Source organism: Erythrolamprus reginae, chromosome 2 (genome assembly GCF_031021105.1).
Source record: "Erythrolamprus reginae isolate rEryReg1 chromosome 2, rEryReg1.hap1, whole genome shotgun sequence".
NCBI classification, from domain to species: domain Eukaryota; kingdom Metazoa; phylum Chordata; class Lepidosauria; order Squamata; family Dipsadidae; genus Erythrolamprus; species Erythrolamprus reginae.
In genome coordinates this window covers 175,637,648-175,709,736 of record NC_091951.1, presented here as the reverse complement: position 1 = coordinate 175,709,736, position 72,089 = coordinate 175,637,648, and positions in this window count along the sequence as shown.

Sequence of the window (72,089 nt, the reverse complement as noted above, 5' to 3'; positions counted from 1 at the left end):
TAAGCAATTTAATACAGTAGTAAATGATATTTATTCCTGTAAAAGGTGGTAAATACAAGTGCTTTCCCACAAAATATTCTAAAGAAATAGATTTTTTTCATTGATTTACATTTTCTGAAAAACACAGATTGCTACAACATCTGTATAATACCCCCTTCTCTTTTTACATTCACTTTTGGATTTTGGATTTAAAAATGCTTCAAGGTTAAACATATGAAAAATGACATTTAGGTTAAAAAGGCAACTTTTATGTAGATATTTATGTATTACAGTGATCCCTCGAGTTTTGCGATCTCGATCTTCGCGAAACGCTATATCGCGATTTTTCCCACCCGATGACGGCAGCGAGCAGACGAAGATCGGGGTTTCCCCGCCGCCCACGCAAAGGGGAAAGCCCGATTCAGCTCCTCGCTGCTGCCGCCGAGCAGATCAGCTGCTGGGCGGCGGAAGGAACCTTCCCTGGGTCTTCCCAGGTGCGGAAGTAAAAACACCATCTGCGCATGCGCGGCCATGGAAAAAGGGCGCGCATGCGCAGATGGTGTTTTTACTTCCGCACCACTATATTGCGAAAAATCGAGTATCGCGAGGGGTCTTGGAACGTAACCCTCGCGATACTTGAGGGATCACTGTACTTGTTATTGGACTCTTAACCAATCAATCATTTCATCAATATATCTTGACATAGTCTTGGAAAGAGAGAATAAAGATTTGTACAAGAGAGAATTAACATAGTTTTAGGGAACAGAAAAGAAGAATATTACAAATGAATGATTGGTTATGCAAATGAGGTAATGGGAGGAACTTAATATCATGATTATGATCTGAATTATTCAGGAGATGGATTGCAAGATATGATTCATCTCACAGAGACAGATGAAAACATGTTTGGTCAAAGAACAGTGAGCTTGATCAATAAAGCATCAGACACAATCTTATGGGGGTTTGAGTAAAAATCCTTACAATAAGTCTTGCCCACAATATAAGAGGAAAACAGAGAGTTGCTCTAATGGGGCCTATAAAGCTACTCAATAAAAAATAAGAAAAGGGAAAAAACATTGACTCATAAAGTTCATGACCACTGATCAGGATAGGGGAAATAAAACAAGCTTGAATTTCAAGTAAAAGAAGGCAGAATTTCATAGTTAGATTGGAGATACAGTGTATGGACAATTCTTGTGACTGGAATACAAGAGATAAGGGATGCAGTATGAAAGGAATAGCAGACATAATAAAGAATGAAGAATATTATGATAATAAAAATAACAACAGAGTTGGAAGGGACCTTGAAGGTCTTCTGGTCCAACCCCCTGCTTAGGCAGGAAACTCTACACTACTTCAGACAGATGGTTATCCAACATCTTCTTAAAAACTTCCAGTGTTGAACCATTCACAACTTCTGGAGGCAAACTGTTCCATGTTTTAATTGTTCTTAACTGTCAGGAAATTTCTCCTTAGTTGTAAGTTGCTTCTCTCCTTATTTAGCTTCCCATTGCTTCTTGTTCTACCTTCAGATGCTTTGGAGAATAGGTTGACTCTTTCTTCTTTATGGCAACCCCTGAGATACTGGAACACTGCTGTCATGTCTCTCCTGGTCCTTCTTTTCATTAAACTAGCCATGTCCAGTCCCTGCAACCGTTCTTCATATGTTTTAGCCTCCAATCCCCTAATCATCTTTGTTGCTCTTCTCTGCACTTTTTCTAGAGTCTCAATATTCTTTTTTGCATGTGGAAACCAAAACTGAATGCAGTATTCAAATTGTGGCCTTACCAAGGCGTTATAAAGTGATATTAACACTTCACGTGACCTTGATTCTATTCCTTTGTTAATGCAGCTTAGAACTGTGTTGGCTTTTTTGGCAGCTGCTGCACTCCTGGGTCATATTTAAAGGGTTGTCCACTAGGACTCCAAGATCCTTCTCACAGTTACTACTGTTGAGCAATATACCACATATACGGTACCTGTGCATTTTGCTTTTCTTGCCTAAATGTAGAACTTTACTTTTTTCACCATTGAAATTCATTTTGTCAACAAGTCTGAAACGTCTTGCAAGAGAAAGACGAATTCTGGATATCATACAAGTTTCTCTTCCGTGTTCTCCTTTTTATTCATGTTATACACAATTCATTTCAGATATTCCTCTTTTTATGAAGTCCTTGCTGTTTTTCTTTCCAGTTTTGTTAACATGTCAGTCCTTTTGAGCAGGGGTGTGTAACCTCCAGTCCATGGACCTTCACTGGGCCATAGCATGCAAAAAACTAGACTGTGAAAACCAGAGGTGGGATTTATATAAATTCCCTACTGGTTCGCCCAGCACCGAAAATGCATTTTGCTCACGCATGCAGCTTGCACACATGGGCACAGCTTGAAAACATGGCTAAATAGGATGGCATAGCACCGGGATGGGGTGGGTGGGTGGTCAGAGGTGGGTGAGCAACTCATAGGTTGCTACTACCAGTTTGCCCAATCTGGTCCAAACCAGTTGCATACTACTGCTAACAAATGAAACCCCATCAGCACACAAAGCCATATTCCCTCTGGTCCAGGGGTGAAATGCTCCCAGTTTGCTTATGCCTATTGGAGAGCCATTCGCAAAGGGAGTGTAAAGTTCCACCCACTTGCCCAGACACTTACAAAGCCTTCTGTGCATGTGTGGAAGGAAAAGAACCCAAAGACGGCATCTGGGCAGGTGGGCAGAGCCTCATGTCTCTTTGCGACCAGCTCTCTTATGACCAACAGGCATGAATGAACCAGGAACATTTCACCCCTGCTCTGGACTACAGAAAAAACCTCTATCCACAAACCCAGTCCTTGATGGCCAAAATGTTGGGGGTCATTGCTTTTGAGGACAGATTAGCAGACTGTCCAAGAAACTGCAGACCACTGTAGTTCTCTGATCCTTTTTCTTCAGATAAGCATGTCAGGAATAATGAGCAATAAACTTCCTTACTTAGATTAAAATTATATTAAAAGCCTAACCGCACGATCAATATATTTTTGTCCCTGACATTTTAAGGTTGTCTCGATAGCAAATGTTCTGCCCATAATAAACTGAGTTATCCTTTTGCAAGATTTTATGGAGCTGAAGTTTGGAAAGAGATAAGCAATATTAATGTTGCGGGCCATTTACACAAATCAATGTGGCAGTTGACTCCAGAAACCATCAGAAGAAACAGCTGATCCTTGCCTGCCGTTTGCACAATATGTTTTTATTTCTGTCAAATCAGTAATGTTCTCTTCCTGGCACTAGGTCCTTGCCAAAATTCAGAGAAAATTGGCAAGATGAATTCAAATCTGTCAATGCACAAAGGCAAACTCATCTTTTTGTTTTTCTGTAGCCCAAAGTTAACACCGAAGACACATTGAATCCTTCAAAGTCCACCTCTCCCTGTCTCTCCATTTTTTTTTCTCAGCAAATATATTGTGGGAAACAAAAGGTTGGCATTTGTCCTCTTGTATCTATGTGGTCAAAGAGGGAAACTACTTCTTTTCTGAAAGAGGAGCACAATTTACATTTCAAATCTGGGATGTTCTTCTCCGAGTTCAGCTGCTATGTATTCTTTCCAATTCTGTATGGAATCCAGCATTCCAAACCACAGTCAAAACCTACTCATAAAATAATTATAAACATAAAGCAGATGGTAAGATGAAAAAAAAAGGTTAGGTTTTGATGATACTTCAAAATGCCCCTGTAATGCATATCTCCCAACCAGTCTTTGATTAGAGCATAGACAAAGATCTTAGGGGTACTTGATCTTGGTTGTTTTCTTGCACACTTTTCATTACCCAACTTGGGTAACATAATCAGTGTTAGTAAGGAATGGTGTTTGCTCTCAGTTTATATTATATTCTAGTGTCTTCTCTTGTCAGTGTTGGTGGGAGTAATCTTGGAGATTCTTTGGTTGGGCGGGTTACTCTTGGCTTGTTTTGCAGTTCCTTGATGGGGTATTGTTGATTGTTGGTCTGATGTTAATCTTGGAGTTAATCTATGCTCATATGGGCGCTGATTGCTGGTAGGGAGGGAGTTTGGCTCAAAAATGCTTTTTTCAAAGATTTTAAAAAGACAATTATGATCAGAATGGCTGAGAATCTCCACAGACACTGTTCTCTTTTTGGCTTATTGATTATCTGGTGGTTTTTTTGCATGGTATGTAGATATTTCTATGTCTAGTATCTGTTGATGGCAAATCTCTCAGAGTGCCAGGCTTCTAGAAATTCCCTAGCATTTTTGGATGTAGCGTGGTCTAGGATGGTCACAGTTTCTCAGTTGAAACTACAGTTAATGGATCTCATTTCAGCAGTCTTACATTTAAGAGAAACTACCTGCTGGATCTGAATTGCCCCAGAAGCAGAGTAAAGACGCTGAGACATGTTGTGGATTAAATAAGGGTCATTTTATTAAATTAACATAAATTTAAATAATGTAACTTTAAATACGTAAATTTAAATATTTAAATTCAAACATAACTAAGGACCTGCAGAGGCCAAAACTAACGGGGCGGAAATTCCTACCAGAAACCTCTTTGGCAACATTGGGCAAAAACTCCTTGCTGAACCAGGTGAAGGTAGCCACCTTCACCTGGATCCAAGCCACGCCCCTTCATCGTGTGGGAGGAGTTCACCCTCCAATCCCCATGGGAAATTGGATCCGGTGATTCCCATGGACATCCTCTCTCCAATCCCCGACGTTGTTCCAACGTCTAGTTCCTGGAGAGAGGCAGTCCATCACCCTTTAAAGGAGCATGTGCAGTCGCTTCTAATTGCCCATTTCCGCCCCTAACCTGCCAAACCCCAGTGACCAAAAGGAGGCCTATACTGACACCTAAGTGCGCCGCACCCCCTAACCAATCCAGTCCACACCGTCAGTGTGGAATAGGCAAAAAACGGCCGCCTCGTGCATTTTTACCCAGATTTCAAGCATTAATGGATTTCACCTGAATAAAGTGATAGGCAGGATGATGAGGAAGATATTAAGGATTTCTGCCTTTATCCCTCATTATTACTTTCCCATCTTTCTTGTGGAACAGACCAACAATCTTCTTGCTCCCCCCCCCCTTTTTAAATGACTTCCTATCTCCAGTCTTTATTATATTTTCTTATTATGTTTTGTATTTCTCCCCAGCCTTATCTTTCAAATTTTGATTTGCCAGTTTCACCTCTACAGGCTCACATAATCAGTTTCTATTCAGTAAAGACTCCCTACTTCTAATTCGTATAAAACTCCTTTTTTGCTTCCCCGCTTCTCAGAGAGCTTGAGGCTTGCCCGTGAAGGCTTCTTTCAGCATTTCCTCTTTTATTGTGGATTGCATGTGCCTGTGTTTTCAAGATCTCATTTTGAGGATCTCCCATTCTTCTTGGTTTCTTTATCCTTTAGGTGTGCAGGGGGCTCCATGGGGAAAGGGAGGGAAAATGAAACAGGTGTCGTAATATCACAAACTTCCTTCCCCCCCCCTTCATGCATCATGATGTTGCATCATGACATTGCATGCATGTATGTAAAGCATGGTGTTTGCATCACATTGTCATGATTCATGTTTCATCGTTTTAAGGAAACATCAGTATTTAGCAGATGCTTCTGAGGGGATGTGAGCCTTTGTGTGTGTATGTGTGTGTGAATGTTTGAGTTCATTAAGTTTGACTTTCCTGAAATTGTGTCAGGTGACCTCTTACCTTTTTCTTTACCTTGAATTTCAACAAGCCTTGGTTTCCTTCCATCCAACATGCATAACAACTTCACTCCATCAACTACTTTTTCTCCCTTAGTCGGAATTAGGTTGAGAACATCCAACCTAGTTTCTTCCATTTTCTTTTGAAAAATTAGTGTATCAGTGAGGTTGATTTTAAAAAATCTTTTGAGCTTTCCACTTTCAGCTGAGTTGACAATGTTATTCAAAACAAGAGGTAGGGAATGATGGCCCATTTATGACTTGTGGACTTCAACTTTGTTGTCCATATTAGCACACAAAAACTAGAGGCTGAGAAAGAGAACATCACCGTGCTTTGAATTTTCTACCACTACATTTTGAGGACTTCCAGCTATGGTTTATTTAGTTTTCACATTTTTGAATCACTCATCTCCCTTTCCTGCCTCCTACCTTCTTAATTATAAGAATGAACCTAATGCTAATGCCTAATGATACCATTATAATTATAATTATTGTAACTTATTATAATATATATCTAGTATAATATAAATATAGTGCTAATTAGTCTATGGCCAAATAAGCATTATTAATGCTCAGTATTTTTCTTTCTGAGTATGTTTCTCTGACTTTCTTCTACTTCCAATTTAGTGGGAGGGGTGGGTTCTGACTTACCTTGCTGGCAGTTTGATTTCTCATGTGTGTGCATGCTCAGTGCTAAAAACCAAGCTTCTACACATGTGCAGAAGTGAAAAACAAGATGGTGGCACCGATGGCGGTGCTGAGAGCCAGTTCGGGGGGGGGGGGTGTTTGGCCAGCCATCTCTGCCGGTTTGGCGAGTGGCGGAAATTTTCTGCTACCAGTTCTATAGTCTGAACCAGCAGGAACCCACCTTTGGTTTACAATGTCCCTGATAAGGTTAACAAGCTTAGTTTTTGTGGAGTGTAGTCTATCACAGTCTGGGAGTTCCCCATATTAATGGAGTAGGAGTGGAGTGGAATGAGAATGGAACGGAATGGAACGGAACAGAACAGAACAGAATTAATAGGAAGGGACCTTGGAGGTCTTCTAGTTCAACTTCCTGCTTACACAGGAAACCTTATATCATTTCAGACAAATGGTTATCCAACATTTTCTTATATACTTCCAGTGTTGGAGCATTTACAACTTCTGGAATTCTGAAAACTTCTGGAACACATATGCAATGGGTGGCTGCTTTTCCAGTTTCTAAGTGCACAAGAAAACCAGCGTGCCAGTGTGCCAGAACTTGGAAGAGCAGTGGGCAATGGCTTCGCATGCCCAGAAAGATGGCTCTGTGTGCCACTTCCGGCACGCATGCCATAGGTTCACCACCATGATTCTAGTTTGCTTCTCTCCTTGATTGGTTTTCATCCGTAGCTTTTTGTCCTACCTTCAGTTGCTTTGTAGAGTAGCTTTTACTTCCTTTTCTTTGTGGTAACCCATCTTTTTTATTTTTATTTTTTGCTTTTAGTGCCCTGTTTGCAGTTGAAGGCTGGAGCCAGCTTGCACCTTTCATGATAGTTAAATTTTCTGGAATTTGACGAAATGGTTAACAACAGAAATAACCCTCAATGCCTAGCTTTCTATTGTTCTATTCTGCTAACAGAGTGGTGGGTTGGTGCTGACGGAGCTGGGAGAGCCAATTCTGTTTCTTTCTAATCTTTCATTTTTGACTATTGACTATCAATAGAAAGGATGGATAAAAATTCAACGGGCATTAGTGCTCCTGGGTCTGGACTGCAAAAACTATGAACGACCAAACAGCAACCTAATTTTGCCCAGCTTCTTCTCCAGTAATATCACACTACTAACCAGAGCATACAAAACTTTCACCAGACCAATCCTTGAATACAGCTCATCTGCCTGGAATCTAGACTGCATTTTGGGCATAAATACATTAGAAAGTGTCCAAAAATACTTTACAAGAAGAGCCCTCCACTTCTCTATTCACAACAGAATACCTTATGCAACCAGACTTCAAATCCTAGGCTTAGAAAGCTTAGAATTATGTCACCTTCAACACAACTTAAGCATAGCTCATAAAATCATCTGCTACATCATCCTTCCTGTCAACGACTACCTCAGCTTCAACCACAACAATACACGAGCACACAACAGATACAAACTCAAAGTAAACTGCTTCAGACTTGACTGTAGAAAATACGACTTTAGCAACTGAGTAATTAATGCCTGAAACTCACTACCTGACTCTGTAGTTTCATCACCAAACCCTCAAAACTTTACCCTTAGACTATCCACTGTTGACCTCACCTGATTCCTAAGAGGTCAATAAGGGGTGTGCATAAGTGTGCCTACCGTCTCTGTCCTAATGTTTCCCTCTTATTAGTACCCATCTGATGTATATGAACAGTGTTTTATCTATGTATACTACCAACATGCACCTGACAAAATAAAATAAATAAAATGAATAAATAAATAAAATAACAAAAAGCAAAAGTTGCTGTATCTGTTTGCTGCCATCTAGTGACCATTTGATTTTTCTCATTTTGGATCTATTAGTCCTAACTTGCATCCCAGGTCCTTTGCTTTTTTTTCCTTTGAATATAATTTATCCCCTTTTGGTAATATAATTTGTCTCTAAGAGTATATGTAGGAATGGATAGGGATCAATCTGTCTGGTGAATTTGTCATTTTTCACACACATCCTGAATATCATATGTAGGTCCATCTGTGGATAATCCAATATTTCAAGCAAAACACCATGATCCATGGATAAGCTGACCTTCAAAAATTTCTGTATGTTTTAATTTTTCCAATTGGAAATCCAAGGAAATCGAATTATATGTGAGTGGTGCATTTTTGTGGTGTTTTTCTTAAGAAACCGAGGGTCCATGGATGTGCTGGAAGAAGAGGCATTCTGCCAATACCATCAGTCAAGGAATTCCAGCTGGTGGGATCCAGAGAAGGACCTTCTTTGCTATGGCTCCTGCCCTTTGGAAAACCCAGTTCCTGAGGTGAGATCCACATCCTCTCTCCTGGCCTTCGGAAAGAACCTGAAGACCTGGTTTTGCAAATGATTTTATTATGTACTTAATATAAGCTGTCTAATGGACCACAGATTGTTGAAGGACCCCCATTTTTTTACATGACAAGGTACTAGAGAGTTCTTGTAAAGCAGAACTTACATTATTATGGCATTTGCCAAAATTGGAGTTCTAACAACTGTAGGTGTATGTGAAAAATGATAGATAGGTGATTGATGGACAAAAAGATGCGGGCAGGCGGGCAGACAGACAGACAGACAGACAGACAGACAGATAGACAGATAGATTATATAGAAGATAGATGATAGATAGAGGTAGGTAGGTGGATGGATGGGTGGGTGGATGGATGGGTGGATGTTTGGAATCTAAGAACATCAAGAAGGAGAAATTATGTAGCAGCACTATGAAAAAGCTATCCTTTCTAGGATTCATTTCCATTTATTTATGCAAGCTAATTCCCTCTCTTCCCCTCTCTCTCCCCACTTCCCTCCTTCCCTTCCTCCCTCCCTTTCAGGATGCAATTGCCTACCAAAATTTTTACTACCATTGTGGGCGTATCTTATTCAGGACACCCTGCATTTTCTTTCAACATCTTTCAGTGCAAACTGAGTGCTCTGGGGTGGAGCTCCATTTTCACTACCCCACTGCTTTCCCATCGTCCATGCAGTAGCCCATCCCTGTTTTTAATACTGCATTTTTGGAGGTTTTCTCATCCCCCTTTCCATAATATTCCAAAGACAGATGCCTTCTTATCTCCAGTATCTCTGGTCATGCCTTTCTTGCTCCAAGATGGCTATTCTGTGTTTCTCAAAAAGGAAGAAGGATCCATGCCGGCTTCCTTACTTAAGGAATCCCACAGATGAAATGGGTTTTTATACTGTCATCTCCCATCTTCTCACTTAACTACGCTAGCTATCAGATCAGTTGTGTGCAAAACAATGGAGAGAGGCAGCGAAGGGAATAAAGAAAACAATAATGTTTCCATTCAGCAAGGTAATATAGTAAAATATGGTTCCTTTTAAAAAGTTAAGTGTTTTCTAGGCTTGGGCAGAAGAATAAACAGCTGAGTTATCTGTAGTCTCTCTTTTATTTTCAGCCAGTGTTGTCGGGCTTAGTAAATTTTTAAGCAGCTGTCAAAGTGAATTTATTGTAGAAGTGGTCTGCAATCTTGCGTAATCCAGAAGGGAAAAATCCCACTCAGTGATTTTATACTCCATCCTTTGTCTTTAGAACACTTTAAAAGCTTCCCCCATTTAAGATTCAAAAGTGCCATTAGTCAAAAAATTCAGCTCTGGAAACTCTGTACCTAGTCTTGACAGCTTAACTTCTGAGATGCCTTAAATGGCTTTTAAAGTGATAGAGACATTCTTGCTGTAGATATTGATAGAGGAAACTGTTGAAATGCAGAGGTTTAGAAGATTGCAATTGGATTCAGAGAGAGAGACACATAGAGAGAAATTGACACACAGAGAGAGACAGAGACAGGGGGGCAGAGAGATAGAGAGCAGAAATAGATAGTGACAGAGACATAGAAAGAGAGAGACAGACAGATAGACAGACAGACAACAGACACACACACACACACAGAGAGAAAGACAGACAGGGAGACAGAGAAACAGACAGACAGGGAGACACAGAGAGACAGACAGATTAAATAGTGGATTTGTGTTTTTACAGATGACAGTTTTGTAATTGTGTGGAAGATCTAGCTATCATCTTCCCGGCAACAATATGGATGTGATTTATCATTGCCTTCTTCTGAGTTTCTTTTGTTCTTTCATTCTCTCTTTCTCTCTCTCTTTCTTTTTTTCCCCTCCAGCATTGGGATTTATGGGTATGTATGCCCTCATCCAAGTATTAACAAAGTCTCAACCTCCGGAGGTTTTTGACATTGGCCAAGACCAGCTAGAATAATGTTGTCCCCTACTTCTGTGTGTGTACGTGTATATAATAAAACAGTAAGAGATACACATCATCATTATAAAAATATTTTTAAAAATAATTATTAAAAGTTTAAAATATCATTAAAATTAAAAAACAAAGAAACTGCAGGGCAAGGAGAGAGTAGATATGTCAACTACAATAGAGGAGCTCTCTTAGGATATTATAGATAGTCCTTGACTTATCACCATTTATATAATGACTGCTTGAAGTAGTGATAGCATTGAAAAAAGCAAGTTACATCTGGTCCTTGCCCCTAGGAACTTTGCAGCATCCCCAAAGGTCATGTGATCAAAATTTGGGTGCTTCACAACTGGCATATATTTATGGAGTCTGCTGCAAGGGTTCATGTGATTTCTATCTGTGACCTTCCCAGGCACCTTCCAACAAGCAATTTGAATGGGGGAAGCTGGATTCACTTAACAGACATATGATTTGTTTAACAACCATAGCAAAAATCACGGCCACTCATGCCTTTATAACCTCGATGTTCGACTACTGCAATGCTCTCTACATGGGGCTACTTTTGAAGAGTGTTCGGAAACTTCAGATTGTCCAAAATGCAGCCGCACGAGCAGTTTTGGGCCTCCCAAGACACGCCCATATTTCATCATCACTCCGCTGACTGCACTGGCTGCCAATCTGTTTCTGGACACAATTCAAAGTGTTGGTTATGATCTATAAAGCCCTACATGGCATAGGACCAGACTATCTCCAAGACTGCCTTCTGCCACACGAATCCCAGCGACTGGTGAGGTCCCACAGAGTTGGTCTCCTTAGGGTCCCATCAACCAAACAATGTCAGCTGCAGGACCTAGGGTAAGAGCCTTCTATGTGGGGGGCCCGGCCCTCTAGAATCAGATCCCCCAGAGATTCGCACTGCACCCACCTTCTTGCCTTCTGAAAGAGTTTAAAAATTCATCTTTGTTGCCAGGCCTGGGGTTGTCAGATCTTCCCCCTGACCAACAAAGATTTTTTAGTATGGTTGCTGAATGAATGTAAATGGAAGTCTTTTAAAATTATAATTTGTAAGCATTGTTTTTATGTATACTAATTGGATTGGATTGGTTTATTATTGTTTTTGTTTTGTATATATTATGAGCCATCCCGAGTCCTCAGAGAGGGGAGGCATACAAATCCAATTAAATAAATAAATAATATAATATAATAATATGATGAGTACAAATATATAATATGCTCACTATCAGGTAAATTGCTATAATCAGTGAAGATGAACAAGTATGGTCTGAGCCAGTTTAGTGTATGTTTATTCATAAGTTGATTTTGTTCTGTCTCTGCATTCAACTTAGATATTTTTAAAAAGTGTGAATTTTTAAATCTACCATGCAAGAATGCATATTTAAATACATATTTTGATATGTTCTTTTGAAAATATTTTTTTTCTCACAAAGCCTGCATTTCTGAATGTTTTTTTCTCTCAAAGTATGCCCAAAGTAGAAGTTGAAGCAAAAGCTGCCCTGGAAATTTCAGATAAGTCCAGAATTAATTGGTACATTCATCTTGAAGATGTCGATCAAGTCAGTTCACTGTGAAATGTTGACTCAACAGAAACCTTGAATATCTCTAGTTATAAGTCTACCAAAGAGTTCCTCTTGCCAATTTCCATTTTGTGAAGTGTTGGAGAGAGTAGACTTCATCAAATCCTTGGTTTGCCACTGTCTGCTCTGATTGAACAATGGGGCTTTCCAAAGTTCATGAACTGTAGGCTGTTTCCCAGTCTACTCGACGAGGGATTCCAAATGGGAAAGACGTTAATTAGCCTTGATTGATGGGCAGGCAGGCAGGCTTGTCATGCTGGCCAGGGGAAAAAGAAATCATAGAAGGGAAGGCTGAAGTTAGCATTTCCCCAGCAGTTCAAACTTACAGAATTAATGATTTGATTCTATCTATCTATTATCTCAATGCCTGGAACAGCAGATGGTAGCTATCCTGCTGAGTTCATTAGGGAGACCATCTAAATTTTAGCAGGACACTGAACTGTATGGCAGTTCAGATTTAAGGGCAAAAGGAGGATTCAGTGATATGAAAACTGCCTGCAAACATCTTCAAACAACCATGTACTGCCCCTGCCCCTCCCCATCCCCACCCCGGGGATTGCACTGCAGCTGCAAATGATAATATTTGCAGCTGCAGTGGGAGAATATTTGAAGAAGTTACAGATAGAGCGATATGTATGAATGTCCTCGCTTGCTCCAAATTTTGTTTTCAAATCCAAAGCTCTGTATCATTTTTGCACTGAAAACAGGAAAGGCAGCCCTTTACAACTTTGGACCCTTCTGAAGTTTTTGTAAGTACAACCATTCTTACCTGCTACGAAGCTTCAAGATCAAACAAAATATCTGCAAGAGTCAATGTTTCCAAAGGGGATTTAACTGGCTGAGGCAAGATACAAGGCATACTGCTAAACCAGCCTATACACAGAAGATACCTCACTTAGCCTTTTTTGTGAGATGAGCTGGAATTATTAACCTGGTCCTGAGTCAATCAATCAGAATAGAGCTGGAAGGGACCTTTGAGGTCTTCTAGTCCAACTCCTTGCTCAAGCAGGAGACCTTATACCATTTCAGACAGGTGGCTGTCCAGTCTCTTCTTAAAAATCTCCAGAGATAAAGTGCCCACAATTTCCGACGGCAAGCTTCTTCCTCTGGTTAAATTGTCCCCACTGCTAGGAAGTTTCTCCTTAATTCCAGGTTGCTTCTTTCCTTGATTAGTATCCATCCATTGCTTCTTGTCTTGCCTTCTGATGCTTTGGAAAATAAGTTGACCAGTGATGGGCTCCTATAGGAACGGTCAGGAATGCGGTTCTGGTAGCAAAATTTGGAGCTCTATCCCAGAGCACCCAATTTGCACTGAAAGATGTTGAAACAAAATGCATAAGCCATGCCCACAGTGTGGTAGTAAAAATTTTGGTAGTCCATCACTGAAGTTGACCTTCTCTTCTCTATGGCAGCCTTTGAAATATTGGAATATTGCTATCAGGTCAGCCCTAGCCCTTCTGTTCTTTAGACCTGCCATACTGTACTTGGTTCCTGCAAATATTCTTCGTATGTTTTTGTCTCCAGGCCTTTATTCAGCTTAGTGGCTCTTCTTTGAAAAAAGTCAAATACCTAGTACAACTGGTACCAATCTATACTAGGTACCAGTTGTACTAAGTATCTGTGCACCTACTCTTCCACTTGCTATACTGCATTTTCAGGGATGGATAGACAAGCTCTGATTTAGAGTTGAAATCTTCTACTTTGCTGGAAGCTGGCTTCTGTATTTGATCTCTAGCAGGCTAATCCTTCTCATTTAAAGATAATTCACCAACTAGGGAAAGGGCAGGTTGCTTATGAAATGTAGAATAAGCAACACAACACAGTTTCTTCAATACTAGGTCAGTGTTGCCTTCTTGCCCCTGCTCTGCCTCACCATCTATAAGTAAGTCCTAGACTTATGACCATTCATACAGCGACAATTCAAGGTTACAACTGAAAAAAAGTGACTCATGATTGGTCCTTGCATTTATGACGTAGCATCACCACAGTCACCTGATCAAAATTTGGGCCTTTTGTTGGCAACCAGCAAATATTCATGACAGCTGGAGTGTCAAGCAATCACTATTTGTGTCCTCTCCAGCTGATTCTGACTAGCAAAATCATTGAGGAAGCCAGATTCGCTTTATGACACTATGATACATTTACCAATTGCAGTGATTCCCTTTACAGCTGTGGCCAAAAAAAAAAAGGTCACGAAATCGTGCACTCCCTGAACAATGGCCTTACCAGAAACTCTGGAATCGATTGTGGTCATAAGTCAAGGATCTCTGTACCACTAGAAACATACACCTCCTCCTCCAATAGTTGGACCTGTCTTGAGAGATAAAAGGAATTTACTGTTGCTTGTACCCTTGTTACCAGGTGCAACAAGAGTACCCTCAAAGATGCAATTATTTGGGGATAGAATTTCTCTCATGGATTCCAAATGAGCTTTTGAAATCCTTATTAGGGTGCCTGGATGCTGAAGATGAAACACTTTCAACTATTTTATTAGATGTTACTTAATGCTTAGATCTGATACACTGGAAACCAGAAGGAAGCAGTCGCCTACACTTAGAATGAAAGAGAGGAACCAAATGCAATCATTTTTCCCTAATGATGTTTACAGGATTCTTTTTTTAAAAGTTGCATTCATTCATTGAGTATCTTGCTGCCAAAAGTTCCTTAACTATTTGATCAATGTTTTCTCCTTTGAACTGGAAATGATCTCTTTCCGTTCTTATTTTTTTTGCTTTTACCATCTAGATGGGTGCTTGAAGTAGTTTTGTTCTCTTTCAACACAGGATGAATCCAAATGAAATCAGGTCAGTATAATCAATCTGCCTCCAACTGTCTTTTGTTTTTAGTTCAGCAGGTGGTATAAGTGAAGAGGAGACAAAAGATTGATTTTGTAAAGAGGTATGCATAATTTGATACATAACTCTGCTAATGAACTACAGATCTGCTTTAAAGAGACAAGAGAATTGCTCCATGTAGCCTTGTGTTCTTGTACTTAGTTCAAGAGTTTCTTATTAGACTTGAAATCTGTCATTCCACTAGATCAGTTGGAGCTGGGATGTATGAGAAATTTTTATATCAAAATATATTTTACTTGAGAAGCAGCGTCTCCACTAAGTAGTTGACAAATCAAGATGAAACTATGCTAATCCAGTAAAAATAGCAAAACGGGAAATCTTTTCTTCAAACTCTCTCCCCCCAAATAAGCTACCCAGACCTAAACCACATATCCAGAGAAGGGCTACCAATTTTTTTACTGCCACACTGTGGGTGTGGCTTATGCAGGATACCCTGCATTTTCTTTCAATTTTCAGTGCAAATTAGGTGCTCTGGGATAGAACTCCATTTTCGCTACCCCACTGCATTCCACCTCATCTGGGCAGCAGCCCACCCCTGCACTTATCAAAGGATAAGGTTTGCAAATGGAAATAGAGTTAATTAAATTAGCTCCCTCAGATGAACTGCATATTCACAATCACAACAATAAACATCATAGGTGACCTACCTATGCACACACACATATCCCTCAAGTCTCATCTTAGAAAGTGATGGTGAACCTTTTTTTGCTCAGGTGCCAAAAGTGCCATTATTGGGTGCCATCCCATAATGCAATGCCCCCCCACGCATGAATGTGCAACCCCCCTCCCGCACATGCGCAGAGACCTCACTGAAGCCTCCAGACTTCCAGTAGGCTCGTTGTGCCATTTTTCACCCTCCCCAGGCTTCAGGAAAGCCTCCAAAGCCGGTGTATGGTGAAAAACAGGCCCACCAGGCCTACTGAAAGTTTGAAAACCTGAGGGCCTGTGTGCCCTCAGATATGGCTCCATATGTCCCCTGTGGCACATGTGCCATAGGTTTGCCATCACAGTCTACACCCAGGACATACTCTCTAATTAACTATGTTGCTGTGCCACATTTCTCTGCAGCTGCCTCAAAAGTCAAACTCCTTGTTTTTAGGAATAAATTTTCTTCTTTCCTCACAGTTATTTGGCTCTTGTTTTTATTTATTCTTGCAAAACCCCGGCTCGAGTTATTCTTCTGACAGATGTTATGTAGTGAAACCTGGGTAAATGTATGTGTTTACAAATAAATTTTCTCACCAGATGTTAGCTATTTGTAGACTTTGTCTGATCTATAAAACTAAACAAGGCTTCGTGCTCAGATAGGAGATTTCCAGGCTTTAAATTAAACTGGGAATTGGATTTTTTTAAAAATCTGGAAGAACGCAAAAGCAAACTACTACAAACAGTTGAACTCTCCTGGAGGGATACTTTATATTTAATATAACTATTATTGTTGTTGTTGCTGCTGTCTATGAAGATTCTCAATCATCCAGGTCATGGTCATCCCAAAGGAGAATGAAAAAATTTGGCAGGAAACAGCTCGGGTTTTTGTTCATGTGCCTCTTGTTTGGAAAACTTCTGCTCGGATTATCTGTTCTGGCTTCTGTTTTGTGGATTGATTCCAGGCATTTTGCCAACCTCAGTAAGCTTCCTTCAATATCCAGGACTAATTACTTATCTTCGCTTTATGACTTTATGGACTTATGCCAACTGTTAATTCCATATAATTAACTGCTGGGTTTTTTTCAAGATTGATTCAAGATTTATTTGTGTGTGAACAGTACTAAGCCAGTTTATTAGTAGTTGTTAATCAATTAAGTATAGGTTTGAGTGTGTGCTACATTTTCTCTGGTCTGTAGCTGGGGCAGAAAACCCTCCTATCTGTTTTCAAAATGAAATTTTGCTGAATTTTGCAGGAAATTGTTTGACCTCTGTCTGGGTGCCACTGTGCAGTTGCTACTGCTGGTAGTCAAAATGCCACCTCACATTTTGTCAGCCTTTTTTTTTCTAATACAGTTAATCCTTGACTTACAACCATAATTGGGGCCAGTATTTCTGTTCTTTAAGCAAAGCGATGGTTAGATGAGTCACACGTGCTTGTATTGCCATCACAATTAAGCAATTCACTGTTGAATCATATTCATTGATGGAATCCGTCTTCTCCCATTTGCTTTGCTTGTCAGAAAATGACTGGGAAGGTCGCAAATGGTGATCACGTGACCCCAGGACACTGCAACCCTCCCAAATGTTAATCATGCAACCATAGGGATTCTGTGTCAGTTTTAAATATGAGGACTGGTCATATGCCACTTTTTTCAATGGGGTTATAACTTTGAAAAGTCATTAAATGAATGGTTGTGAGGATTGCCTTTACAGTGCAAATAGATTATGTAACTGCCAGAGGGTGCATTGTTGTTAATTTTTTTTTTGGGGGGGTTCTTGGACCACAGCAGCTCATATACTTGAGATGTGGCTGTTGAGTGGGGCTTCTTTGCTTCCTTTGTCATGGTGGCACAGTGGATAGAATGCGGTATTGCAGGCTAACTCTGCCCATTGCCAGCAGTTCAATGCTGACTGATTAAAGGTTGAGTCAGTCTTCTATACTTCTGAGGTCAATAAAACAGATTGTTGGGGGCAATATGCTGCCTACATAAACTTCTTAGAGAGGGCTGGAAAGTACTGTGGAGCGTTATATAACTCTAAGTGCTATTGTCCTATTTGTTTGTTTGTTTGTTTGTTTGTTTGTTTGTTTGTTCGTTCGTTCATTCATTCATTCATTTATTAGATTTGTATGCCGCCCCTCTCCGTAGACTATGAAAGATCAGGTGCTTACTATGTCTTTATATTGGATTTTAACTCTGGGTGTTTTTCCTGCTGCAAACACAATAATCACAACTGCATACTAAGGATTTTGAACAATAAAGACACCTCCTGCCAAACAGTCCTACACACATGCTTCCTTTCTATTTTTTCAGCTGATAAATCTGTAAACAATTATTCTTGCAAAGACAAGACATTGAAAACCTTCCTGTCCCCATTGTGTCTCCTGGTTTTTGAAAGATCACTAGGAAATTTGCTTTAAATGCATACCTGTTGATTTGCATTACCATTGCATGGAAAGAGAAGCATTGAAAGTGAAGCAATGATGAAGGAATCTTAAATGCATTTTGCAGTTTATAAAAGAAATAAAGAGACATTGAACATATTCCTCATAATAAGCAGGTTGTATAATTGGTTACTGTCCCTTTATTTTAAATCTTGATGTAAGCTTCCAATTTAATGCAGAAGATCAGACCACAAACTGATTAGAGACCACACCAAAAATGCTAAATGTGTAATCTCATTTTCAATTTTGCTTTAATTTAGATGTTGCTGTTTATGTAGATGCTATCGTTCTGAATGCCCCATTGAGAATTCAGTCATACTGCAACTTGGATGGCGGTAGCCCAATACTGGAAATAACCCAACCCACTGGAAGACTCACTAATACTCAAAAAAAATTTGGACTGTGCAGAATCTGATGCTTTAACTCGTAAATTAAAAAATTAAGAAGACTCCGATTATTATAAAACATGGAACTCATTTTATGATTGGTTTAAGAGGAGAAATAAAAGTTTAAATTAAAATACGATAATAACAATATGTTAACACATGTGTTTATTGGCAAAAAGATTAGATATGATATATATATATAATTGTTTTGTGAAGACAAAACCTTTATGAAATTAAATTAATTAACAAAGAGTGTATAGAAGGCAGCTAAGAAAATAATAACAACAAAGATAATATTGATAACCAAAAGGAATAATAGTGAATACCGATTGGTTTTTTCACCAGAAAATAATTTGATATTAGAAAGGATTGTATTTTTCCTCCTCACAGGAGGATACTAATGAGATTTTTTTTGGTATCTGTTTACTGTTGTTATTTTTGTAATTGTTCATTGTATATTATTTATCTTTTTCTTTTCTTTTGTTGTTTTTTTTTGTTTGTTTTGGTTTGTATTTTTTCCTTTTTTGTATATTGTAAATGTGTAAATGTATATATATTTTTGGTTATGTTTTTTAAAACAATTCAATAAAACTTACTTTAAAAAGAGAATTCAGTCATAGACATATAGGCAGACATTGTAACATAAAAAACACATTGATGTGATCTTAGTAAGTTGTTGGTACTTCAAAATGTTTCTGGATTCATTTCCAGGTACACAATCAAATTCTAGTTGGCGGAAGGCTTTGCGCATGCGTCCAGAGTAGACGCTCCCACAGAACGCTCTCCAGATGTGATTAGAGAAAACAAATCTTAGCCCTCAACAGCCCTCCCAAGCTAAGTAAAAGTGATTTATGAGATAGAGAACTTGAAAGAGACTTCGAAAACCTGCTTGGATCAGCTAAAAAGAGGAGTTATAGACCAGAACTTCACTGCTAAAAAAGTGAGTAAAACGACCAAGGGAAATGGCGACTATCCCAGATCTAGGGAAAAAAATGGATACACTCCTCCAGGCATTTACTAACGTGGGGGAACAACTTAAAGAAATGCAACTAGCCATGAAAGAAATGACAAATGGCATGAACGAACTGAAAGTTCAATCCAAAGATCAGGAGATAAGGATCTTGAAACTGGAGGCTGATAGGAAAAAACAAGAGCAGCGTATAAACAATTTGGAGGACAGGCAGAGGAGATCAAACTTACGATTGAGGGGATTTAAGCAGGATTTTGATGAAAATAAGAAATTAACCCAATTGATTTACCAATGGTTCCTGGAAAGTAAAATCACAGTGGACTTGGATGAAATTGAGAGAGTCCATTGGGCTTACGGTCCTCGGAATTTAGCCAATCAAAAAGATATTCTGATAAGATTTGCCCTGGAGCGGAGAGCAGCCGAAGTTTTTACAAAGCTTAAAAAAACTCCAAATCTTCATTATAAAGGCTCTCCTGTCCGGGTCTTGAAAGATTTATCTCCTCAGACGCTTATGTTAAGAAACCAAATGAGACAAGTGACGAATATGCTCCAACAGAAAAATCAGCATTACACATGGAATTTCCAGCTACGATCCTGATCTTCAAAGATGCCAAGACTTATTTTGCGAGTTCCCTGGAAGAAGGAATGCAAATGCTTCGACAGCTGGGAATAAATCCGGATATAAATCACCATGCAATGTCAACAAAAGACACAATTAGAGCTGAAGGGGGAGAAACAATTTCTCTGTTATCTACAGGAGATCCCAGCAGCCAAGAGAAGGAGGAAAGAATCATCGCATTAGAAAAGGAACTAGCTTTACTTCAAGAGAAGGGAAAGAAGGAGGAGGGACGCATCACACGCCAAAAGAAGAAATAAGAAACAAGCATTGCATTGTATAAATGGTGTTGTTGTTCCCAGCTGACTAACTTTATGGGTATTCTTTTCCCTTCATTATCTAAAGGAAGGAATAGGGGGGGGGGTGTTTGAGGGTTACTATTTGACTCTTAAAGGAGTATTTTTGTTAGAGCGTACTAGAGGGATAGCAAAGTCATGGGTGCCTCTCGGAGCCAATGGAGATTTCTTCCATTGATTCCCCCCAGGGGGAATGTTGAGGGAGGGGCACTTGGGTGGGGGTTCAAGATTACAAATGAAGAATCTTCCAATATGCTTCACTTTACAGAGGAGAGAAACATAACTAAAAGGAATGGGTGAAAAAGTTCTGATGTCACTAAATGTGAATGGATTGTCGTCACAGATCAAACGTTACAGAATCATGAAACTGGCTAGGGATAAAAAAGTAGACTTTCTATTTTTATCAGAAACACATAAGGGGAGAAAAAGAAATGATAAATTAACAAACTGTAAGGATTGGGGAGGGGTATATGAGTCCAGAAGCAATAATCATAAAAGTAAAGGAGTGGCAATTTTAATAAATAAAAGAGTTCCTTTTGAATTGACCCAGACTAAAAGGGACAAGGAGGGAAGGATGTTATTTGTTAAAGGAAAAATGAACAATAAGGTAATAACATTAGCAGTAATTTATGCCCCAAATGTAAACACAAAGCAATTCATATTAAATACAAAGCGTAAATTGAATAACTTCACAGAAGGTACAGTGATTTTGGCAGGTGATTTCAATATTGAACTGATAGCAGGGAAACAGGGAAAAAATAATTTGCCATTAAATAAATTAGGTATGATGGATCTTCATGACGAGGCAACAAATAGAGCCACGTTCTATTCAGCTAGGCATAACAAGCCTAGCTGCATCGACTATATATTAATGAACAAAATCGGGAATGCATATCTTAAAAGAGATGAAACTGAAAGCATTTGGTTATCTGACCACGCCCCATTATTAGCAGTAATTGTATTTGACTCAAACAATAAAAAAAATATGGAGATACAATCCCATTGTGTCAGGAAGCTAAGAAAATAAATTGAAACTCCAAAAAGAATTGATTGAATATTTTAAATTAAATGACACGGGAAATATGAAGCAATCAACAATTTGGGATGCACATAAGGCCTTTATGAGAGGGAATTGTATCAGTACCGAAAATTATATTAAAAAAAAAAAGTGAGACAGAAAGGAAAAAAATAATTAAAGATATTGAGTTAACTCAAGAAAGATTGAAAAGTACAAGAAATGGGGAGTGGAACAATTTACTAAAAATTAAAAAACAACAACTGAGACTTATGGATCAACAAATATGGAATAATATGAGATTGATTGTAAAGCAGAAAATTTTGGGATGGGGCAATAAATCAATGAAACAAATGGCAAATTATTTTAAAAAAAGAAAAGAAAAATCTTGTATAGTTGCTCTAAGGGACAAGAAAGGTGTTATAAAACGTAGTAATGATGAATTGCAAAAAATAATGAAAGAGTTTTATGAAGAGTTATATAAAAAAGATCAGATTATTTTGCAAAAGATAGAGACTAAGGAGAAACTAACTGATGAAGATAAACAAATGCTAAACGGGACAATAACAAATGATGAAATTATTAGAGTTGTTAATGGACTGAAACCTGCCAAAGCTCCAGGCCCAGACAGACTTACGGGGGAATATTATAAGACTTTTGGGACTCAATTATTACCTCATTTGGGGAAACAATTTAATAACATACTTCAAACCTTCAACATTCCACAGTCATGGAAGACATCCAAGATTATCACTATTCCAAAACCAGATCATGATTTGTTAGATCCGGGATCCTATCGCCCCATCAGCTTATTAAACCAGGACTATAAAATATTTATGAAAATTATAGCAAATAGGATAGAGAGTATCTTACCAAAAATAATTGGGGAAGACCAATATGGATTTGTTAAAGGAAGAAAGATTCATGAACCAATTAGGAATGTTATTAATGTGTTACACCATGCTACCACTACCAAAAAGAAATTATGTGTTCTGAAGTTAGATGTGTACAAAGCATTCGACAAAGTTAATCATAATTACCTGTTTCAACTTTGTAAGAAATTAAATATGGGAGAAAACTTCTGTCAAATTATAAAAGAAATTTATAAGGATAATATGGAAATAGAACAGAGAAAATTAATATCCAAAATGGAACTAAGCAGGGGTGTCCACTTTCCCCCACTTTGTTTGCAATGGCAATTGAGGTTCTAGCAAATAAAATCAGAGATGATAGGGATTGGAAGGGTTACCGAATTGGGAAACTCGAATTGAAATTAAATCTCTTTGCAGATGATGCCATAATACTGTCTGAAACCCCCATTGAAATGATGCGAAAATTAATGGTGGTACTTCAGGAATTTAAAGACCAATCAGGTCTCTCAATTAATATTGAGAAATCAGAAATATTCTGTTTGAATATAGGTCCCAAAGAGCAAATCGAGATACGAAAAAACTCAGGATTGAAATTAGGATGTAAAAAAATGAAATATTTAGAAATTTGGTTATTTAAAAACCCAAATAAAATTGCTGAGGCAAATTATAACTTAATATGGAAAAAAATGCAAAAGCAAATTAAAAAGTGGAAAGATAAAAGTTTGAGTAAAATGGCCAAAGTAAGAGCTCTTAAAATGATGATTACAGTAGTCCCTCACCTATCGCTGGTGTTACGTTCCAGACCTGGCCGCGATAGGTGAAATCTGCGATGGGGAATTTATCGACTGATAGTACTTATTTAAGTATTTATATTGTAATTGTTTGGTAAGTTTTCATTGTTTTAAGTGTTTATAAACCCTTACCACACAGTATTTATTTTAGATACAGTATTTAAATACAGTATTTACAATTTTAGATTTTTTTTTTAAAAAAAACCCTGCCGATCGAGTTCGGCGGGCTGTTTAAATCTGCCGATCGACTTCCTCAGAAACCCGCGATGAAGTGAAGCCGCAGTAGGTGAAGCGCGGTATAGCGAGGGACTACTGTATTCCAAAAATGATGTACTTATTCCAAGTTTTACCAGGCACCTTCCCAGGAGTAAAACTAAGGGAATGGGACACTAAAATGAACTATTGAATTGAAGGAAATAAAAAACCTAGAACAAGGAAACGATGGCTGATTGCCAAAGAAAAAGATGGAGGATGGGGGTACCCAAATTTAGAATTATATAGAGAGGCATTTCAAATAGAAAGATTAATGGAATTACAATTATTGACAGAAAAGAAGTGGGTGAAACTTGAAAAGGAGATTAACAATGTTAAAAACAAAGAGATTTTATTTAAAAAATGGAGCAAAATTGAAATCAATAGATTAGCCGATCCTTTGAAAGCAGCTGTAGATATTTGGTCAAAATGGCAAGGGAAATTAGCAAATAGGAACTCAAAATTATCAACCTTGCATGTTTTGAACATAAATAATGATATTAACCTAGATAGAGTTATAAAGGAATTAAACGATAAAGGCATAATGAGAATAGAACAATTATATGAAACAGATGGAAGAGTTAACAGAACTCGCCTCGAATGGTGGTTGGGCCAACAAAAATGGTTGCAGATTAATGCAATATGCAAATATTTGAATAAAACTGAGATTAAAGAAGCATTTTTAAGAGAAGAAAACTGTCTAGAGAAAATACTGAAAGAAAAGAGTAATGATTCAAAAGGACAGGCTAGTAAGATTTATAGTATGTTATTACAAATGGAAGAGGAAGTGATTAAAGGCCTAACAAGATACTGGCAAAACGAATTACAGATTAATGAAAACAAGATGGAAGACGTAGTAGAAAATATATATAAGATAAAGAACACAAGAATTAGAGAAATGAGAAGGAAAATCTTACACAAATGGTACTTCACGCCAGTAAAACTAGCACACTTCCAGAGGAAAGGAAAAGGAAACTGTTGGCACGGTTGCCAAATAAAAGGAGTTTTTATGCATATGCTCTGGGAATGTGCTGAAGTTCAAACATTTTGGAAGGAAGTACAGAATGAAATTAACAATATGTTAAACATTAATTGGATAATCACGAAAGAATTAGCAACATTAGTTAAACATAGGGAATTACGAGAATTTAGAGAAATCAAAATAGCAGCCTTGGAAAGTGCACAAGCAGTAGTGGTATTAGGGTGGAAGGACAGCAATAAATGGACAATCCAAAATTGGTACTGGTACATGGTGGACCACATTCACTTTGAAATTACGGAATCAAGATTAATTAACTGTGATGAAAATAAATTGGAGAAGCTGATGGCACGATGGAATAAGGTGAAAGATTATATTTTACGTAGAATATATGACGACAATGTGAAAAATAAACTTCAATCACTCTTTGTATGTAAAGAAATGTAAACCGAAGCCAAGGAAGAAATTGAAATTTACTGTAAATAACTGAACCCCCTAATGGTGGAGGGATTATTGGTGTTGGGCACACTTTTCTTTAAGCTTTTTTTTTCCTTTTTTTGTTTGTTTGTTTGTTTGTTGTGGAAAAATTTAATAAAAAAAACTTATTAAAAACCCCCCCAATCAAATTCTAGTTGAACTACCAACATTTGGTAATGGTGTAAGAGAACAGAATTGTGAGCCATAAGATAGTAAAGGTGTTGTAAAACCAGTTAAAAAATAAAATGATGAATCACCTCCTTTGCATCTCCAGAAAAATAATCTCAGCCACCCATTTTGATTTTTTTTAAATTTAGGCACACATTTTCCTTTGTTCAGCTGAATGTGTCATTGATGGCATCACAACTAACTATGGGATAATTTGGGCTCTGGGAAAGTTATTATTATTGAAGGATCAGCCTGACGAAGGAGCACATCATTGAGAAGAAGAAATCTTCTCGTAATAATCATCATTTGCCAACTTTACAAGAAACGAAAATCTCAAAACAGCAAAGATGTTTCCATAGGTTGAGGACTTCTAGGTGGAAAAGCCTAGAGATATGATTGGCTTGCCAGTTTGGGAAAGCTAGGCATGTCCTTGTCCTTACGTGGTGGTGCAGTGATTTGAATGCGGTACTACAGGCTACTTCTGCTGACTGCCAATTGCCAGCAATTTGGCAATTTTATCCTCACTGGCTCAAGGTTGAGTCAGCCTTCCATCCTTCTGAGATGGGTAAAACGAGGACCCAAATTGTTGTGGGCAATAGACTTAGAGGGGGCTATAAAGCACTGTGAAGTGGCATATAAGTCTAAGTGCTATTGCTATTGGGATTATTTCTGTTGTTAGGCAAAACAAATCTATCAGGAGGGAAGCAGAGCTGAGGAAATTTATTGGAACATGGAGGCCATCATGCTAGAATGGAGTGCTGAGGTTTCTTTAGGTTGCAGTTGCCTTGTAGGGGTTGTCATTGGGTTATACTGTTAGCCAGTGAGGAGGCTCCTATTCTTTGGTTTAGATTGTGAGGGACTTTATCTGGCAATAGGAAGAATCAATTCAGATCTAATAGAATTAGGCAAAGAGAAAGGGTACATGATTGGTTTATTTTAATTGTTAGATTAATTTTTCCCCGTTAAAGTGACTGGCTGAAAGCCCTCCAGGGAGCATTCTGAGGTTGAGCAGGAATTAGAACATACAGTAGGTCTCCACTTTCCTTACTATGGCAGTTTAGTTCTGAGATGGCCCCACTACTTTGCAGGGTTCCAGACACCAACATATTGCCCCACCATCCAAGTCTCTAGCTCTCTTCTGCCCAGGGAACTTCCCAACCCTACCATGTGATAGCCAATGAATGTGATTTTTTTTCTGCTAAAACTAGTGTATGTATGTATGTATGTATGTATGTATGTATGTATGTATGTATGTACGTATGTATGTATGTATTTAATTTCTATGCCTCTCTTCTCCTGGGACTCAGGGTAAACAAAACTCAGGGTAAACAGTAAACAAATACAAAAACTTGAAGAAATCTAATATTAAACATTCTAAAAAATCCCAATAGTAAACATGCATTAAAAAAATCTAAGTTAAATTATATTCTAAAACCCTATGTATTCATAAACCAACCATCCACATTCATATTATACTTCACTCGGAGGCCGGGGTAGATGTTAAGATTTCACTGGCCCCAAGCCTGTCAGCAGAAATGCATTTTCAGGGCCTTACGGAAGACTGGGAGGGTGGGGGCAGTACGAATCTCTTGGGGGGAATTGATTCCAGAGGGCTGGGGCCACCACAGAGAAGGCTCTTCCCCTAGGCTCTGCCAGATGGTATTGCTTGGCTGATTGGACCTGGAGAAGGCCAACTCTGTGGGACCTAAGCAGCCGCTGAGATACATAGGGCAGAAAATGATCCCATGGGTAATCTGGTCCCATGCCATGTAGGGCTTTATAGGTCATAACCAACACTTTGAATTGTGTTCAGAGACCTCAATTTAGGGGTAGAAATGCATAGGGAGAATTAAACAGAAAGTCAGAGTCATTTTCTCTCACACAACTCTAATTTACTAGGTTCCTAATGTCTTAAAATCACAGAAAGTACAAATGATTACTTATTTGTGAGATACAAAAAGGAGCAAGATAGGGATGCCCAATATCTCACTTGTTTTGAGTCTTGAACTACTGAGTAGAGATATAAGACAAGATGAGAGGATCATGGGAATAAGGACCTTAAAAAATAACTTATAAGCTAGGGGCTTTGGTAGATAACTCATGTTGGCTCTAGAAGAGCCTTTAAAGGAAGTTGAAATATTAATGGGCAAAGATTTCAAGATTAATAAACCAAAGATGTTCAAAGAGAATTGGTAATGAAAATGGGTTTTAAGATTGAGAAGAAAGAAAAATATCTGGATTTCACTAGGTCCAATATGTAAAAACTATATGTTATTTCAAAATAACTATCTTAAGACAGAGAATTAAATTAAAAAAGACATGTTAAGATGGGAGCAGTGAAGGGCTACCAAAATGTTTACTACCACACTGTGGGCGTGTCTTATGCAGGACGTCCTGCATTTTCTTTCAACATCTTTCAGTGAAAATTGGGTGCTCTGTGGTGGAGCTTCATTTTTGCTACCCCACTTTGTCCCCCCCCCCCCCCGTCCGGGCAGTAGCCCACCCCTGGATGGGAGATATTACAATTGCCATTTCTGGGAAGAATTTCCATGATAAAAATGGATGTCTTGCCTAGAATGATGCTTTTGTTTCAGACAATACCTATTTTAATACTTGATGCACGATTTAAACAATGATAGAATTATACAAGGGTCACCCAGAAAGTAATGCACCACATTTTTTTCTCAGCCTACAGTTATAGTATGAATGCGAAACTTTAGATATACATTATTTGAATTGTCAGGAGTGCATGTGTAAATTTTGCATTTCTTCAGACAGATAGCGTAGCTGCAGCAGTGTTTTGAAATGGCTTCTGTAATTTCTCAGTGCGGAAAAAGAAACTGTTGGGAACATTCACAAATATCTGTATACAGTTTATGGAGAATCTGCAGTGGGCAGAAGTATGGTTAGTCACTGGGCACAGAGGTGAGGCCATTAGAAGAACAGAAGAACAGAGTGTGCGGCCATTGAAACAAGGACTGGTACCGACAGGTCATACATGCCCTTGTGTCTCACTAGAGGAAGGCCATAGAACGGGACAGAGATTACCTGGAAAAATAGGGAGTGTAGAAGAAATATCATTCTTTCTTGTGTGCAAGTTTCATTGTGTTCAATAAATAATTGTTGAAGAAAAAAAATGTAGTGCATTACTTTCTGGGTGACCCTCATATATCTAAATTTGTGTGACGGGGGGGGGGGGGCTGTGAATTAATTTTCGGGCATTACAAAATGCAAAGGAAGGAGGAGGATTGGGTTTACCTGACTTGAATTTGTGTTTTGAAGCTTTCTGTTTGATTTGGATGAAGAAATTGTGAGTTAGCCACGGCAAGTTGGTTGTGGCAAGTTGTCCTAGATCTGCTACATAGTAACCTCAATGGACTAAACAAAGAATGCAATTTGTGTTCCTGAGATGTAATCTGGCTAATAAGATTAATGTAGTCAATTAATTGTAGTTTTGCAGTATCAGAAGAGCCACAATTCTCTAATGTTTGGGGTATGATGACAGAACCAAATTCTGAATGCCTTTGTAATTTTGGAAACCTACGTGTAATTCAGAACAGACAGAAACTTTAATAGTTGGGAAAGCCCCAGAGACCTTTAAGATACTTGGAACTTTTTTTTTTCTTTACTGTAGCAAGGTTCATTTGCACAAGTGCATAGCATCTGCTGTTTGAAGGAATGAACTGACATAGTGTTCCTTAAAAAAATTAAAACTTAAAAGAAATATACAAAATATTTTGTGGTCCAAATAAAGAGAAAGGTAAGGAAAGATACCTCCCTGGCTGTCTAATATCTGTACCAGTTTGACAAGGAGAGGGAGTGGGTGGGGGAAACATAAATGCTTCCCAGGTTTGGAAGACTTTTTTAAAAACAGTCACTCTAATTTGTTGCTTTTAAAATTCTCACTGCTCTTTTGTTCAAAAGAACACATACAGAATATGGAAATGGAAAATTAATTCAAATTTATCCAATAAATTATTCAAAAGGAATTACTCACTTGGTGTGAGTATTTTCATGAAACCAAACTCAAACCTGTCAAACCAATGTATGGCGTTAAAAAGCCTGAAAAACACACACTTGCATGCACATGGTCCTTATTAAAAGCAGCTCTTTGGGGAAAAGGCTTTTTTTTCAACAAGCAACAATCCATTTGTCAGTTAACGAAGAAGAAGAAAAAGAAGAAATATGACAAGGAATGATTTGTTTAAACAAGATAAGCTTGAAAAACATGCCCTAATGGCAGCAATATCATCTGCAGAGACCTGCTTGGTTCAAGAGAAGTTTTTTTGGTTTTAGTAATGGCTTTAGTTCTATTGTACATCTGGCTGTCAGAAAGCACTAATAATGCTTGTGGTTTTTTTTAACTACTTTCCAAAGACTTTCCAATGGTCTCCTCTGTTGTCTGTCTGGGTTGGTTGGTTGGTTGGTTGGTTGGTTGATTGGTTGGTTTGCTGCCTATCTTGCCTGAAGGCAGCTCTACATAATGGCAGCTCATCATAGTCAAGGGTAAAAGAACGCTTTGGGTTAGGGTTGAGTAGTTGTGGTAATCAAGGAAGGAATTAATGTTCAATATTGTGGTGATGCCTGGCTTCAAATTTCTGAAGCAATTTTACTGTGCTCTCTTTTCATATTAGCTCTCTGAGGAATTCACTCTACCTAATTCAAAACCCAGTTAAAAATCACTCAAAACATCTTCTAATTCCTCACTCTGAGAACGACACTTTCATTTTTAATGGTGTTTTGACAGGGCTTATTCCACATTTCTTCTTTTTTTCTTTTAAGGTTAAAATAATTTTTATTAAACCTTTTTTTAAAAAAAAGGTCTTTACAATCTGCTTATTTGACAATTATCCTATATCTTTTAGATCAAGTTCACATTCATTTGTCCTTCGTTTCAATTTACAATTAACTATACTGTACATAGAAATCCATTCTTGCGTAGTTTTCTCTTTATATTAAACAATAACATTTCCCATATATAAACTCCCTGATTTTCTAGCTGGATATTGTCTTTGGGGTTTCTTCGGATGTTGGCTATTTTTTAATCTATACCAAAGGCTGTCTTGATGTTGTGTTTGCGGAGAATTTTGCTGATTTTATCTGTGGTGCCTTTGATGTAAGGGAGGAGGGCAATGCCATTGTCCTGTTCTGTGTCTTGGTTCTTGGGGGGTGTCTCTTTTTGGATTAAGTTGGTGATTGCCTCTCTTTGGAATCCATTGGAAATTAATACATTTGTGAGACTGTGTAATTCGGGTTCCAGGTGGTCTTTGTCAGCTAGGTGTTTGGTTCTGGAAATGAGAACTGCACAGATAAATTCCGTAGCCAAGACCCTCATTTCCAGAACCAAACACACACACACACACACACACACACATAAATTGTACAACAGTACTGTTAAATACAAAGATATTTCATTTTTACAATTCCTTAGCACCCTTCTTACTTCTATTCCTTCCTAAATTTAATCATTAATTACCTATACATATATTATTTAACCATTTATACCAATCTTCCCATGTCTTATAGTACAGTGATCCCTCGAGTTTCGCGATCTCGATCTTTGCGAAACGCTATATCGCGATTTTTCCACCCGATGACGTCACTCCCTTCCTTTCTCATCTTTCTTTCTCTCTCTCTTTCTCTATCTTGCTTCTTCCTCTCTCACACTCTCTTCCTCCCTCTCTCATCTCTTTCTTTCCTTCTCTCTCTTTCTCTATCTCTCCCCCTCTTGCTCTCGAGCGGCGGGCGGCACCCAGGGAAGGTTCCTTTGGCCGCCCAGCAGCTGATCTGCTCGGCAGCGCAGTAGCAGCGAGGAGCCGAAGATGGGGTTTCCCCTTTGCGTGGGCAGATCAGCTGCTGGGCGGCCAAAGGAACCTTCCCTGGGTCTTCAACTCCCAGAGTGGCGGACAAGCGGCGGGCGGACAAGCGGCGGACAAGCAGCGGGCGGACAAGAAAAGCGGCGGCCGGACAAGCGGAAAAGCGGCGGACAAGCGGCGGGCGGACAAGCGGACAAGCGGCGGACAAGCGGCGGGTGGACAAGCGGTGGACAAGCAGTGGAAAAGCGGCGGCTGGACAAGCGGACAAGCGGCGGGCGGAAAAGCGGCGGCCGGACAAGCGGACAAGCGGCGGACAAGCGGCGGGTGGGAAAGCGGCGGCCAGACAAGCGGAAAAGCGGCAGACAAGTGGCGGGCGGACAAGCGGCGGAAAAGCAGCGGCCGGACAAGCGGACAAGCGGCGGACAAGCGGCGGCCGGAAAAGCGGCGGCCGGAAAAGCGGCGGCCGGACAAGCGGAAAAGCGGCGGACAAGTGGGCAGGCAGGCGGCTCCTCAGCTGCTGGGTCTTCCCAGGTGCGGAAGTAAAAACACCATCTGCGCATGCGCGGCCATGGAAAAAGGGGCGCACATGCGCAGATGGTGTTTTTACTTCCGCATCACTACATCCCGAAAAATCGATTATCGCGAGGGGTCTTGGAACGGAACCCTCGCGATAATAGAGGTATCACTGTATTCTGATTCTTCTTTATCATTCATCTCTTTAGTAATCCTGTCCATCTCTGTGTACTCTAAAAAAAAATTGATCACACAATCCTCTGATGGTATTTTATTGTTCTTCCAGTTCTGTGCAATGTTATTCGTGCTACTATGATAATATGTAGAATTAAGTATCGTGTCTTTTTGTTCTGTAAATATCTCTAGTAAAAAAAATTCTGGTTTCATTTAGATATGTTGAATTGTTATTTCTTCAATCCATTTCTTTGTCCTTTGCTTTACTTTGGAACATGACCACCAGGGCGGATTCCCGATTCTGCCGCTACCGGTGTGCTGCACATTCAGCTTTAATTCTACTGCAGGCGCACAAGTGCGTCTTAGTGAGATTTTGTTTCTGCGCATGCGCAGGAAGCAAAATCTCATGGGGGGATGCGCACGAGAGAGATATTACAGCATTTTTTTGCTTCCACGCATGCACATTAATTAGAAACAGGTTTATTGGATATATCATATTGATACAGGCTGGTGAAAACCGATTCTAAAGGTTCCTGCAGTTTTCACCTAATTAAAAGTAAATGGTTTTCCCCTTTCCTGAACAATCAGTCACATGGTCCAATCAAGGTGCTTGGAAACCTCACTCTTTCTCTCTTCAGCTACCTTTGGCCCTTGGTTCTCAGGGGAAACTATTTTGTTTTGTCTACAAAACCCCCAGCTAACTCTATTTTCCCCTCCCTACCCTTCAGCACCATAGTGGCAACATTGAAGCCTCCAAGATGGCCTCAGTCAGGCCAGCTTCAGAGTTGATAGGTACCTTTTTGGGATAAGTTATCCTTGAAGGGTTTCTTTTCAATTAAATATGGGAAATGTGGAAGAATTTAATTTGAATGTTAATCCCTCTTTTAGCATAGGGCTCCTGGGTACAGCTAGAATTTTAGGTATAGCAGCCATTAATTAGAAAGCTTTTAAAATAGTTGTACAAGTAGTCCTTGACTTACAATAGTTCGTTTAGTGACTGTTCAAAGTTACAACAGCACTGAAAAAGTTACTTATGACCAGTTTTCACACTTATTAATTAGAAAGCTTTTAAAATAGTTGTACAAGTAGTCCTTGCCTTACAACAATTCGTTTAGTGACTGTTCAAAGTTAAAATGGCACTGAAAAAGTGACCAGTTTTCACACTTATGACTACAGCTATGTTCATATAATCAAAATTCAGATGCTTGGCAACTGACTCATATTTATGATGGTTGCAGTTCACGTGATCCCTTTTTGCGATCTTCTGACAAGCAAAGTCAATGAGCAATCTAGATTCACTTTACAACAGTTAGTCTAATTTAACAACTACAGTGATTCATTTAACAACTGTGGCAAGAAAGGTCGCAAAATGGGGAAACTCACTTAACAAATGTTTCCCTTAGCATCAGAAATTTTGGGCTCAATTGTGATCGTAAGTCAAGGAGTTACCTGTATTAATGGTTTAGCTTCAAGAAGAAGTTGGCTAGAGGTTTCTGAAGTAGTGGTTTGAGGCTTAGCAGGTACATTTAGCACATATAACATGGAGAATTTTGCCTTTTTTTATAATCAGTTTGTAACCAATCATGTTATATTCCTGGAGTTCCCCATTGCTTCATTATAAATGCACCCTATATTCTCAGTTTCAAAGCCTTGCCCTACTGAACCTGCCCATCTTGTGTGCTTGACCTGGTTTTTGCAAACTCATCCCAAAGTGTTGGTATCTGAAGTCCTTGGTATCTTGCTTGAGTAGAAAATAAGCCTCAGCTTGTCTCCGTGGAGCAAGTGAGAAGGGAAATAGACTTTTAACTGATAGATGGGATAAAAATACATTCATAAGGTCCCTCTTACAAATTTTTCTCCAACAGAAGCCAGGGAAATTGCTGGTTGCTCAGCTCAGCTGCCTGCTTCTTGAGCCAAGAGCTTGAACTCTGCAGACCACCCAAGAGAATTTCATTATACATTTCTCCACCTTTTGGGGAGGGAAAAAAAAGAAAGGAAAAATACCGTCCCTTCCATTATAATAAACAAGAATCATAAAAAATACAAAGAAATGCTCAACAGAGCAGTGCCTTTCTACTCTATCTGTTCTAAGGGATATATTTGGATAGAAGCCAGAGCGCTCCAATGGATCTACTCATGTAGAGTGCCTTGACCTGAACCTTACTCTTTTCAATATGCTCCAGCCAGGATTAAGCCAAAGTCAGTCCTTTTATTAATTTAAACAACATCTGTGCAGTCAAAATCTGACAAGGGTCAGGATAAATATGGTAATTTGGTTTGGAAAAGGGTTCCCATTCTGTCAACTGTCCCACTCTCTGGATGATGGGGACCCTCAACAACCTAGGGAAGGGGTGTCAAACTGGTGGCCCACGGGCTGAATGTATCATGCACAGGCCATGCTCCGTAAAGGGGAAAAAACATTGTACTACATCACATGGCAATGTGATGTTTCGACTTTGACACTGGTGGTCGAGGGAAAGTGTAAATAACCTTTTATTTATGTAATTGACAATAAATCCACCTTCCATAAACTTTCATTGTATTGTCTTCATTGTTCCTTTGTTTTCATGTTCACGTTCGGATTTTAAAAGGAATCAACCTGGAAATAAGGAGAACTTTCCTGTCAGTGAAAACAATTAGCCAATGGAATGGCTTTGCCTTCAGAAGTTGTGTGTGCTCCATCACTGGACTTTTTTTAAAGAAGAGATTTGAGAGCCATTTGTCCAGAATGGTATCCGGCAGTGATGGTGGACCTTTTTTTTCCTCAGGTGCCAAAAGTGCAAGCGTGAGTGCTATTGTGCATGTGCAAATGCCCACACCCATAATTCAATGCTTCCCTGCCCACCATGCAGGTGCACATTATCCCACCTTCCCCTATTTTCCGAGTCCCGGTGGGCCTGGTAGGCCCAGTTTTTTGCCCTCCCCAGGCTCCAGAGGCTTTCTTTCTTTCCCCCCAGCCCCAAAGCCCTCCAGAGGCCAGAAATGATCCATTTCCCAATACCCAGTGGGCCCAATAAGTCTGTTTTTCACCCTCCCCAGACTCCAGAGGATTCACTGGAATCTGAGAAGGATGACCAGATTATCTCCAAGACCGCCTTCCCAGCACCTGGTGAGGTCCCACAGAGTTGCCCTTCTCAGGGTCCTGTCAACCAGACAATGTCGGCTGGTGGGGCCTAGGGGAAGAGTCTTCTCTGTGGGGGGGGGGGGGGGCGGCCCTCTGGAACCAGCTCCCCCCAGATATTCACACTGCCCCCACCTTCCTTGCTTTCCGAAAAAGTTTGATCTTTGCCGCCAGGCCTGGGGTCATTAGATCTCCCTCCCCCCCGACCAACAAATGTGTTTGGAATAAATTATTGATTGAATGAATGTTAATTGAATGTTTTAATATTAAAGATTTTTTAAAAAGTCTTTTAATTATTATTAATTGGATCAAATTGTTTTATTATGTATTTTTTGTTTGTTGTGAGCTGCCCCAAGTCCATAAATAAATAAGTAAGTAAGTAAGTAAGTAAGTAAGTAAGTAAGTAAGTAAGTAAGTAAGTAAGTAAGTAAGTAAGTAAGTAAGTAAATAAGTAAATAAGTAAATAAATAAATAAATAAGTAAACAAATAAATAAGTAAACAAACAAACAAATAAATTGTCCTACCCCGCCCAGCTGGAGTCCATATGGAAGCTGAAATGCCCTCCCAGAGCTCCATGTGAACCAAAAATCAGCTGGTCGGTGCACACATGCAAGCTGGAGCTGAACTAGGTCAATGGCTTGCGTGCCAACAGATATGGCTCCACGTGATACCTGTGGCGCACGTGCTATAGGCTTGCCTTCACTAATATAGTGTCTCCCACTTGAGCACTGGATTAGACTAGAAGATCTCCAAAGTCCCCTCCAGCTCTGTTATCTTGTTATTCTGCATGTACATTAAGATTATACCAAAGGATGGTGTGATGGCAAATAATTTAGCAGTTCCTGCTTTAGGAGCAAGAAAAAGAACATTAGACTGCTTTAAAATCCAAGGGTAGCTTTCTCCTTCTTATCCCAGAGGCAGCTAAGATGTGTATTCTTCATGCATGGAGTTTTTGACCTATTTTCCCCTTAACAGTAAGTGCTTAACAGTTATTGCTGCATAGAGGCAGAAATACTCAAATAATATACTGGCTGCTCACTTTGCTGGAGGGTTCCTTTAGCACATCCACTCAATCACCTGCTTTGTTTACTGCTGTTGCTCTGTTGCAAAGCACTTCTCTCCTGATCCCTCCCTTTCTTTCCAAATTACTTGCGCATCACATTTTTATGCATATGGAGTATCCATGCAAGCCGCAGCCTGTGAAGACACATGCTTTCCACTACATTGTGAATAAATTACCAACCTAGTTCGTGCAAACTCGCAGGAACATTAAAACTAAGGCAAAAGAGGATTCTACAGAAGTGAGCAAAATGCACAGTCCATAATGCTAAATACATAAATTAGCAGAAAATGTTGTTTAATAATTTATTGATTCTGCAGCTGCACATATGTTAAAAGGAAAACCGTCTGTTAAAATGTTAATACTGCACACTCCGCAGATGTCATTATACAAAGTCAAACATTTATGTCGTTCAACTAGACTGCCTGACATTTAGAACTGGGTTGATGTAAGAGAAGAGCTGGCACCCCATATGTTTTGTTGATGATCATTTTCATCTTTCATAAGCCAGACCAAATTGTGTTACTGTAACCATATAGAAAAAAGATTAAACCTGCTTAAAACACACACACACAGAGAGAGAGAGAGAGACAGAGACAGAGACAGAGAGAGACAGAGAGAGACAGAGAGAGAGAGACAGAGAGAGGGAGACAGAGAGAGAGAGAGAGAGAGAGACAGACAGACAGACAGACAGACAGACAGACAGACAGACAGACAGACAGACAGACAGACAGACAAGACCAAGAATGATCTCCTGGTCTTAAAAAAAAAAACCACCAAAAAAATCCCACCTCTTGAATTCTGTGCACTTTCAATATAGTGGTTCCATGTCATTTGAAGAAAAGGATAAGTCTAGAGCCAGAGGTGGGCAGTAGGCAGGACAGGGTGGAAATGAAGCTGTGTGCCCAGCTTTAGCTGACCATCCCCCATCCCATCCTTCTCGGAAAATGGCAGGGAGACCAGCACCAACAGGTGTTTCAGGGGGCCCATTTCCTCCCCCCTCTTTTCTCAACAGTTGATCGGCACCCATTCACCTAGCTACCCAGCCTGAGGCAGAGGGTGACCCAGGAAGGAGAGAGCAGGAAATGCCCAGCAAATTGTCACCCCAGAGAGCGACACTGTTGAGATTGTAAGTCGAGAACTTAACAGTTCACTTGAATGATGATGATCATTCAAGCCACTCCTATCCGGTTACACGACCATCAAGCCACACCCACAAAATAAGCCACACCCCCAGTGTGGCAGTAAAAGTTTTGGCTGCCCATTACTGTCTACAGCAGAGGTGGAAAACTCAAGGCCCAGAAGCCAGAGCAGCCCTGTGGGGTGCTTAGATCTGGCCCTGGAAACAGTGAATGACTGATCCAATATGCCTCTGCCAGTGGGTGACCCACCAATGCTCTGTTTTCACTGGCAGAGGATTGCAGGAGGCCATCACATGGCTCAGGAACCCATTTTCTCTGGAATTTCTCGGACCACCACAGGCACCCCAACATGAGTGATGTTGACTTGGCCATGTCCACCTTGGCACACCCACCCTGTCCCCCGAGGTCAAACACAACCCTGATGCAGCGCTCAATGAAATTGAGTTTGACACCTGTTGCCACCTGTTTTTGTTTAGGTACAAATATAGGCCAGACACCTGTTGCCTTTGCAGTTTGAAATACAATTTCCATGAACCTTAAAAGAAAAGACATTTGCCAGAGAGTGTGGGGCAACCAATCTTAGAACCGAGATTCACACATCTCAGGGTTACCTGTGACTCTTGAAAACTTTGAATGAAATCCCCTGAGTCCTTCAGATATGAGGTAGTGCATCAACTTTAATTGTCAAAACCAATGCGTGTTGTAAAAGAGCTTTAGTTATAATACATGTTCAGTGAACTAGCCCTCTACTGTTTTCATAATAATTATGTCATTATCCACCCAACAAAGACACACACATATATGACGAGATAAGTCACACACTTCTGAAGGCCACACAGCCATAACAAACATGCACATACACAAAGCGTATTGATACTGGCACAAAATTAAACATTGGGCTAACTCATAAACATCAGACGATGGTCCAATTGGTTGTGTGTGCTTCAGCTGAAGCTGCATTCATGCAACCAGGCAGACATAGGCCAGAAATCTGTTGGACTTTGAGGTTTGGAATACAATCTCCATGGATCCTAAAAGCAAATATATTTGCCAGACAATGTAGGATAATTATTTTGAGGGTACTAATTCATAGAGCTGAGACTCACAAGTTGAAATATCAGGGCTATGCGTGACTCTTGAAAATTTGAATGGAACCGCCTGAGTCCTTCAGATATGATGTAGAAAATCAGCCTTGATTACCAAAAGCAATGCATGTGATAAAAGGGCTTTATAATAAAGGTCCAGTTCAAATTGTGCTGTCAGATCCTAGGAAACTGTAGTCTGGTTCGAGCCTAGCTAGAAACCTGTCAAAACTGTTGCAATTGGAAGAATAAGAGCCAAAATAAATTACACTTTCACAAGCATAGAGGTTTTGCCTTATGTATATATGGATAAATTTATTAGGTCATGAGTATATTTACTCTAAAGCCAACAAGACTAGAGAGTTTTAATTATTTCCATGTGTGTGTATGTGTAAAAAGTAAAGATGTAGTACAAGAAAAAAAAGGGTCATATTATGGCCACAAAGTTCTTCATTCAGAATAAAGGAAAGCTATCTCTGTGAAAATTGTCAAGATCTTATTAAGCTTAATTACCAGGGGTGAGTTTTGGTACCATGACCTGTTCATATTGGGAAACGTCTTCTATTTTTTCCATAGAAAAGACTATTTTCATATCAGAACATCACAACTGGCTTCAGACAACCTCAACAGTGGCTCTCTGTAAGCTTTGTTGTGAGGATATGTCTTCTTTTGTATGTTTAAGTTTATGGGCTGTGGTAATTAGCCTGTATGGATGAGTGGGAAATCCATGTTTAAATCCTCCCAGAACCATGAAAATTCCTTGTATGATTTAGGGTCTGTAATTATTTTTTAATCCAGCCTACAGTACAGGGTTATGGCATTGAGGGAACAATGAAAAATCTCTTTTCTCTCCACAGAGAAAACTCTAAGGAAAGAAGAAGAGGAGGAGGAGGAGGAGGAGGAGGAGGAGGAGGAGGAGGAGGAGGAGGAGGAGGAGGAGGAGGAGGGATGAGGCTCCTGAACTTTAATACCTGTTCTGTCTGGGTCACTCCGGAAGCTATGACCAACCCAAAAAGATAAGCCAGACACACCGGTTGAATCCAAACACAGTTTTATAATGGTAAAGAGAAAAAAAGCCAACAGAAAATGTCCTTACAGGTCAGGAAAGCACTGCAACTCCAAAAGAAACATTAAAAAAGCAATTGTTCATACAGAAAAACAGGATCCTTAATGCCAAACGAGGCTGTTGCTAACAGACACAAACCTCCCCCGGTCTTCAAGACTGCTGGGCCACGAGCCAGGAACAAAAACGCTGAGAGAAAATGCAGATAACACCAATTCCTCTTTGATAACACTCCACACTGCCGAAAGGGTTCACATGCCTTATAAGCCCTTCCCTGCTAATGAGGACCACACCCAACCCCCCGGTGTTCCTCATGCAGCGCTGATAATATCTACGCAGTTGAGTTCTCCTTTGATCTATGCGTCTCTGTCACATACTAATGATAGCTTGTGCTTCGTCATCCAGGGACTCCAGAGAATCCAAGCTACTTGCTTGAGATAGCCCTTCCCCAGGGCTCCCAGGCCTTTCTTCCTCATCACTTTCTTCACTGCTATCTCCCCTGTCTGGCTGCAAAGAACTCTCCCCTCCGTTCTCAGACTCCCCCAGGCATGGAGTCTGAGAACGGAGGGGATGCAGCTGGTCTTTGATCTGGCTCAGGCTGAACCACAACAAATATCTAGACATATACAAAAACAACAACAACACACAGCATCTTTATTCCAAGGCAAAATATAGCTATTTTTGGCTATTTTTATTTGGAAAATGAAAAAAAAAGGCAGCCCTCATATTCACTGTTAAGAATAAATCCAAAGACAGCAATGGATGGACTGTTTATTTCCTATCTCACTGAGTAAACAACAGCTTTTGAATTTCTAGTATATTGTTTACATAATGGATTGTTTACATTCACAAAACCTCCAAGTGACAGTACATTACACTCCTGAAAATTGCTGTGAAATCAACAGGGGCATGTCGCGTGTTGTATACATCCTTGGAAAGCAAGCATCTTGTACAATTCTTTTTCTGCAAAATAGTTGACAGTGCTCCAAGTTGGAAAGCAGATTTCTAGTGTAGGAAGTTAGCACCCACCCCACTGCTAGGATATTTTAGGAAATATTAAAAGGGCAGAATATTTCCTCTAAAAAGGAGGCAGAAATTCAGCCCCACACTTTTGTCAAAGGGCCATTCCAGTAGAGGGCTGCTGCATGGATGGTCCAGTATGCAGTCCTGGTAGGAAAAATGGAGAAGTGCATGGATGTGCATGAGATTTGCCTTCTGCGCATGTGCAGGAAGCAAAATCTCGTGTGAGGACGTTCACGCATGTGAGATTTCACCGATTTTCGGGGGGGGGGGGTTGTCTGCTTCCACGCATGCTTCCCCTGCTCTAGTTAATGCTGAATCTCTATTCCCTCTATTTATTAATGAAGGGAATGAAGAACCATTAAAAAGAAGCTTAAGGAACCTTAATTTGATTTCCAGCATTACACACACACACACGCACACACACACACACACCATTATAAGAGGTCAAAATACAAGAAAAACACTTCAGAGTTCATTTCCCAGAATTCTGAATATGGTAGATACATGAGCTTTGGATCAGATAGCAACAGTACTTAGACTTATATACTGCTTCACAGTTCTACAGCCCTTTCTAAGTGGTTACACAGTCAGTCTATGGCCCCCAACAATTTTCACTACAAATTTAAAGATTTGAAACAAAAAAAAATGTGGAAAGGAATATACATCAGAATTAATGTTGATTAATGTTGCTTTAGAAAGTTTTACATGTATTAAGATCTCAAATAGACTCGATTTAAGACTGAGGTTAACTGAAATTATTTTTTCTGTGGGAGTGTTTATGTTTATATGTAGAAATAATCAATAAGAAATCTTTGAAAGTTGAACACTAAATGGCACCTGTTGGCTACTTTAAAAATAATTTTCAAGGAATGCACCTATTTATTTACTACTTCATTGTTACGGAAGAAAAACAAGCCTCACTGAATAAAATTGAAATTGACCTGCAGGTGGATTCAAAAGTGATACTGTAGTTTATAAGAAAGATGGAACTCGTGGATTTACAAATGTAAGTGGATGAAGATTTAATAATTAAAAATAACATTAAAATATTATATCAGAAGAGTGTTGTGTATAATTACTTTACCTTGGATTTACCAAAGTTTTATTGTTGTTGTTATTATTATTATTATTATGGATTTACTAAAATTGTAAAACTGGAATTACAAAATGTGTTTGATAAAAACAGTAAAAGTTTTGAGAGAAGTGGCAAAGAGAAGGAGAAAGGAGATGTTAAAATTTTCTATGAAGGGTCTCATGGGGATTCTTCACAGAAAGTAGAAAGAAGGAGTAAGGATATACAATATAATCAATGTATTTGATCAAGGTTAAAAGAAATGGCTTACTATTTTAGGAACATTTTATGGCTCCCTCACTGGGACAATGTTTTTAAGACTTTATTTGAAGAGAGGAAATAGGAGGATACGTTTTAAGCAGTTTCTCTCTCTCTCTCTCTCTCTCTCTCTCTCTCTCTCTGTGTGTGTGTGTAACATATTTCTGCTGATAATGAAAGGAAGGGAGACTAGTTTAGATGTATTCTAGCTTATTTTGCTCTCATTGGCTAGCCATACCTTTACTGGGATTTGCACCTGCACCCTCTGCCTTGTAAGGCAGTAGGCCTTAGCCCAGAGGTCTCCAAACTTGACAACTTTAAGACTTATGGACTTCAACTCCCAGAATTCTCCAGCCAGCATAGCTGGCTGGAGAATTCTGGGAGTTGAAGTCCACAAGTCTTAAAGTTGCCTAGTTTGGGGACCTCTGCCTTAGCCTCTAGACTACAGGTTCTCCTCCTTCTCAGTTTGTACCAGGGAAGGGTTCTATGTGATTTTTTTGTCGAGTCACCCTGGTATACCCAAATATGGAGGGAGCATACTGCTTCCTTTTTGCCTCTCGGCCCCACCACAGGCCATATTCCAAGGCAGATAAACTTACACCTATATGGAACTATAATCTATAGGTGTAACATATTTTTGCTGATAATGAAAATGAAGGGAGACTAGTATAGATCTATTTCAAGCTTATTAGCTCTCATCAGCTAGCCATACCCTTACTGGGATTTGAACCTGCAGCCTCTGCCTTATCTATCTATCTATCTATCTATCTATCTATCTATCCATCCATCCATCCATCCATCCATCCATCCATCCATCCATCCATCCATCCATCCATCTATCTATCTATCTATCTATCTATCTATCTATCTATCTATCTATCAAAATGATTTAAATTGATTTTAATAGATACACTGTAGGTTGTAATAATGTTATTTCTGATAACCCTTAATGTCTTCAGAGAGGGGCGGCATACAAATCTAATGAATGAATGAATGAATGAATGAATGAATGAATGAATGAATGAATAAATTTCTGTTGATTAATATTGAGAGATGAGCTTTTAGAGATGGGTTGATAGACAATAGGGTACAGCAGGGGATTAGGAATTGCTTGATTTGACTTTAAGAGATAATGAACCTCTGGCATTGCTTCCAACTCTATTATTCTAATCTGTTATTCAGTTATTCTTTGTATGATCACATGTATCCATCCCATCAAATCTAAAAAAAGTTTGGAATGGTGTGGGATCTCCTGTCACAGCCAGGGTGTTGGACTAGAACAGGGGCATCAAACTCGATTTGATTGAGGGCTACATCAGGTTATGTTTGACCTTGGGGGGCTGGGGTGGGTATAGCCAGGGTGAGCAGATGAACATCACTTGTGTTGGGGGCATCTATGGTGGCCCCAGCACTTTGTCAGTGAAAATGGGCTCCTGAGGTCTGTTTTTGGCCATGACAGCCTCCTGCAAGCCTCTGCCAGTGAACACGGAGCTTGGGAAGGCCAGATGCAATCCTCCTGAGCTCCATTTTATTTGGCCAGTCCTTCAGGGGCATACCCGTGGCCAGATCTAAGCACCCCACAGGTCAAATCCCGGCTCCGGGCCTTGAATTTGACACCCCTGGACTAGAAGAACTGCAAAGTCCCTTCCAACCTTATTATTTTATGATCTATGATGTTATTAATGTTGATTATATTTGCTCAGGACAAAGAGGGATGTTTCTTTTTCTCTTTTAATTTTCTTTTCTTTTTCTGCACAATAGTTTTGATTTTTTGTTTAATGTTATGGAGATAGGATTAGTTTATTTGTATAATATAATCTTCAATAAAGTAGTTATAAGAAAGTAAATGAAATAACCAGAGATAAATGGGGGGGGGCAGGGTAATGTGCAACACTTTGAATGAATTCAGTTGAAAATGTAATAACTGCTTGGTGATGAATGGATGGGAATGACACAAGAAAGTGCAGACAAATGATTGGGCCATCCTTTGAAATCAAAGAATAATTGAGAAATTATAACATGTGAGTATCATTACTGCCTACAAGAGCTCTGTTTCAAATACACGACTCCAACATAAGACTATTTATACTTGCACATTGCAAAGAAATCAAAGCATAGATTCTGGAGACCTCACCTACAAAAAGATATTGACAAAATTGAACGGGTCCAAAGACGGGCTACAAGAATGGTGGAAGGTCTTAAGCATAAAACATATCAGGAAAGACTTAATGAACTCAATCTGTATAGTCTGGAGGACAGAAGGAAAAGAGGGGACATGATCGAAACATTTAAGTATGTTAAAGGGTTAAATAAGGTCCAGGAGGGAAGTGTTTTTAATAGGAAAGTGAACACAAGAACAAGGGGACACAATCTGAAGTTAGTTGGGGGAAAGATCAAAAGCAACGTGAGAAAATATTATTTTACTGAAAAGTAGTAGATCCTTGGAACAAACTTCCAGCAGACATGGTAGATAAATCCACAGTAACTGAATTTAAACATGCCTGGGATAAACATATATCCATCCTAAGATAAAATACAGAAAATAGTATAAGGGCAGACTAGATGGACCATGAGGTCTTTTTCTGCCGTCAGACTTCTATGTTTCTAGATAGACCAGATGCACTAAGATGGAAGATGTTACTTAGTGGGGTAATGAAAAGCCTGTAAGAAAACAATCAAGCTCTCAGAGAGCACCAAAGACTCCACAAATCAATGTATCTCTAAAGAATGATGGATGTAATGGCCTACAATAAAACAAAATTGTGAAGGATACCAGGGTGATGATTTAAGATTTTGAATAGATTGTTGTTTTGTTAATGCCAAGAGTGGAACTTTTTTTTGGGGGGGGGATGGTTATGGGGAAAAAAGTGAAGTAGTGAAATTTGTGTTTAACTCCATAGTGCCAGAGGCAATCAGCTGCATTCTGTGATGAATGATATTGACCTGAAACTTAACCTATATTTCATAATGTAAGCAACATGTGCAAACCTAAGATGCTACATCTGTTCTCAGCTGTAGGCCAGGTTGAAGCCTTCATGGGCATTCTGCATGAGTAAAGGACGGGGAAAAGGATGGAATGTATGTTTCAAAGACATGACAGAAACTCCTCCCATTGCATATCTGCATATGACATCATGATTGAAGTACAAATGGAAAAAGCTTGCATCATTACATCAGAATACATATTTTGTCAGTTGAGAATCCTCATGGCTGGTTACAAATAATATGGGGCAAATGATCCTTGGCCTACAATCCTTTTTTTTCAGTTCAAAGTTACAATGGCACTGGGGAAAAAATAATGATCATTTTTTTTCACACTTAATAGCATTTAATAGCATGTAGACCTATATACTGCTTCACAGTGCTTTACAGCCCTCTCTAAGCAGTTTACAGAGAGTCAGCATATTGCCCCCAATAATCTGGGTTCTCATTTTACCAACCTTGGAAGGATGGAAGACTGAGTCAACTTAAGACCATTGTAACATCCTCATGTCCACGTGATAAAATTCAGACCCTTGGCAACTGGCATAGACTTAGGATGGTTGCATTGTCCCAGGGTCATGTAATCACTTTTTGCAACAAGCAAATTCCATAGGGAAGCCAGATTTCACTTATCAGATATGTTACTTTAACAACGGCAGTGTTTCCCTTAACAACTGTAGCAAGAAAGATCATAAGATGGGGCAAAACTCACCTAACATCTGTCTTGCTTAGCAACAGAAATTTTGGGCTCAATTGGGTTTATAAGTCAAGGACTACCTGTAGCCTATTGATTTGTTTTTCTTCATTCAATCACATTGATAGACCTCTTGTGCTCAGCTATGAATTGCCTTATGGTTAACCTGGAGGTGTCAAACTCACAATCTGCAGGCCAGATGCATCACATTCCTCATTTTAGCAAAGGAGGAAGGAAGTCACAGTAAGTCACGTGATGATATGATGATGCAAGTTTGACACCCCTGACCTAACCCATTCTCTAAAACAGTGTTCCTCAAGCTTGGCCACTTTACCTCCTGTGGACTTCCATTCCCAGAATTCCACAGCCAGAAAGACTCATTAGGGAATTCTGGGAATTGAAGTCTACATCTCTTAAAGTTGCTGAGATTGTGAAACGTTGCTATAGATTTCTCTTCCATTTCTTTTTGCCTGCTGCAGTACATTATTCAAGCCCAACCAGGAAGGTGCACATAAAACATGTTGAATCATGTAACTGACGGTAGCAAATAATTATTTCCCTTATGATGAGAAACCTTCAGAAATCAGACAGTGGGGAAAAATGATCCTAATTCCCCAGAAAAAGAGATAAGAAATTAGTAGGAAATTGTGCAAAAGACTTGTCCTTGCTATTCTTCTTTTTTTAAAAAAGTTGACAGCCGACAAATTACAAAGCTATTCAGTGGAATCCTTAAATGGATGTTCTTTCCATTGTGCTTCTCTGTTTACCAAGTCTCATTATGTTGAAATTTGCCCTTCTGTACTTTACATTTGGAAGCTTCTCATCAAGGGAAACTGATGACAGACGAGAAAGCAGATATGACCCCGCAGGCAGCCCTGGGGGTCAAATTATAGCAGTGGGAAGGAATTGTATTGTATTTCACTCAAAATCAGGCAGGTACCAACCTTGAACAGCTTGTCTAAAAAGTGTCAAATGAATACAGATTTGAAGGAGCTGTTGAGGAAAAATCTTATTCTGAATCCCTCATACCTGGCCTTGAAAATTCAGCTAACTAAAAGCTTCAAAGAGAGTTTAGCTTTGTTTTTGTTTTTTTAAGCACCACTTATACAGAATCCTACATTTCTGTGCTGGGTGAAATTTATACTTAATTTGCTGAATATTAGTTAGCCATGAATGCAACACAGAGTTCACAAGTTCCAATTGCCTGCCGGACGACTTACCAGCCGGCCGGGATTTTGCATTGGTGCTGGGGGAACGGGGCTCCTGGCACAGCCACCATTTTGGATGGCCAGGATCTTGCGAGAATTTGTGAGATCCTGGCCCAGACCTTGTGTGTCAGGCGCTGGCCTATGATGCAGCCATGGGTGGGCCAGGTGAGCCCTATAAAAGGGGCTGTGCCATGTTTTGGCCTCCTTTTTGTCCCGGATGCCAAGTTGCGAACATGTCCCTGTGTTTGCCATTGTGGGAGCCATGTGGCGCGGCCTAGTAACGGGCAATGCAGTGGTTTGCAGGGCGGAGAACAAGCCCTCCTTTCTTCTCTGTTTTCCTGTTTTTAATTCAGCTTTGCTGGAAGGGACGAGATTGGGGCCTTGTATAGGCCTGGGGGTAGGCCTTGAGCCTGGTCTATTGGCCTAGGCCTCAATCCACCACTCCCCCATCCCAACCCCCCTCCCACCAGTCACCTGCTCTTTTAGGCCTGTGGGAGTCAGCTAGGCCCACCGGGCCATTAATAAGGTGTATTCTTGGGTAATCCTTGGGTTTCCCTAGACAGTGAGGAGGGAGAGGGGATCCTGGTTTGGGGCCTTTTTTGGGAGATAGGCCTTGATATTTGATGGCTGCTAGGAAGCAGAAAGCTGCCCCATCATCCCCTGAGTCGGCCTCCAGGCCTAGGCGGGCGGTATGGCCCTCAGTTAGGGCCAGGCAAGCCAAGGAAATGGCCCAGGATCAGGCCAGGAGGGCTGAGGGAAGGCCCAGGAGCCAACGTAGACACAACTTAACTTTGCCTTCTCATTCCTGGTCTAGGATCATTGAGTGCCTGAATGACCTGGATGCCTGCTGGCGCCCAGTCTACAGGCAAGGGGGCATACCTTCCCAGGTCTCTGCCTCATTTGGCTGGCCACCAAGTGAGCCGGAGTGACAACCTGGACTCACAGTGGTGCCTCCTCAGGTTGCAGTGGTTGTGGCAGCTGGACCACTGCAAGGAGCCTACATCAACCGTAGCAGGTGAGCTGATTACATCGAGTCACTACACACAGCCCTTGCCTGTACCTAGCCAGGTGGTTATGCCACCGGCATCAGGGAACATTGTTTTTTCTGTCCCGGGGTCAGGTCCGCTGCCACCTGTAACCAGGTATGGGCAGCTATGCCCCTGCGGTTGTGGTTTCTACAGGCTCAGTACCCAGCATGGTACTGGAACCCATTAGGGGCATTTGTCTTGCCAGATCCTCTGGCAGCCATTAGACCCAGAACAATCCTTTGGGGAGTTGCCTTTCACCCCCCTGGGTTTCCATTTGCACCCTTCAGTTAGGGGAAAAAATTGGAAGGGAGAATATGTGGATATATTCTCCCTTCTGAATCGGGAAGTCCCAAAGAAGGAAAAGGAAGAAGATGCCTGGGCCGAACGGCCTAAAAAGGTCAAAGTGGACTGGTGTTTTAGTTCTTGGCTTTATGCCTTCTTGATGTATATGTCAGTCATGATTGAGAGGGAGCCTGCCAGGGCTCCCTCTATGATTGACCTTATTGCCCATGCCCATTACGGGTACGAGGGCAATTCATGGTTGCAATATGACGAATCCTTCAGAATGAGGGTGGCCTTTGAAAGAAGTTTGCCCTGGGATATTGTAGTGCCCAATTAGTGGTTTCACACCACGCAGCTTTCATGGGCTGGTGGCGGTGAATGAACTGACACACTGGGTCGACTTCGGGAGCGAGGTTTCCTCCTCCCTGACATGAGTTTGCTGCAAGAGGGACATCTTTTCGTCCCGCATGTAGGTTTTAACACACTTGTGGGAGTTGCGGGGGCATGCATGCCACCCATTCTTGTACATGGGCCAAGGGCTCTAAGAACAGGAAGAATACCTCAGGGCAGGCAAAGGATCAGCCTTCACCTCAAGGAAAAGAACCCCAGTCTAGTTAATCTGGAAGTACTGGAGGGCATGCTGCTTGATTACTGCCTGCATAATTGCGCAGCTGCGCTCTTACAGGGCTTTAGGGAGGGTTTTCAGATTCCCTATTTGGGGCCCAGGAGGACCTTCACCTCCAAAAACCTTAAATCGGTTGTGGGATGTGAAGACATAGTATGGCAGAAGATTCAGAAGGAGGTGTCCGAGGACAGGGTGTTGGACCCCTTTGTGGCCTCACCTTTTCCTGCCCTCTGGGTCTCCCCTTTGGCTGTCATCCCCAAGTAGGCCAGTGGTGAATTTCGTTTGATTCACCGGGGGGAATCGGTGAACAATTTTATCCCTGAAGAATTTTGTTCTGCCTGGTATGCGTCTTTTGACGCTGCAGTAGCTATGGCCAGAAAGTGTGGCGTAGGGGCATTAATGAGCAAATGCAAAATTAAGTCTGCATTTAAGCTGTTGCCTATCCACCCGGATAATTTCAAGCTCCTGGGCTTCCAGTTTGAGGGAGGATTTTATGTGGACTGGATGCTGCCCATGGGCTGCTCCATATCTTATGCTCTCTTCAAGCTTCAGTATTAATTAATTAAAATTATATTTAATTTAATAAAGTGACCCATTTTAAATCCAGGTCTGTCTCCGTGTTCTCACTCCACATCTGGCACAATATTTTGCCTACCAACAATGCAGAAAAATATGATGGGGGTTTGTTTCCCCTTTTTCAAAAAGCATCAACAACACATGCTTTGGACATACTTTGGTGGAAATGTGTCAAACTTTGCATGAGAACTTTCCTCTATTCATTAAAGGAGTTTGACCTTTTTTCAGGCTTCCTCCTGAGTAAGTGGGGTGGAGGTGTCACTGGGTTAACTTTGGTGGGTAAATTCCTAAAAGGAGTACCATTTTTTTCCAGCTGCAAAAGGTCAGGCTGCAATTAATGAATAGCAGAAAGGCGATGTGCTTGGATGAGGTCTGATGCACTTACTTCTTCAGAAACACTTTTGAAGTGTGCAGCACCCTATTCAAGAATATCTGGAATTGGGTTTTATTTCAAAGAATTAAACTTCAGTGGCTCCTACTGTGCAGACCTTCTGAATTTCAAGACTCAGAAATACGAGAGGTCATAGGACAGGCATAATTGTTTGTTAGCAGCTTAGATATGAGGCTGAGTTTCTTGGAGCCTCCAAGCTGTTTCTGTAAATTCAGAAGGTTTCATTATGCAACCAATTCCTAAAGATATGATATGTGATAGATGTGATATGAGATACATAAGATACAAACTGATATGCAATATAATTGACATATGATGTAACTGATCTTTGTTTGATGTGTTATATGAATTATGATGATGATGATGATGATGATGATGATTATTATTATTATTATTATTATTATTATTATTATTTATTAGATTTGTATGCTGCCCCTCTCCGCAGACTCGTGATGCGTGATATATGATATGTATGGTATATGATTAATGATAGATGATGGAGAGGGATAATCTAGGGTAGTGATTTAAAGCTGAATGTTATGTCTTTGAAATGAACCAAAGGAATCTAAATTTCATGGGAATCAATACTTTTCTTATATCTTTCTGGATTTTATATGTCATCAATGTTGCAATTTAAATTATCCTCCAACCTTACGATACCAGCATAAGAAAAACCTAATAGTTAGGGGTGAGTTCTCAGAAAAATGACTTGCTTTTCTTCAAATTTCAACTTTCTCTCCCCCAAAACTCAGGAGTCCTTTTTTCCCCCCTCATTCAGACCGTGGATAAACCCTAAACATTCAATAAAAGTGATGATTTTGTGAAAAATGGATGCCATTTGGAAGATATTGTAGATGGTGGCATCCACAGGCATATCAAATCATGGTGACACCAAATTTACACTTTATAAATGAATTTCCTTAATATGTTCAAGTCAGTACATCATGTCTCTGAATGCATTTTTATGGAAAAAAGAAAATACAGCAAGCTTGTATGTATCTATATACTGTATGCTTTTCCAATATGCAATTTTGAAGGCAGTATTAATTGATTATTGTATTTATGCAATTGCTCATGAGATGAGAGGCATCTCTATTGGCAGACTTCTTTTGGCTTGAAAAGTGGTGGGGGTTTTTTACACCCATAGTTCACCAAACTATTATTCCCTACTCTTATGCCTCTACCCAGAACATTCTGGTTTATAAAGTGTAGGCATGCTTTTCTCCGATCTATTTTTGCAGCAAATTGCCTTTGAATTAATACTTATAGATTTCACCACCAAAAAAAATGCATGGATGTAAATAGTACACTGAGCAGAACTGCAAGGAATAATTTACTTCAAAGAGGATTCAGTCAGTTCACCCCCTTGAATTAAACCTTCAAACCAAAATTCCAAGGTGATTCAAAATCTAAAATCAAGTCAGACACCTTTGAATCATTCAGAGAGATTTAAAAAATGATTTACCGGATCAGGGAGGTTTCTGGATTTGCAAAGTGTGAAACATTTCAATAAGTCCCCCCACCCCCACTTCCTATTTATGGACAATGGTGATGTGACTAGAACTAAATGGGTAGTTGGATAAAGGTTTTATCAGTCCTTTCTATCCTGCTTATCAGAATGCTTGAGGAAATATTTCTCTGAAATGCTTCTCTCACTTTCCTCTTAGAAATTGTTTACCTGAATGTGAACAATTGGGATGTATTTTGAGTCTTTTAAAATTTGATTTTATCTTAACCTTTGTCCTTCTCTTTATATTCAACTGTTTATCTGATTTATATGGTCCGTGCTTAATCTATGTATCCAATCTCTCTGTAGTCTTTCAACCCTTGCAATCACACTTTTGTTCTCCATTTATTCATTAATTTGATTTGATTATAGTTGAGTTGGGAGAGAGTGACTGACTTAAATTCACAGTCAATTTTTTGTCCTAAGGGAAGACAAGAACTAATGGTCTCCTGGTTGCTAGTTCAGCACCTTAACAACTGCATTCAACTGTCCCTCCCTTTAATTCTTCCAGGTCCCCAAATTAAATGCTGAAAGGAAAGCCTCTCTCAAGTCCTACATATTGTGTGCACAATTCTTGATAATTTTTAGTGGTAACATCAAAGAGTTTGCCTAATGGTGGGATTTTTTTAAAAAAACACCAACCCTACATTCTTGGGATTTTGTGGTGACTTTGCATCCAAATTTTAACCATGTACGGATGCATTTATGGTGCTTATTCAGGTGCCTCTACTTCTGTTTCCTTTCTGGTGATTTTTAACCAATTTTTGAAAGGACGGTTTCTACTCGGGTTTGCATTCTCCTACCCATCTACCTCAATATCTTCTTTCTGGGATAATAATAAGAATGGCTATATTCTCAGTTCTATTTATCTTTGCCAAAAAATAATTTTTAGAGAATGCTTGAAAACTTGATTGCAATAAAACCCTTCAAGATCTCTTGCGGAATTTTTGTAAAATTAATGTCTTCTAAATCATGTTTTTAAGCCATCTCTGATCTTTTCATTCCATCCTGGCAAAAATAAAGCATCTGCAGACTTTTTTCCTACACCGTGACAAATAGCCCATGAAATGTCAAATCAAATCTGGTCTTAAAATCTTTAATTCAAACTGGGGCATGGCAAATCTGCATGATTATCATAAGACTAGAGAGATAAATTGCATTAGTGCATCTCCGGTTCACCCAGGCTCTGCCATTCTTTATCAAAGAACAAGAACAAAGTACAGCAATACCTTAGTAATCAACTGCTTTGAAACTCATTGAATTTGGTACTCAACACATTTGGATGGAAAAATTTTGTCCCAGTACTCATCGTTTGTTTGGTATGCAACAAGCTAGAAGTTGTGACTCACTACATTATTCCTTAAGGGAAAACTTTGTTTGATACTTTTCATTTTTTGGTGCTCATTGTGCCTCTCAGAACCAATTAACAATGAATGTGAAGATACCATTGTATAGGAAATGCAGAATAATAGGAGTAGGAAAAGGAATGAGTTTTGTAAGGAAGACCTGTGGGCTAAACTGGCATGCCCAGTTAGCTTAAGATCTGTTGGTTGGGAATTTCTTGTCTGATGGTTTGATTTAAGGATGATGTGAGAGAATGAGAAAGAAAGAGATTCCAGCTAAAGTGATTTATATAGATTACTGAACTTTTACTATTGTGATTTATATTTTTTAATAAGACTAATCTGGAATAAGTGATTTCTGAATAGTGTATGATTTAACAGCTGAGCCAAGTGAGGAGGAATGTTTCATGAACATTTGTACCAGTATTTCTCTTTTGGGGGGCAATTACCTTAAAAGAAGATGAAATGCATCTATTATACAATTTGGTTTGTATTTATTGCTATTCTAAACAATCTTTTCCCAAAGAATTCATAACGGCTTGTACATTTTCTCTGTTTTTCTCTTTATAGCAAACCAGTTATGTAGGTTAGGCTAAAAGACTGTGATTAACATAAATTAACATAAATTTACTTGGAAGTTCAAGGCTGAGCAAGGCTTTAAACATATTTTGTCCTACATTCTTATTTGCATACTTCACAAATTTCTCTGCTTAAAAACAATTTTTATTTTGAATAGCCTGTTTGCCTTCAGTGGTATTCATTTAAAGCATCACAACATTATTTTTTCTAGTATGATTCTTGATTGAATAAGATAACTTATGTGTGTAATCTGTATTTCTGAACAAAGAAAAATTACCGTATATGCTCGAGTATAAATCGACCCGATTATAAGTCGAGGTGCCTACTTTTGCCACAAAATTAGGAAAATTTATTGATTCGAGTATATGTCGAGGGTAGAAAATGTAGTGGCTACTGGTAACTTATAAAAATGGAAACCAATAAAAGTACACCAATTGAGGCATCAGTAGATTAGATAGATAGATAGATAGATAGATAGATAGATAGATAGATAGATAGATAGATAGATAGATAGATGACAGACAGACCGACCGACCGATATAGCTAAAAATAAAATTAAATTAAATTAAATTAAACAGCCAGACTCCTTTTTCCTCATTGTGCTCAGCCAAAAAGCAAGCCGACGCAATCTCTGGCCGGGGACCTGTCAAAGGGGGAGAGAGATAGAGAAGCTACTATTGCCGATTCTGCTGCTTAGCATCCCCCCCGAGCTCTACCCCCCCCCCCACACACACACCTTCACTGAGCCATTCTGGGATTCAAGCCTAAGAGAGGCTCCTTGTGACAAGTGAGGCAGGTGAGCGGCAAGCACACAAACTTTCCGCTGAGCTCTCTTCGAGGCAAAGCAGCCGGATGCTGCACAGCAGAAGCTGTTGATGATGCAGCCGCCTTGGGGAAGCAGGCAACAGGCGAGACAGGTGGCGGGAGGCAGCTTCTGGGGGAGAGAGATAGAGACCGGCTGTTGTTGCCGATTCTGGTGCTTAGCATTCCCCTCCCCCACTGAGGTCTACCCCTCCACACACACACACAACTCCACCAAGTCATTTTGGGATTTGAGCCTAAGAGTTCCAGGTGCTCCAACCAGAAGCCGCCTCTCACCGCCCGCGGGAAGGAATGATAGATCTGAAACAAATTTTGTTTAATGTAAGAATAATGAAATTAAAAATATTGGATTTAAAATATATAGATTACAATATAAAACATATAAGGTAGCTAAGTTGGATATACAAATGAAAGGAAAAAGTATAGATTACAAGATAGAGAAGAGTCAAGAAAATGGCCCTGATAAAAACTCTTTACTGGTTGCACAAAAGAAATTGCATAAGAAATAGAAATCAAAATATAAGAGAAATCAAGAGAATGACCTAGATACTGATTTACCATTGGATTTACAAAAGTGGATGGTTAATGCCTTGAAGAAGTCTTTGTTTCATGAAAAACAAAGACAAGATCTGAATGAATTAAAGATAAAGAATGCAAGAAAAAAAAGAATATTATTTGGCTTGTTTGATCAAGATATATAGACAAGTTTTAATAAGGTTTTGGAAAATCTTTACAGACTTTTTGCTGAAACCAAGCATGAAAAGTTTATGTCTTATGATTTTGCTTAAAGGAATGGGTTATATGAAGAAGAAAAACATTTGTTTGTAACTTTATAGAGTGGGAGTTATTAATTTTGATTTTCCTTGTTTTGATGAAGAATCAGAAATAGTTTCTTTACATTTTTTCTTCATTCTACTTCATCCCCCCTTTTTCTTTATTTCTCTCTAACTTTTTTGAGTTTTATTTGCAATTGTGTTTACTATTGTATTTTAAATCTTTCATAAAGAAAAATTAAAAAGAACCCCATAACATCTCAAAATTAACCTTGAGGAAGAAAGATTGATTCAGTCCTTAGTGCCCCCAACAAAAGTATGGTCTGAATACAACAAGCCTATTGTATTTGATCTTGGCCAGAGGTGGGTTCCTCCCGGCTCAGACCGGTTCACCTGAACCAGTAGCAACCAGCTAGCGATGTCAGGATGATGTCACATAACCGATTCAGTCAGTGCCAGAATTTTAAAAAGTCTTTAAATTTTATTTTTTCTTCTGAGCATGCACAAAAGCAGAGTTTATGGCACTGCATAAGTGTCACCATCTTGTTTTGGGCTTTAATTTTTTTCCAGATCTTTTGCCATTCTGCATGCACATGTGCCAATGTAGTGTGCCCACACAGCGCAGGATGAAGCATGGGATTTCCGCTTGGAAATCAGAATTCCTTCCTTCAAGGACCTTGGATACCAAATACCATTCCGTTCTTTGTTTGCTTCCATTCCTTCCCTTATTTACTTCATGCAAACTCAACAGCAACTTCCAGCTGCTCAGGATAAAGATCATTCTGAAGGCTTGATTGTTTAAACCTTACAGTCACTGCTTTATATTATTGGTATAATTCCTTGACTTCAGTCTTCTTACCTATACATCACTTACAAGATTGCATTACAATCTGTTCCTGTGTTATTTCACCCTGCCTGTTTTGAGTTCATCTTTAATTATATTCAGTGGAACATCTGTGCAAACCAAGAGGAGTTGTGATTACAGAGAAGAATTGACATTTGAACGATTATTATGGCTTGATTCCATCTACTTTGGGTAGCAAACAGATTTAGAGAGAAATTGCATTGAGTAGAACTCTGTAAAAATAACTCAGGGGGTGGTTTTCCTTTCTGGTTTTCCTTTTATTTGATAACATAGGATTTACATCCTGAAGCACCACCTGGTGCTGTTTTCATTACAGAACTTGTAGCCATTCATTTATTCACAGGGGACTGATGACCATTCCAAGGCTCACTAATCATAGAGTTGTACACATGCCTGCTGTGTGGCAAGACTTATTGGCTTATTTGGAAATAAATATAGCCTGTAACCAAAGCCTTTTCATTTTTTCGCCTAGAGCTAGGAAAAAAGAGCTATTGGAGAGTACTAAGGAGTCAACCATGGTGGGCAAATTATGGCAGTGGGGGCTAGTCTGCACAGTGATAGGTATGTGGAATTAACCTAGAGCAACAGTTCTCAACCTGTGGGTCACGACCCAGGCGTGGGTCGAATGACCAAAGCAATGGGTTTGCCTAATGCCATGCGAAAATTATGTTTCTGCAGCGCACAAGATTTTACCGATCTATATAATAAGCTCCCGAATCTCCCATCCACTCACTGTGGTCTGCTGCTGAGCGAGGAGGAGATGGAGAGACAAGGGGTGGGGAGGAAAGCGGGCCTGCAATTGGCCCCCTTCTTTCCCGCCTTTAGGGAGAGAAACTGTTGCTGACATATGGCAGAGCAACAACAGTTCCTCTCCCTAAAGGCAAGAAAGAAAGGGGCCAATTGCAGGCTCACTTTCCTCCACACCCCTTGGCTTTCCTCCTCCTCCTCCAGACACTCAGAAGCAGTCCCTCTAGTGCCACTTTTTTGTTTCTCCAGGTCCGGGATTTTTCACCGGTGAGGTTTGTGCGCGTTTGGGCACTTTTGGCGTTGGGCAAGGATTTGGAGGGGGGGCTGCTGCAGGGAGGGAGAGAGAGAAAGAGGGAGAGAGAGAAAGGGACGGAGAGAGAGAAAGAGAAAAAGAAAGAAGGAGAGAAAGAGAGGGAGAGAAAGAGAGGGAGAGATAGAAAGAGAGGGAGTGAGAGAGAGAGAAATAAAGCAAGAGAGAGAGAGAGAAAGAGAGGGAGAGAGAGAGAGGGAGAGTGCCACTTTTTTGCTTCTTCGCCACCCCATAGGGAGGGCGCTGGCCTCTGCACTCAGCCTGGAACCCTGCAAGAGCGGCTGGAGGTGCTGAAGGTGCTACAGGGCCAGTACCTCCAGGGCTGTAAGTGCAGCCTCCTGCCAGCCTCCTGCACGCAGATCCCTTGCCCCCCATGACTCCCCCCCTATGCTACAGCTGATGCTCCTCATGAGCCCCAGCAGGCTCTTTCTCCAGCCACCACTCACCACCTCTGTACGAGCTGCTGGCCTTGGCCTCCACACACCAAGGCCTCACTGCCGACGTGGTGCCTCCCTCTCGGGCGTGTGGTGTATGAGAGAGAAAGAGAGAGATAGCAAGAGGGAGAGAGAGAGAGAGAGACAGAGAGACAGAGAGAGCAAGAGAGAAAGAGAAAGAGATAGGGGAGAGAGAAAGAGAGGAAGGAAGAGAGAAGAAAAGGAGAGAGAGAGAAAGAGGTAGCAAGAGAGAAAGAAAGAGAGAGAAAGGAAGAAAGAGAGAGAGAAAAGAAGTGAGAGGGGAGGGAATGTGTGAGAGAGAAAAAGAGAAAGAGAAAAATGAGAAAATGATGGAGGGAAAGAATGAGGGAGAGGAAAAAGAAACAAATGAGAGAGAAGGAAAAAAGGGAGAGGGAAGAGAGAAGTGGAAAGGAAGGAAGGAGAGAGGGAGGGAAGGAGGGAAGGAAGGAGAAATGGAGGAAAAAGGAAGAAAGGAAGAATGAAATGAATGGAGGGCTGAATTTAGCAGCATACTGTTGCAAAATATTGCACTGTTGTTTACTGTTATATTACTGTTGTTATATTTAATCCATGCTATGTCATGGTGAAATGTTATTTATTTGGAATTGTTGTTATATTTAAACCTATGCTATGCCATGGTGAAATGCTATTTATTCGAATTAGTAATAAATATTTCTCAACATATAATTAAAGATTGTTTTTGTGATTAATCACTATGTTTAAATTATGTTGGATTTGTAGCAATGCGAATAGATAATGCAAATCAGGTATTTACATTTTGAATCATAATTATAGCAAAATTACAGTTTTGAAGTAGCCACCAAAATTATCTTTTGGATTGGGGTCACCGCAACATGGGGAACTGTATTGCGGGGTCACGGCATTAGAAAGGTTGAGAACCACTGGTCTAGAGGAATTCTAGTTCCAAATCCCAATTCAACCATCATGAGTCTTGAACAAGCTTTATCTCTCAGCATCACCTTTGCAGATCAATTGGGATGACAAAGAGCCAGGCAGAATAATCTTAAACACTAGGTTAAGTCCCAGACATGAAATATTTTACACAGGCTTGAGTCATACCAATTATAAGCTAACTAAGATAATTTAATGTAATTACAAATGATATAACCAGCGAGATAAGAGATACAGTGGTACCTTGTGATATGAACCCCTCGTGATACGAACATCTCGAGATATGTCCTTCCTGGTCGGCCGAAACGTGGCCTCCAGGAAGGACATCTTCGTGATGTCAAAGCTCCGCCCATGGAATTCCCTATTGAGATTCCCCACCTCCATTTCAACCTCCAGATTGGCCGAAAATGCCACTGCCGATCACAAAAACGGTGCTCCACCTGGTTGTAACCTTCTGAAACAGCCAGGCACTTCTCGGCAGCCTCCGGAACCTGAACCCGAACTTTTGCCGAACTTCCAGGTTCGGCGTTCGGGAGAACACTGAGAAGACCCCCAGCTGTTTCAGAAGGTGACAGCCGGGTGGTGGCACTTCTAGGCGGCCTCCCGAACCCGAACCCAAAAAGTTTGGGTTCGGGTTCGGGAGAACACCGAGAAGCCCCCCAGCTGTTTTAAAAGTTGATAGCCAGGTGGCAGCACCCAGCGGAGCGCCATTTTTTTCCCCTTGCATGCATTATTCCTATGGGAAACATTATTCCTATGGGAAACATTGTTTCGTCTTATGAACTTTTTGCCTTACGAACCACCTTCCAGAACCAATTAAGTTTGTAAGACGAGGTATTTGGTTAATGGTATATTTAACCATATGTTATTTGGTTAATAGTTAATCAGTGCCATAAATTATATAATATTGCCACATATCAGTATGTTTTATATTAATCTCTTACTATTCCCATTGTTCAGACCTCTTGTCTTTATTACCAATCAATAGATGACAATGGATTCTACTAGTTTGACAAAAAGTAAGAAAATCTTCACATTCTTTATGATTTGATCAGTTAGAGCTGAATTATTGACAGAAACACAGGAATGGAGTTCTTTTTTAATGCCATCTGAGCTACCATTTCAGAAGGCTATAAAAAGAGTAAACTACAATGGAATAAACTCAGGAATGTAGCTTGCGAGTTTCAGCACAGAATTTTATATTATTTCCCCACAGCTATAAACAGAATATTGTTTAGCCTCATTGTATACTTCACTGCCTCTAATCTGAATTACATTTTTTTTAAAAAAGACTCAGGTATGTGATCTTGACTTTTGGGCTAAACTGCATCTCCCTGAGTACCATTTATATTCACCTGTACATGATCCAGGAGAGAACTTTTTGGACTTGGTTGATTGCAGCGCAGGCGGAGTAACAGTCGGACACAAGGTATGGGTATAATGGGGTCACTTTTATTCAACCAAACTCAACTTAACTTTATTTAACCAATTAACACCCCTTGACCTGCAGGGTGCATAAATCAAATGGGGGCGGAGTTAACTTTTCCAACAAACTCAACAGAGCAACTCTCGGGCGAAAACTCCTTGCCTGGGTGCAGGGTCATGGTAAAATTACACCTGCCCCCTGCACCATTACCATGCCCCCCATGGTGTGTGGGATGGCTCGCTACTGGTCTATGTTAATCCCCAGCCAGCGAGCCTCAGGAGTGACCCCCTCCCCGAACCCAAGCCGGTCGAGCCCTGTAATCCGAGAAGGAGCTCGCCCCTCACCTCACTAGAGGGGCCCCTAAAGGAGATCACACAGTTGCTTACTCCATTTTCTGCTCCCTATCGGCCTCCCCCCCAGTGACCTTGAGGGGGGGGGGCTCTAGTTGGTGAGTCCACCCCCTAACCGCCCTCCCACGCACAGAGTGGAGTAGGCGAAAAAACAATCACAGCTCGGCCAATTTGCTGTGACTGCAAAAAATTCCTACTCGGCCCCCGAGGGCGACCCATCATATGCACCCTGTAACAGAGCGAGGGTGGGCGGGTGTCCCACGACGATCCGGATGAGAGGAACTGCGCCACGAGGCAGCCCCTTTTATAGGGCTGCCTCCCTCTCGCCCTGGCCAATCGGTGCCCAGCGCACCCAGACTACGTCACTCACGGCCCCCTGCTGATGTGGGGGCCACGGCTCTGCCCCAACATGGCGGCCTCCTTCCCCCGCCGATCGCCACAACAGCCGCCGGCCGGTAAGTCGGCCTCGGGCATTGCGGCGCAGGCGGAGTAACAGTCTGACACAAGGTATGGGTATAATGGGGTCACTTTTATTCAACCAAACTCAACTTAACTTTATTTAACCAATTAACACCCCTTGACCTGCAGGGTGCATAAATCAAATGGGGGCGGAGTTAACTTTTCCAACAAACTCAACAGAGCAACTCTCGGGCGAAAACTCCTTGCCTGGGTGCAGGGTCATGGTAAAATTACACCTGCCCCCTGCACCATTACCACGCCCCCCATGGCGTGTGGGATGACTCGCTACTGGTCTATGTTAATCCCCAGCCAGCGAGCCACAGGAGCAACCCCCTCCCCGAACCCAAGCCGGTCGAGCCCTGTAATCCGAGAAGGAGCTCGCCCCTCACCTCACTAGAGGTGCCCCTAAAGGAGATCACACAGTTGCTTACTCCATTTTCCGTCCCCTATCGGCCACAGCAGGGGGTGAAATTATCATTTATTCCCCCTGCTCCCCCCCTGCACATAGATGTGCAGGCACCTCTGCAGGTCCGCTATAAATTTGTCGTTCCCCTTGTCCATCAAATGTACCCCGTCCTGTCTATATAAGTCTATCTGGGATGCTCTAATGTCGGGATGGTCTATCACTCCACCCCCCGCCTGAAGTACCCACTTCTTAACTGCTCTGTTGACTCTCTTCCTGGCCCCATCTACCGCCTTAGGGATTCTTGCATGCCTCCAGCACCTTCGTGGCAGGATATTGGACCACAACACGCGTGTGTCCGGCCACCGCTCCCAAATTACCTGCAAGCCGTCCCAAATGTGCCACAGCAAGTCGACCTCCGTCATTGATCCTAGGTTGTTACCACCCACATGCAGAACCAACCATCCCGGCACCCCTTGCACCTTCCCACTGTTGAATAACAGGGGAAGCACATCGAACCACCATAGTCCTCTACGGCCCAACCATTGGACAATCGCTCTCTGGTCCATCTCCAACTGCGTGCCGGGCGTCGTCTCGTGAGCCCTCCTCTCGGCCCAATATACCATGCTGTGGCCACAGATCAGAATTCTGTGGCGCTCACCCTGTACTTTATCTAAAGGAAGGGAGGAAACAAAGCAGCATCAGAAATGGCGACGCGGACCGCACCCTTTCCCGCCCTACTCACCCAAGGGCGGATGTATCTCTGGAAGGCCGCAGATCTCCAGCGGCCCACTGCACGTATGTCCGGTGTGCTGAAACCTTCCTCCGCTTCAAAGGAAGCTGCACCAATCCTAAAAGAGTGAGTCCCGTAACGCTTGGGGTCCAAGCCCAGCCGGGACAAGGCCTTGGACGTTACTGCCCAAAACTGGTACCTGGTGAGAGGCTCCCCAGAAACATGACAAAAAAGAGGGCCCGGATCTCTACCCCTAAGGGCCCAGTATGTTGCTAGAGCTCCCACGGGGCACACCCTCTTGTTGCTAGTCCGGGAAAGCTTAACCGTAACGCCCTGACCCCTTTGGTCTGTCTTGGATCGTCTCAGCCGCAGTGCAACCGAGCCACACCTAAATCTGATATCCCTTGCCGTCAGTGCACGGCCGGAGCTATCGGACCTGGATGCCGCAAGAACCTCACTGACCCGAAAAGCCCCGAAAAACTAAGTAACCGCAGCCACGTGGTACAGTGTTGCCTCATAATCAGAGCGGCAAAGCCTGCCCCACAAGTCACACATCCCCATTAGGTGGGCTAACTTGAGGGGACGCCTGCTGTCGCCCTGTATCTGACCCTTCTCCCTGATCCAGCCTTCCAGTGTTTTCCTAACCCTGAAGTCCCCCGTGGTGTCTGAGAAACCCCTCGACTTGGCTATAAAGGCCAAGCCTGCCAGTTTGCCCCGTATTGTGCGGGCTGACAACCCCCGGTGTTTGCTAAGTGCACAAAACTCAAGCAGGTGCTCCACCGGGGCCGGCCATAGCTGCTCGTATCTCCTGAGGTGACGAAAAGCCCAAAATTCCCTACCTGCCCGCTGGTATGATCTCCTGGTGCTTGTGGCTATGGACATATCCATTGCCCTGTTTACGACGGCCCTCCAATCAGCCACAGGTTCTTGGGGGCTGCCTCTGGATGCTCTTCGGCCTGTGGGGCAAGCAGCTGGAACCTAGCCAACTGCCCCCTCAATAATGCGTCTGCCACCCCATTCCTAATCCTCGGGACATGGTGAGCCCGAAAAAGCATGTTATGGGCCAGGCACTTCATCACCATATGCCGAACCAAACCCATCACCCGCTCGTTCTTGGAGGAGAGTGTGTTGACCACATGTACCACCGCCATGTTATCACACCAGAAGTGAACCGTCTTCCCAGCGAAACTAGGGAACCACAGCTCGATGGCCACGACAATCAGGAACAATTCCAAAAATGACAGATCCCTGCAAATAACGGTGCACCGCCAGTCCTCCGGCCAGTCTGCCCGAAACCACCTGTCCTTCCATACGATGCCAAAACCGGCCGTCCCGGCCGCGTCTGACTTCACCTGCAGGTCCCCTTTCAGCAGCATGTCCTGTCTCCAAAACGATATCCCATTATATGTGTCTAAAAACCCTTGCCACACCCCCAGGTCCTTCCTGACGCTGGCCGTCAAACGTATCCTGTGGTGCAGCTTACTTAGGCCGACCGTAGCCTGGTAAAGACTAAACATAAATGCCCTCCCCGGCGCTATCACTCGACAAGCAAAATTCAACAGGCCAGCCAGCTCCTGGACCTGCCTAAGAGTCACCTTCCTGGCGGCTCGGACAACCCTCACCGCATCCTTAAGTCTGGTCAGCTTATCCTCGGGTAGCCTACACATTTGCGCAACGGAGTCTACCTCGATTCCTAGAAATGTCAGCCTAGTGGCGGGCCCCTCGGTTTTTTCATGAGCCAGAGGCACACCCAGATCCCTGCATAAGTCTTGAAATCCTGCCATCCCCCGCTGGCATTCGTCAGAGCCGGCCGGCCCGTCGAAGAGAAAGTAATCTAAATAATGGACCACCGACTGAATCCCCGTGCCCTTAATGTGGGCCCACTCGAGAAACGAACTAAACTTCTCAAATAAGGAGCAGGACACCGAACAGCCCATCGGCAGGGCCCTGTCCACGAAGAATCCACCCTCAAACTGAAAACCCAAGAGGTCATAATCCTCCGGGTGAATCGGTAGAAGCCGAAAGGCCGACTTGATATCACATTTGCCCATCAGCGCCCCCACTCCACACTCTCGAACCATTGAGACAGCCGTCTCGAAGGGTGTGTAGCATACTGAGCATAGTTCGTCAGGGATGTGATCGTTTACCGATTCCCCCGGAGGGAAAGACAGATGGTGGATGACCCTAAACTCCCCAGCTGCTCTCTTGGGCACCACCCCCAGGGGGGACACTTGCACCTCCTTCATAATTTTATCGCGCACTACATGTCCCATGCCCGCCACTGACCTCAGATTATCTGCAAGGCAGGCCTTCCTAGGTCCCTTGTATGGTATCCTAAAGCCCTCGGAAAACCCCGTGAACAAAAACTCCACACCTTTCCTGGGTCGATAGCCGGTAAGTCTGTCCTTCAACCTGTCCAACCTAACGGGGGTTGGGCCCCTTACCCTGAGCCCCTCCCGGCTGGGGTTTGGAGGGGGCCCCAGCGTCTTTGTTGCTGCCTCCTCCCCTGCCCCTGTAACATGCAGAGGTGGGGTGCCTACCGTTACACAAAGCGCAAGCATGGCGAAATCGGCAAGCCGACCTGGAACAGGCCCCCCTGGTGCCGTACTCGTAACAGTACGGCGAGCTCCGAAAGGACGAACCCGACCCACTATGCTGGCCTGTGCCCTGGGTCCCCGAACCCACTGCCGGGCGGGGGAGGGTGGCCTCCTTACCCTGTGTCAGCAGCAAGTGGCCAGTGGGAGTCCTCCCGTGAGCTGGGGTAGCTGCTTGCTGTGTAGCCTGAAGCCACAGATCATTATGTCTCATGTCCCAAGGCCAATGCCTATTGTGTGCGGCGAACCTACGAAATGTCTCATCGTACTGTTTCCATGCCTCACCCCCAAACTCCTGGTAAGCCTTCAAAATCATTTTCATGTACAAGATGAGCTCGTGGGTCTTATGGACATCATCTTCCACCACCACTGAATGGTAGGCCAAAAAGGCATATGCCCACGCCAATATCCCTCTATCCATCTTAGTGTCCTTCGGGTCGTCCGACCCCTTCTTACCCTCCTTATCCTTATCCTTTTGGGACTTCTCAGGCAATAAAATATTGAAGATGTCCACATAAGCGCCGCGCCAAAGTTTTCGTTTAAGGGCCTGCGACATGTGCATGCTAAGCGGGGTGTCAGGAAGGCCGGGGGCGAAAGGGTTGTCACTGTCGCCAACGGAAGTGCCAGTGGACTCGGATGTGGTCGATTCAGAGCTATCTCTCGACATGTCCCTCCTCCTCTTGCCCCATCTGGCCACCTCCCTTCTGCTCCCCCTCCTCCAAACTTGGGCAGCCGTGCGCGAGCACCATGTCCTGTGTGCCCTACGTGTTGTGCGTTTAGCTACCTGTAGCCTGCCGCGTGGCCCCCTTGGACGGGACCACCGATGCTTAGGTACAGGGCACTCACCCCAATGGGAAGAGTCATCGTCAGCATCTTCAGAGCAGGCGGCTGTCCTGCTGACCCGCTTTCTCTTGCGCTTCTGTTTTGCGCGCCACTCCGCTCGGTCCTTCTGGGGCCTCTCCGCAGATTCTGAGGAGCTCCGTGTCCCATCAGCGCTGGTGGCGCCCGTGGCTCCTTCGTGCCGGTGCCTGCCCCTCATCCTCGGCCTCCTATCTAGCTTTTCTAGCAAGGCAGAGAATAATTGTGAGGAAACAGACAGTTCATCATCAACTGTGCTCAGCCTCCTGGCTGACCTCACAGCAGGGGCCCCATCCTCCGATATTCTTATTTCTGAGGCACTGGGCTCCCCCTCCCCAGCTCCAAAGGCCTCAGCCAGGTCACCACATGGCCCCCCTGACAGGGCCTGTCCCTGGCGGCGGCCTCCTGCCCCCGGAGTTGGCCCCCGGCGGCCCACCGCCCGCCCCCTGGGCCTACAGTCCACCCTGGTGTTGCCTTCACCCGCAGGCCCTCCAGCCTGCCCCTCCTCAGGGGTCTCCGCCCACGCCCTCTTAGGGGCCCTTTTCCTTCCCGTGCGGCGGGGCTCGAGAGAGGGGGTACCCAGCTCGCCGGCCTGCCCCCCCCTGCCCGCCGCTGGGCTCCCGCCCTAGATTTTCCACCCCTCGCCATCGCAGCAGCCACCCCCCAATGTGCTTAATAGCCTCCCAAAAACCGCTTTCCACTCAGCCCGCTGTCGGCCACAGCACAAAAGCCGGACGCCGGCAGGCCGTCCGTTCCGATCCGCGGCCTCCAGGCCTTGTCCCTCGTCGCTTCCTGTCTCCGGCTGCTGTGTATCTGTCCCACGACGATCCAGGCGAGAGGAACTGCGCCACGAGGCAGCCCCTTTTATAGGGCTGCCTCCCTCTCGCCCTGGCCAATCGGTGCCCAGCGCACCCAGACTACGTCACTCGCGGCCCCCTGCTGATGTGGGGGCCGCGGCTCTGCCCCAACATGGCGGCCTCCTTCCCCTGCCGATCGCCGCAACAGCCGCCGGCCGGTAAGTCGGCCTCGGGCATTTCCTCCACCCTGTCCCATCTAAGCAATGTTATACACATAGAAGTTGTTCTTGAAATTCTGGCTAACAGAAAATAGGAAGACATTTTAGAGATGAACTATTTGACCCATCAGAAGACTCATACACCAGACTTTTAAGGATGGGAGATATCTCAGCAAGCCTCAGGGCCTTTTGAAATTACTTCTAGCATTGTGTTACTGTGATGCCTGAGTTAGCATTTGAAAGTTTTCAGCAGATGTTTTGGGCTCTTGCTCAATCAATTTACTCCATTACTCCACAGGTGTTTCTGCTTTTGGATTGATCTCAAAACTTTGCTTGCTATATCCTGAGAATTTTTTAAGTGAGCCTGGTTAATGAGATTATTGAAGACAGTTTGGATGGAGGGGGGGGAATAGGGAGGGGAAAAAGTATTTTTTTAATGACAATTCTATAGTTATTCAGAATCCCTAAAAAAGAATATTCTGGGGAGGAGGAGGAGGAGGAGGGGGAGGAGGAGTCTATATAGTAGGTGTGGCAGTGCCTGGAGACAGCAAAATAGAAGCAAAAGAACCAGAGAACATCACAAAATGTAAGGCCCTGCGAATAGAAGTAAAAAGACCATTGCAAAAGAAAGCAGAAATAGCAGATAGGCCCGTTGGGTACAATCCCAAAACATCTGGAGCCCCACTTGAACACCATCGGCTTCAGGGATGGGTTCTGATTTACCTCGCTGTTGGCTTGCTTCCTCCTGCATGGGCACATGTGTATTGTGTGCTGCGCACTGCATGGACACAGGCAATTGCACAGTGCTGAAAACCCAGCTTCTGAACAAGTGCAGAAGCGAAAAACAAGATGGCAGTGCCTATGGCATGTCCAGCCAGCCATCAATGTGAGTTTGGTGAGTGGGGGAAAATTCCCCCTACCGGTTCTAAAGAACTGGTCCAAACCGATAGGAACCCACCTAATAATATTTCAAGAAGACTCACATAAGGAGACTCACTCTCACCGCTACTCTTTGTCATTGATTCCTCTGTCAAAAATACTAAACAAGTCATGCCATGCTACAGAGCCTCGGTGGCACAGTGGTTAGAGTGCAGTACTACAAGCTACATCTCCTGATCACTGGCTGCCAGCAGTTTAGCAGATCAAATCTCAGTAGGCTCAAGGTTGACTCAGCCTTCCATTCTTCCAAGGTCGGTAAAATGAGGACCCAGATTGTTGGGGGCAATTTGCTTACTCTGTGTAAACTGCTTAGAGAGGGCTGTAAAGCTTGGTGAAGCAATGTATACATCTAAATACTAAATGCTATTGCTGTCAAACATCAAAAACACCTGCTTCTTCCTTTGTTTTATGTAGTGTATATCTGTTATTATTAAAAAATAAAACAAAATTTATTTTTTAAAAAAACACCTGCCCCTTCCTTTACATGGACTATCTGAAACTGGCAGAGAATCATAATTTTAAAATGTGCTGTTTATTTTTTAAAAAAAATCATATTCATTATTAACACCTGATAACGTTCAATGCAGTAATGGGCTGCCAAAATTTTTACTGTCATACTGTGGGTGTAGCTTATTTTGTGGGTATAGCTTGATGGTCATGTGACTGAGTAGGAGTGGCTTCTTGGCCATGTGACCAGGTGGGAGTGGATTCAACGATCATCATCGTTCAAGTGAACTGTTATTGCTGCAAAATGCCTTTTCATCTCAGCTGTGGGCAGAGTGAGGGCTTTGCGAGGGGAAAAAGACTGCAGCTCAGACTGCTGCAGCGTGGTTCTCCTGGCCTTGGGAGGTGGCTGCTTAAGGCTGGAGGGGAGCCGGGCAGGAGAGAGGGAAGCTCATCTGAGGCCAGGAAGGAGGAAAAAGAAAAAAAGCGAGGAGTGCACAGCAGCAGCAGGAGGGGAAAAAAGGAGAGCCAAGCTGAGACCGGTAATCCAGGAAGTTACTGCCGCCAGTCAGCTGGAGCTGTGCATGCAGCTTCATTTCCGCTGGTGGAACTGTGTTCCACCCCGTCCTGCCTGCTGCCCACCTCTGGTTCAATGTCACCCTAATAATATTCCACAGTAATCTGTGTGCCATTTTTCTCCAATGGAGGTAGACATGGTGGCACAGTGATTAGAATGCAGTTTTGCAGGCTAACTCTGTCAAGTGCCAGCAGTTTGATCCTGATTGGCTCAAGGTTCACTCAGCTTCCAAAGTCAGGACCCAGATTTATGCGGGAAATACTTTGACTCTGTAAACTGTTCAGAGAGAACCATGAAGCTGGTATATGTCTGCTATTGCTATTTTTTTTACTTAATGTCTAAAAATATCTTCAACATTTTAACAGTATTGATCAGCACTGATATATAAATTGTTCAGGATAAATATCCAAGTTATAGGGATGGGGATTCAAAACTTGTATATAAAGCAACTGTAATCCTTTTAACCCCTTTCAGTCTGACTTTACCTAATCTAACCTGAATGGTTTTAAAAGGTTAAGCAAGGTTAAATCTGCTTGATATTTCTATGGTAGTCCATCAGGAAAAATAAGGTGGAAAAGTAAATTTAGAATGTAAAAAAAAGGGGGGGGGTAAAAGCAACAGTGAAATAATTGTCTGTATTTTTAATTCTAATGAAATAGTAAATGTATGTCAGAGAGCATGAATTGGTCTTAGAGCTGTGGTGGACTGTAGTTAGAATGCAGTACTGCAGGCTACTTCTACTGATTGCCAGTTGCTTGCAATTTGGCAATTCAAATCTCACCAGGCTCAAGGTTAACTCAGCCTTGCATCCTTTCGAAGTCGGTTAACTGAGGACTCAGATTGTTGGGAGCAATATATGTTGACTCTGTAAACCGCTTAGAGAGGGCTGTAAAGCACTGTGAAGTTGCATATAAGTCTAAATACAGTTGCTATTGCTATCTATGTTGCTGTGGATCCCTATGAAAACAGGACTTCATATGTTCATGAGAACTGCAGTGAATTGTCCAGTGAAATGTAATAATGGCAGGATCAGGGATGAATTTTATGCATTCATTTATGTTGAATGAATGCTACCTGGAACAAGAGTGTGTGTGGGAGAGAGGCATGGCACTGTGTATGTGTGTCTGTTGGGATGTTGTATTCGGGTTCCATGACTGACTCTTGGGTACAATGAATGAATAGATGTAAACAAGATGAGATATTTTAGAAAACAGTTATTGGATATTCAGAGTTCCAAGAATGAATAATATCTTAGAGACAGAGCTTGCAAGAAGTAAAACTAAAAATAGAATGATTGCTGGAAAAGAAACTATAACCCTTGTATGAAACAATATCAGTACCTACATTAATCTTTCAACAGAAGGCAGATATAAGAAGAGAAGATACTGAAGTAGAAGTTATGCTTCAGAATGCCACAAAGTTATTCTAAGGGAGTGGGGGGGTGCCCAGTAGAATTATTCAATGAACCAGAGAATGGATAAGAAAAACAATACATTTGATGATTGCTGCAAAAAAAATGAAGATGACGGAGAGATGCTATATAATATGCATTGAAAAAAACACATATCTTTGTTTTTTTCAGGAGGCAACTGGACTTTCTTGTTTTTTTCTTTGAAGACATTTCACTTCTCATCCAAGAAGCTTCTTCAGCTCTGACTGGATGGCGGGGAATGGAAATACAGATATTTCTTGTAGACAGTTGGTCATTTACATTCTTTTATTAGAGAGTTGTTGAGGTTGGAGGCCACTTGGAGGTCTATCTGTGTCCTCAGGGCCACCTGAGTAGTGCCAGTAGAGCTGCTGAAAGGACTATGTTGTAGACTGGAGATAGGTGATGCTGTATCCCTCCCTTTGTGACATACAGTTGCAAAAATATTGTCAAAGAGCAATGAGGGTTAACATTACAGATAATCCTTACCTAATGACCATTCATTCAGCGATCATTTGAAGTTATGATGGTTACATCCATTGTGGTATCCCTGCATTCACTTTATCAAAATCACAGCACATTCATTTTGATGACCACAGTTGTGTACTTAAATGCTGCTCCAAGTCTCTGGAGAGGGGCGGCATACAAATCTAATAAATAATAACAATAACAATAACAATAGCAATAGCAATAGCAATAGCAATAGCAATAGCAATAGCAATAGCAATAGCAATAACAATAAAAATGACTCCACCTGCCAATCTTTGTCCATCACTAGCCTTTTGGCTTCCCTGAATTCCACCACCATTACCTACCCTGCTGCTCCTCTCCCATCCCCTGGATGACTTTTTACATCTTGTTCCAGGATGGTGAAAAGAGCAGAGATAGGGAAGACTGATGGGGCGAACTGAACTGGAGGTGAATGCAATAAGCAGGAGGTCCTCACCAAAAAAAGCACAATCCTTGCCAGTAGTAGGTTGTAAATATTTTTGCTACTGGTTTGCGTATGCGCTTGTGTGCACGATGCTTCTGCACAGAAGCATCCTGAGAAAGTGGGTGGAACCTCCTGTTGCCAGCGCTACCAATTCTAAGAACTGCTCCAAACCAGGAAAGACCCACCCCTGGTCCTTACCTATCGACTGTAACCAGGATTACCAGAACTGCCACTGCCAAGCAGTGTAGTCTCATGGTTTTTTTAACCTAATGATCTTTTTGCCTAGCCACAGAAATCCTAGTCCCAGTTAGGGTTGTTAAAAAAAGGACTATCTGAAAAAGTGGAAGAGGAAAAACACAGAGCAGTTTTGATGGAAGTATTTTTGTTAATGGATGGGGTGAAGAGGGCTAAACAAGAAGCAGATGACATAGTGATTGGAATTAAAATAAGGGTGGTTGAATGAAATTAAAGTGAGGAAATGTTGGGAGAAATGTCTGTTTTGGAATAACAGTGATATCTACAACAGTGGGGTTGAAAATAAATAGTACCCAGTGAAAATAGAATGAATATTATACAATTTTTGTGAAAATACTGAAATATACTAAGGCAGAAGTATATGTTTTAGCTAGAGAAATATTAACACATGAACGGATCTAATGGAATTGCTATGAGACTTGCTTAACTTGATGCTACTCATTGGAAGGAACCTCCTAAATGTTAGACAATGGAATAGGCTACCGTTTGAATTGTTGAATTCTTCTTCACTACATGTCTCCATATAAAACCAGGCTGGTTGTTGGTCAAAGAAATTTTAATGAATTCAATACTGAGCAGAGGAATGGACTAGATGACCTCTAATGTATCTGTTAACTGTTTTGCTTCTAAGATAAGGAGTTTCAGAATCTCACTCCTTCTTTGCAAAACTATTCTTGTTTATTGGGCTTGATTTTTAACTGTTTTACATGATGAATTCATTCATTCATTCATTCTTTTGTTTATTTATTTATTCATTCATTCATTCATTCATTCATTCATTCATTCTATTTTATGGCCATTATCTCAGCAAGTGGCCCTACGTGGTTAGCAATCTTATTAAAAACATCACCCATACAAAAATCAAAATATAGAACAGCTAAGGAAGAATTCACCTGAAACTGTGACGTTTGCTAAAAAGCCTTTTTATATATCTAAAGCATCTGTGTACTATCAAGGCTTGTTAGAATGAGTGACCGATATCCTGGATCTTCCTTTTGATATGTGACATATTGCACTATAAATGATAATAGCCTTAAGTCAAAGACGATCTTTTGTATTGACATATTAGAAAAAATAAAGAATACTGTTATATAGAGATGATTACATTTTCTCAGGCAATCCACCCCTTCACCAAATGGTTTCAGTCCAAATGAGGGTATTCAACTGAAGTTCTGAGCTACTCAAAAAAGGGACATCTTTCAACTATTAATTTTTCATCTGTCTGTAGCCAGAAGTCTTAAAACTATTGCTGAAAATAATTCACTGTTGGACAAACAATAATCAGTCAACTGGCATTCATGAAAAAGCACATTGTTGTTAAAACTTGTAAAATTATAAAGATTCTAATCAAACCATTCCCATTAAACAATTTGTCAAGTTTCTGAAAGAGGCCTTAATTAATTCTTGAGCCACAAGCCAAAGTTCAAAAGAAACGTAAAGATTTATTAGGAGTGACATTTCGGCAATACTCTGATGCAGTCAGAACTGAGGCCGGGAAGGCTGTGCACCCTCGTGATCCTCTTTTCTCCCTTCTCATTGGACATGTCATAAATCATATTCTCCAATGAATCACATTGGCAGGCTGTGAAACCCCACATCCTTCCTTCTGACTCTGGTAAACTAGGACACAATCAGTAAAAGAAAAATTTGTGGAATGTAGTTTCAGTTAGTGCAATCAGCCACTCCTTCAGCTGTCTCCCCCTCCATTTCATGACAACTTGAAATCTTTACAAGTTGACACCATTCCCATCTCTTAATTATCACTTTATATTTTGAAAAAGCTATTCATAATGATTTGAACTGCTGAAGGCTGCCTACTGTTTAGATTCCAGAGACTTCACTAAATGTATAGAGGTAGCATGAGATGATGAATTTAAATAAGAGAAGATAAAGAATTGAGATATTAAGGAAATTTGGATTGTTAATTGCCAAAGCAATAAAACATATCAACTCTGCTCTTCCCTAGAAGTAATACTATCATTCCTGGGTTAGACTCAGCCATCTGCCTGTATAACAGAAGCTTCTCTTTAGTCTCATACTTGTCTCAGCATTATGTATGGTTATCTGCATGATTAAGAAATAGATCAAAGGATATAGACATGAACTGAGTCACTCTGACATCATAAAATAGATGGAAACAATCTGGTGTCACAATTCATTCTGGGTGCAGTTTTCAGATACCTCTAAAAGTTAGGATGTAGTTGTAAATTTTATTTTATTTTATTATAGATAGATAGATAGATAGATAGATAGATAGATAGATAGATAGATAGATAGATGATAGATAGATGATAGATAGATAGATAGATAGATAGA